The 60,948-nt window shown below is 43.9% G+C and overlaps 1 protein-coding gene across 5 annotated transcripts; it reads left to right on the top strand.

Annotated features, from left to right (window-relative positions):
- The first annotated feature begins 825 nt into the window (after positions 1-825).
- Positions 826-48,652, top strand: LOC141086603 (all-trans-retinol 13,14-reductase-like). Of its 5 annotated transcripts, none has more exons than XM_073572792.1 (11): positions 826-1,245; positions 16,224-16,406; positions 16,586-16,815; positions 23,005-23,200; positions 43,587-43,781; positions 44,524-44,643; positions 44,909-44,987; positions 45,511-45,620; positions 46,407-46,573; positions 47,421-47,580; positions 48,427-48,652. In XM_073572792.1, exons 1-11 carry the CDS (start codon positions 1,083-1,085, stop codon positions 48,570-48,572), a joined length of 1,749 nt encoding a protein of 582 aa, XP_073428893.1. In that variant the 5' UTR covers positions 826-1,082; the 3' UTR covers positions 48,573-48,652. The 5 variants fall into 5 exon arrangements, with proteins under 5 accessions (XP_073428893.1, XP_073428892.1, XP_073428895.1 ...); XM_073572791.1 differs by having other exon boundaries at positions 44,849-44,987; XM_073572796.1 differs by having other exon boundaries at positions 1,106-1,245; positions 16,219-16,406; positions 16,606-16,815; positions 44,849-44,987.
- Positions 48,653-60,948: the final 12,296 nt, after the last annotated feature.

The following is a 60,948-nucleotide window of genomic DNA, read 5'->3' as shown; positions in this document are numbered from 1 at the left end:
TCAGTATACCACCCTACCCGCGCCCTCCGTTCTGCTGATGACCTGAGATTAGCATCCTCAATAGTCAGAACCTCCCACTCCCGTCTCCAAGACTTTACACGTGCCGCGCCAATTCTTTGGAATGCACTTCCCAGGTCAATACGATTAGTCCCCAATCCCCACAATTTTAAGCGTGTCCTGAAAACGCATTTATTCAGACTTGCCTACCACCCCAACACATTAACCTAATCTATCCCTGTGTGGCAGAGCCAAAAGTTTTACCATAACCAGGTTCCCCGCATTATGTTCCCACATGCTTTATGCCTCCATTAGCCCTCTGTGTCTGTACTGTTACACACTTACCCTGATTGTATGGACCAGTCATAATGTTAACTGTTACCACCCACCTTTCGTGTCTCCCTCTTTCCTCATAGACTGTAAGCTTGCGAGCAGGGCCCTCTTTCCTCTTGGTATTTGTTATAATCTACTGTATGTGATTATTGTTATGCTGTAATGTCTATTGTCTGTACAAATCCCCTCTGAAATGTAAAGTGCTGCGGAGTATGTCGGCGCTATAAAGATAAAATTTATTATTATTATTATTATAAGTCTATGGCTTGAAATATTTTTTTCACAGTATTACTAGTAATGTTATGTGCAGAATATTGCTGGAACCATTGGATGCCTTTCAAATGCACATGATGTAGATGTTCATACATTTAGCACTGGCAATATTTTATGGATTATGAGTTTATTTAACAGGAATTGACTTTCTCCTGGAGTTACAGTGATAACAAGGAACCTTTGTACTGTTATTCTGAATCCTTTGCTGGTATATTAATTCCATTGAACGCTGTGGGTGCAGGACGTCTGTGTTGGGTCGCTTGTGTATGACTGTGGAATCCCGGCAGTGTCTGTATATACGGTATATAGTATTCAGTTAGTGTGTATGAATGTGGTATGACTAGATACTGTTTGTTGCGAACTATTGGAGTGTGGACTTAGTGTGCAGATTGCAGCTTTGTGCAGTGCCCTATAGCCAGCTAGTTCTCTTTCTATCAAAAACTTCAAGTTTTCCCTGACTTCTGCATTTTCCCCCAGTCATGTTAATGTGGATTTTGCTTGCTCTGTTCTTGTCTACTATGTTGTTCTATTGCTACCTGCGGTTGTATTATGGATGGGGGAGCTTCTTTAAGGAAGAAAATATCCAGCCCCCCAGACCTCTAGTCACGGACAAGAGAACAAGGGACAAGGTTCTTAAACAAGGTAAGTAATTGTGATATCCCATATTAAATCATAATTATGTTCCTTTAATACATATTATCCTGTTTATTTGTATATAATTGTTAAATATGCCCCAAAATATTTTCATATATCCCTTCTGCCTCGGGAAACAATATATCATAGAATCAACTGAACACTTTAATGGTAACAATATAGTGAAAAATAAGGTACCACAAGATGGTATATAAAGTTAAAATATGATACTTTTTTAATTTAAAAACCCATCACAAGATAAGGTGCAAGACATAATAAAGAGGGACTATACAGCAATGGGATGCCCACAAAACCAATTTATACCAACCAGAAATAAAACCGGTTTCATTTACCAAAGTTGTGAATTATCAAACACTTGTATACGAGGCTAGCTACCAAAAATCCTTACTTATGTTTACACTTTACCCCCATGGGCATAGAGATACCTAGGACAAGTAAGCAGCAATTTCTCCACAACTATCAATAATGTGAACACATAAAGTGCTGTGTGCGGTTAAGGCAACAGATGAAGGTATAATTAAACCTACCGGCGGTTGGTAAGTGGGAATCCCCGGATGTCCCTCTGCCCCAATGCGCGTTTCGTTCAGTTTGTGCGGGAGGCGTATATAATTGTGTTGCAAATGATATAATAAAAGCATGATTATCCACAATATGTGTTATCGAATTTACTGTAATGGAGTTCAGCAACACTATAGAAAAAATTGTGCCTTAAAGGGAACCTGTTACCATGAAATTGCCATCCAATCTGCGAGCACCATGTTATAAGGCAGGAGGAGCGGAGTAGATCGATAAACCATTTTAGCAGAAAATATTTAGTACATCCTGTGTTTTAATCATTTAAACTTCATCTCTTACTGTGATTTTGTCTAGTGGTCGATCCTATCAGCGACTAACAGCTTTCTTTCTATAAGAGTGCATAGAGATAGTTGTCATTCACTGATAGGACCGAGCACTGGACCCAAAATGCCAGAAAGAGCAGAGGTTTAAATTATTAAAACTCAGGTTATACTGAATCTTTCCTCCCAAAACTATATATTAATCTACTCAGCTCCCTCTACCTATAACATGGTGCCCACAGATTAGACAGCAGTTTCATAGCACAGGTTCGCTTTAGAGGGAACCTGTCATGTTAAATATTCCACCTGATCTGCAGGTAGAATATAGTAATAGAGCAGAAGTAGGTGAGGAGCTTACTATACAGTTGTGTAGGAGAAAATGTATTGTTTTTTATTCATTTACATTCCTGTTTTCTTGGCTCAGAGCTCCAGTGGGCGGTCCTAATCAGTGATTGTTATAATTCCCTGAATGAGCATGCATAGAGTGAAAGCTGTCATTGACTGATTAGGACCACCCACTGGACCTCTGAGCCAAGTAAGCAGAAATTTAAATGAATAAATACAAGTGATACAAAACCTTCTGCCACAAAATAATATATATATTCATATTATCACCTACTTCTGCTCTATAACTTGTTGCCAGAATATTGGACAGCATTTTCATGGTGATAGGTCCCTACAGAGAACTTTTTCTCATTACAGATTACTTAAGTTTCCACAGGATAACAATTGGCTTAATGAGCATTCGTAAGAACACTTGTTCTTGATCATTGGCCTGTGCAAACATGGCGGGCAGTCAGTCAACAAACTAACAATTTTAATGAGGCATCATTGATTGACAGCACAGCACATCTCATCTAAACAAGGAATGTGCTGCCAACAATATGCAACTTATATGGAGAACAACTGCAATAAAAGGTTGTCTGGTTACAATAACATATCACCTACCCACAGAATCGTCAGGTGCCTGATGGGCAACTTTTATCCTCATTACAAGATGGTGCAGCAGGTCAGATGCCCAACAAATGCTTTATTTGTTGTCTATAGGGCTGCTGGTAAAAAGTTGTACACAGTGGTCGGCTCGGCAACCCCAAAGAGAGTAAATGGGGCGCAGGTTACACTGCTGCTTCAAATTTATGGGGATAAACATTATAACTGTGCTTTCCTATACATAATGCATAAATCCATGTATAAAGGCCAAGTAGAAATTGACTTGTTACACTGACGATCGTGCCTTCCAATGACTAAGGGTCCCGTTACACTTAAAGATGCACCAGCGATCCCGACAACCATACGACCTTGTCAGGATCGCTGGTGCTTTGCTACATGATCGCTGGTGAGCTGTCAAACAGGCAGCTACACCAGCGATCAGCACCAGCGAGGACGCTGGTCTCTAAGGTAAATATCGGGTTACTAAGCGGCGCGCATCACTAAGTTACCCGATGTGTACCTTAGAAACCTGTGTCCTCGCGCCGGGAGCTGGCAGCACGCTGGTATCCAAGGTACACATCGGGTAACTAAGTGACGCGCGCCGCTTAGCTACCCGATATCTACCTTAGATACCAGCTCCCAGCGTCTGCTTAGAGCGCTGGGAGCTTCGTTGATCGTTGGCTCCCGCTGCCACACACAGCGATGCGCACTGGCCAGCGGGAGACCAGCGATCAAAAAATGGCCCAGGACAATGCTGCACGATCAGCGATACCCAGCAGGGGGGGCGGTCGCTGATGGATATCACACACAGCGATGTTGCTGGCGAAATCGCTGTGGCGTCACAAAATCAGCGATCTCGCTAGCGATCTCGCTGTGTGTGACGAGGCCTTAAGAGTCTGTCCATGTAATTTTGCTTTTACATGATTACATAGACAGATTTTTCAGAGTGGACGAGATCAGATGATTGACTCAGGTCTGGCTTTTGACTGATGAAAATAGCTGATTCTGTTGAAGAGAACTTCAGAGCCAGCTCAACATTTGTATTGAAAGATGGGTTTGAGTCTCCCCAAGAACTGGATATGATCTGAGGGAGCACTACATGACACACAGATTCAAGGAGCACCAAAGATAAGAGACCCTCTATACCACCTTAAAGACATCTGTGGTAGGTATAGATATATACTGCTCAAAAAATAAAGGGAACAATTAACCCCTTCACCCCCAAGGGTGGTTTGCACGTTCATGACCGGGCCAATTTTTACAATTCTGACCACTGTCCCTTTATGAGGTCATAACTCTGGAACGCTTCCATGGATCCCGGTGATTCTGACATTATTTTCTCATGACATATTGTACTTCATGACAGTGGTAAAATTTCATTCAAATAACTTGAGTTTATTTGTGAGAAAAACGGAAATTTTGCGAAAATTTTGAAAATTTGAAAATTTCGCAATTTTCCAACTTTGAATTTTTATGCCCTTAAATCACAGAGATATGGCACAAAAAAAACTTGATAACTAACATTTCCCACATGTTTACTTTACATCAGCACAATTTTGGAACCAACATTTTTTTTTGTTAGGAAGTTATAAGGGTTAAAAATTGACCAGCGATTTCTCATTTTTGCAACACCATTATATTTTTACGGACCACATCACATTTGAAGCCACTTTGAGAGGTCTATATGATAGAAAATACCCAAAAGTGACACCAATCTAAAAACTGCACCCCTTAAGGTGCTCAAAACCACATTCAAGAAGTTTATTAACCCTTTAGGTGCATCACAGGAATTTTTTTGAATATTTAAAAAAAAATGAACATCTAACTTTTTTTCACAAAAAAAATACTTCAGGTTCAATTTTTTTTATTTTACCAAGGGTAACAGGAGAAATTGGACTGCAAAAGTTATTGTGCAATTTGTCCTGAGTACGCTGATACCTGATATGTGGGCGGGAACCACTGTTTCGGCGCATGGCAGAGCTCAGAATGGAATTGGCTGGAATTCAGATCGGACGCCATGTCACGTTTGGAGAGTCCCTGATGTACCTAAACAGTGGAAACCCCCTACAAGTGACCCCATTTTGGAAACTAGACCTCCCAAGGAACTTATCTAGATGTGTGGTGAGAACTTTGAACCCCCAAGGGCTTCACAGAAGTTTATAACATACAGCCATACAATTAAAAAATCATATTTTTTCCACAAAAATGATCTTTTAAACTCAATTCTTATTTTTCCAAGGGTAACAGGACCCTAAAAGTTATTGTGCAATTTGTCCTGAGTACGCTGATACCCCACATGTGGGGGTAAACCACTATTTGGGCGCATTGCAGAGCTCGGAAGGGAAGCAGCGCCATTTGACATTTTTGGCTGGAATTGAGATCGGACACCATGTCGCGATTGGAAAACCCCTGATGTACCAAAACAGTGGAAACCCCCCACAAATGACACCATTTTGTAAACTAGACCCCCCAAGGAACTTATCTAGATGTGTGGTGAGCACTTTGAACCCCCCAGTGCTTCACAAAAGTTTATAACACCCGGGCGTGAAAATAAAAAATTTGTATTTTTTCCACAAACATGATATTTTAGTCACCATTTTTTTATTTTCCCAAGGGTACCAGGAGAAATTGGACCCCAAAAGTTGTTGTCTAATTTGTCCTGAGTATGCTGATACCCCATATGTGGGAGAAAACTACTGTATGGGCACACGTCGGGGCTCGGAAGGGAAGTAGTGACGTTTTGGAATGCAGACTTTGATGGAATGGTCTGCGGGTGTCATGTTGCCTTTGGAGAGCCCCTAATGTACCTAAACAGTGGAAACCCCCCACAAATAACCCCATTTTGAAAACTAGACTCCCTAAGGAACTTATCTAGATGTGAGGTGAGCACTTTGAACCCCCAAGAGCTTCACAGAAGTTTATAATGCCAGGGCATGAAAATAAAAAAATCGTATTTTTTCCACAAACATGATCAATTAGTCCCCAATTTTTTTATTTTCCCAAGGGTAACAGGAGAAATTGAACCCCAAAAGTTGTAGTCCAATTTGTCCTGAGTACGCTGACGCCCCATATGTGGGAGAAAACTACTGTATGGACACACGTCGGGGCTCGGAAGGGAAGTAGTGACGTTTTGGAATGCAGACTTTGAGGGAATGTTCTGCAGGTGTCATGTTGCCTTTGGAGAGCCCCTAATGTACCTAAAGAGTGGAAACCCCCCAAAAATGACCCCATTTTGGAAACTAGACCCCCTAAGGAACTTATATAGATGTGAGGTGAGCACTTTGAACCCCCAAGGGCTTCACAGAAGTTTATAATGCCCGGGCATGAAAATAAAAAAATCGTATTTTTTCCACAAACATGATCAATTAGTCCCCAATTTTTTTATTTTCCCAAGGGTAACAGGAGAAATTGAACCCCAAAAGTTGTTGTCCAATTTGTCCTGAGTACGCTGATACCCCATATGTGGGAGAAAACTATTGTATCGGCACTCGTCGGGGCTCAGAAGGGAAGTAGTGATGTTTTGGAATGCAGACTTTGATGGAATGGTCTGCGGGTGTCACGTGCGTTTGGAGAGCCCCTGATGTACCTAAACTATTGAAACTCCCCACAAATGACCCCATTTTGGACACTAGACCCCCCACGGAACTTATCTAGATGTGTGGTGAGCACTTTGAACCCCCAAGGGCTTCACAGAAGTTTATAATGCCCGGGCATGAAAATAAAAAAAAATTATTTTTTCCACAAACATGATCAATTAGTCCCCAATTTTTTTATTTTCCCAAGGGTAACAGGAGAAATTGAACCCCAAAAGTTGTTGTCCAATTTGTCCTGATTACGCTGATACCCCATATGTGGGAGAAAACTATTGTATGGGCACTCGTCGGGGCTCGGAAGGGAAGTAGTGATGTTTTGGAATGAAAACTTTGATGGAATGGTCTGCGGGTGTCACGTGCGTTTGGAGAGCCCCTGATGTACCTAAACTATTGAAACTCCCCACAAGTGACCCCATTTTGGACACTAGACCCCCCACAGAACTTATCTAGATGTGTGGTGAGCACTTCGAACCCCTGTTGTGAGTTCATTTTCCCCTTCAATACTGAGGCCCGAGGAACTCCCTCTTCTGGTGAAGAAAGGTAGTGAGCCTGATTGTCAAACACCTGGGGCTGATGATGATGACTGGCTGAGTGGAGTTAATGACTGGATATAAGGCTGCCGACGCCCTTCTAGCCTGTGGGTGATTTCTCTGTGGACTTCTAGGAAACCAGTCTGATTCCTGCTCAGCTAAAGCTAAGATTTCTGCTTTGCCTTTTTGCATTAGTGTTTTGTTTTCCTTGCTTTTCTGGATTCTGCCATTCCCTGCTGGGGTGAGCTGAATCTCCTTTTGCCTGTTGCTCAGTCTTCAGAATATTCCTGAGTACTGACATAGCTTTTTTGAAGCCTAGCGTCTTCAGGGCCTTTTTTACTGTCAGTTTGTTGGCTCTTATTTTCATAGGGTTTTTCACGGATTGCAGACAGCAGCCTTCCTGTCCTTTCCTATCTAAGCTAGCGTGGGCCCCATCTTTGCTCAGTCTATCTTTCTGTCTGTGTTTTGTTCTTTCTTCTTGCTTCACCGTCATTATATGTGGGGGACTGCCTTTTGCTTTGGGGTCTGCTCTGGGGCAGTTTAGATTTCCCTTTCTGTCTTTAGGCTATGTAGTCCTCCGGCTGTGATCGAGGGGCCTAGGGCATCGTAGGAGCCCCCCACGGCTACTGCTAGTTGTGTTGATAGGTTCAGGGGTCTGCAATCCGATAGCTGCCAACTTCTCTGGTTTTCTGGACTTAGCTAGCATTTCTATTTTTGCCTCCTACGGTGACTCAATCATAACAGAATCACCCGCCATACCGCAGATTCTAGGGTACTCAATAGCAGGAAAGAATTGTATAAAAAAAAAAAAAAAAAGGTGTGTATATTTTTTCCTCTATATCTCTGAGGCCGTAGGGGGAATTTTTTTTTTCTCTCAATGGAGATAAAGCAATTGTCTGATCGTGTGGAGCAGCTCGCTGCTGAAGTGCGGGGAATTTCCGCCTACCTTGCTCATTCACATGCTGCTGAACCAAAGATTCCTACACCTGATGTATTTTTTGGGGATCGGTCTAAATTTTTGAATTTCAAAAATAATTGTAAATTATTTTTTGCCTTGAAGCCTAACTCGTCAGGCAGCTCCGCGCAGCAGGTTAAAATTGTCATCTCTTTGCTGCATGGTGATCCCCAGGATTGGGCGTTTTCTTTGAAACCAGATGATCCTATTCTGACTAATGTGAACGCATTTTTTCAGGCCTTGGGGTTGTTGTATGACGAACCTAATGCCATTGATCAGGCTGAAAAGACCCTGCTGGCATTGAACCAGGGTCGTGATTCTGCAGAATTGTACTGTCAAAAATTCCGAAAGTGGGCAGTACTTACTACCTGGAATGATAATGCCTTGGCTGCTCTCTTTCGGAAGGGGTTGTCAGAAGCCATAAAAGATACTATGGTGGGATTTCCTGTTCCCTCTGGTATTGACGATTCTATGTCTTTAGCCATTCAGGTTGATCGGCGTTTACGCGAACGCAGAGCTGCACGAGAGGTGTTGCCACCTGTTGAACAGATGTCTGAACCTATGCAATGTGATAGAGTTTTTTCCAGAGAGCAGCGTCAGGAGTTCAGAAGGCGTAATAAGTTGTGTTTTTTCTGTGGAGATGCCTCGCATATTATTTCTGTCTGTCCTAAACGCGAGAAACGATTTGCACACACGTTTTCTGTTGGTGGTGTTCAACCTAAGTTTCTTCTGGCTATTACTCTGATCTGCTCCCTGTCCACATTTTCCGCCAAGGCTTTTGTGGATTCGGGAGCAGCTCTAAACCTAATGGACTTGGATTTTGCTAAACGTTGTGGATTTCCGATGACACCTCTGCAGACGCCTATCCCTTTGAGGGGGATTGATGCTACTCCTTTGGCTAAAAATAAACCTCAATTTTGGACCCAGGTGGTAATGCGGGTCGCCCCAGACCATCAAGAAAATTGCAGGTTTTTGGTGTTACATAATCTGCATGATACTATTGTTCTGGGGTTTCCCTAGTTACAAATTCATAATCCAGTTTTGGATTGGAAATCTGTGTCTGTGGTGAGTTGGGGTTGTCGGTGTGCCTTTAGTGAGGCTCCGGTGTTTTCCACCTCTCCTCAGTCGCATGATGTTCCTGATTATTTGGCGGACTTTTATGATGCATTTAGTGAGAATGAGTCTGCGTCTCTGCCTCCTCATAGGAGTTATGACTGTGCTATTGAACTGAGCCCGGGGTGTAAATTTCCCAAGGGTCGGCTCTTCAATTTATCTATACCCGAGCACGAGGCTATGCGATCCTATATTAAGGAGGCGTTGGAGAAGGGTCATATTAGACCATCCTCATCAACCTTAGGTGCCGGTTTTTTTTTTGTAGCCAAAAAGGATGGATCATTAAGACCTTGTATTGATTATCGTGCTCTCAACAAAATTACTGTTAAATATCAGTATCCGTTACCCCTGATTTCTGATCTATTCTCCAGGGTTAAAGGTGCTTGCTGGTTTACCAAGCTTGACCTCAGGGGGGCGTATAATCTTATTCGCATTAAACATGGGGATGAATGGAAGACGGCGTTTAATACTCCGGAGGGACATTTTGAGTACCTGGTGATGCCTTTTGGGCTCACTAATGCCCCTTCTGTCTTCCAGTGCTTCATGAACGATATTTTCCGAGATTTTGTCGATAAATTTTTGATTATCTATCTGGATGATATTTTGATTTTCTCCAAGGATTGGGATTCTCATGTGGAACATATTCGGACTGTGTTCCGGATCTTGAGGGAGAATTCCCTGTATGTCAAAGGATCTAAATGCCTTTTTGGAGTACAGAGGATTTCTTTTTTGGGATTTATTTTGTCCCCGTCAACTATTGAAATGGACCCGGCCAAGGTACAGGCCATTTACGATTGGGTTCAGCCCACTTCTTTGAAGGCCCTCCAGAAGTTTTTGGGTTTTGCTAATTTTTATCAGAAATTTATAGCAAAATTTTCTAGTATTGCCAAGCCATTGACTGATTTGACTAAGAAGGGTGCTGATGTGTTAAATTGGTCTCCGGAGGCTGTTTCTTCCTTTCAGGAGCTGAAGCGAAGATTCACCTCCGCCCCGGTTTTGCGGCAACCTGATGTCTCACTTCCGTTCCAGGTAGAGGTGGATGCTTCTGAGATTGGTGCAGGAGCTGTTTTGTCCCAAAAGGATCCTGTAACATCTAAAATTAATCCCTGTGCTTTCTTTTCCCGAAAGTTCTCTCCATCTGAACGTAACTATGATGTGGGGAATCGGGAACTGTTAGCCATGAAATGGGCATTTGAGGAGTGGAGACATTGGTTGGAGGGAGCTAAGCATCAAGTCGTGGTCCTCACTTACCACAAGAATTTGATTTACCTAGAGTCGGCTAAGCGCTTGAACCCTAGACAGGCTAGGTGGGCCTTGTTTTTTACACGTTTTGATTTTGTGGTTTCTTTTCTTCCTGGAACTAAGAATGTCAAGGCTGACGCCCTCTCTAGGAGCTTCTTTGCTGATTCTCCTGTGGTGACCAAGCCTGCTACCATCTTAGGCGAAGTGGTAGTTCTTTCTGCCATCTCGCCCGATTTGAAATGTGCTCTGGAAGAGTTCCAGGAGGACAAACCTGAGCGTTGTCCCAGTGGAAAGTTGTATGTTCCTGACCAGTGGAAGAAGAGAGTGATGTCTGAAGTTCATTGCTCTGCTTTGGCTGGTCATCCAGGTATTTTTGGTACTAGAGATCTGGTGAGTCGGTCTTTTTGGTGGCCCTCCTTGTCTCGTGATGTCAGGAATTTTGTGCAGTCCTGTGGGACGTGCTCCCGGTCTAAATCGTGTTCTCGCTCTAGTGGGTTGTTGATGCCTTTGCCTGTCCCCAAGAGGCCATGGACCCATATTTCAATGGATTTAATCTCTGATATGCCTGTCTCTCAAAGGATGACTGTTATTTGGGTGATTTGTGATATGTTCTCTAAGATGGTTCATCTTGTACCACTCCGTAAGTTGCCGTCTTCCTCTGAATTGGTGCCCCTGTTTTTACAACAGGTGGTTCGCTTGCACGGGATTCCTGAGAACATTGTATCTGACAGAGGAGTCCAGTTTGTGTCTAGATTTTGGAGAACTTTCTGTTCCAAGCTGGGAATTCAGTTGTCCTTCTCCTCTGCTTTTCACCCTCAGACCAATGGGCAGACAGAGAGAACAAACCAGACCTTGGAGTCATATTTGAGATGTTTTATTTCTGCTGATCAGGATGATTGGGTTTCATTTTTGCCCTTGGCCGAATTTGCTTTAAATAATAGAGCTAGTTCTGCCACTTTGATGTCTCCTTTTTTTTGTAACTTTGGGTTTCATCCTCGATTTTCTTCAGGGCAGGTGGAGCCCTCTGCCTGCCCAGGGGTTGACACTGTGGTGGAGAGAATGCACCAGATCTGGGACCAAGTGGTGGATAAGTTATCTCTCTCCCAGGAAAAGGCCCAGCGGTTTTCCAACCGAGATAGGACCATTGGTCCCCAATTTACGGTTGGTGATATGGTGTGGTTATCATCAAAAAATATTGCTATGAAGGTGGCTTCTCCTAAGCTTAAGCCTAGATTTATTGGACCTTACAAGATTTTGGAGATTATTAATCCGGTCTCTTTTCATTTGGCTCTTCCTGTCACATTTAAAATCCATAATGTGTTCCATAAATCTTTGTTGAAGAGGTTTGTTGAACCTGTTGTTCCGGGAGTTGCACCTCCAGACCCTGTATTGGTTGAAGGTAACATGAAATATGAGGTAGAGAAAGTACTGGATTCCCGTCTGGCTAGACGGAGACTCCAGTATTTGGTTAAGTGGAAGGGTTATGGTCAGGAGGATAATTCCTGGGTCTCTGCCTCTGATATTCATGCCAAAAGATTGGTGCGTGCCTTTCATCGGGCTCACCCTGATCGCCCTGGTGGCGTGGTTGAGGGTTCGGTGACCCCTCCTCAAGGGGGAGGTACTGTTGTGAGTTCATTTTCCCCTTCACTACTGAGGCCCGAGGAACTCCCTCTTCTGGTGAAGAAAGGTAGTGAGCCTGATTGTCAAACACCTGGGGCTGATGATGATGACTGGCTGAGTGGAGTTAATGACTGGATATAAGGCTGCCGACGCCCTTCTGGCCTGCGGGTGATTTCTCTGTGGACTTCTAGGAAACCAGTCTGATTCCTGCTCAGCTAAAGCTAAGATTTCTGCTTTGCCTTTTTGCATTAGTGTTTTGTTTTCCTTGCTTTTCTGGATTCTGCCATTCCCTGCTGGGGTGAGCTGAATCTCCTTTTGCCTGTTGCTCTGTCTTCAGAATATTCCTGAGTACTGACATAGCTTTTTTGAAGCCTAGCGTCTTCAGGGCCTTTTTTACTGTCAGTTTGTTGGCTCTTATTTTCATAGGGTTTTTCACGGATTGCAGACAGCAGCCTTCCTGTCCTTTCCTATCTAAGCTAGCGTGGGCCCCATCTTTGCTCAGTCTATCTTTCTGTCTGTGTTTTGTTCTTTCTTCTTGCTTCACCGTCATTATATGTGGGGGGCTGCCTGTTGCTTTGGGGTCTGCTCTGGGGCAGTTTAGATTTCCCTTTCTGTCTTTAGGCTATGTAGTCCTCCGGCTGTGATCGAGGGGCCTAGGGCATCGTAGGAGCCCCCCACGGCTACTGCTAGTTGTGTTGATAGGTTCAGGGGTCTGCAATCCGATAGCTGCCAACTTCTCTGGTTTTCTGGACTTAGCTAGCATTTCTATTTTTGCCTCCTACAGTGACTCAATCATAACAAACCCCCAAGTGTTTCACAGAAGTTTATAACGCTCGGACGTGAAAATAAAAAAATCATTTTTTTCCACAAAAATGATATTTTTGCCCCCAATTTTTTATTTTCCTAAGGATAACAGGAGAAATTGGTCCCCAAAAATTGTTTTGCAATTTGTCCTGAGTAGGCTGATACCCTACACGTGGGGTAAAACACTGTTTGGGCGCATGGCAGAGCTTGGAAGGGAAGGAGCACCATTTGACTTTTTCAACTCAGAATTGACTGGAATTGAGATCAGACGCCATGTTGTATTTGGAGAGCCCCTGATGTGCCCAAACAGTGGAAACCTCCAATTCTAACTCCAACCTGAACCCCAACACACCCCTAACCCTAATGTCAGCCCTAACCCTAGCCCTAACCCTAACCCTAACCCTAGCCCTAACCCTAACCCTAACCCTAGCCCTGGACCTAACCCTAGCCCTAACCCAACCCTAATAGGAAAATGGAAATACATACTTTTTTTAATTTTATTATTTTTCCCTAACTAAGGGGGTGATAACGGGGGGTTTGATTTACTATTTATGGCGGTTTTTGTGTTTGGCAGCTGTCGCACGCTAAAAGACGCTTTTTATTGTAAAAATAGTTTTTGCATCACCACATATTGAGAGCTATAATTTTTCCGTATTTTGACCCACCGAGTCATGTGAGGTCTTATTTTTTGCGGGACGAGTTGATGTTTTTATTGGTACCATTTTCGGGCACGTGACATTTTTTGATCGCTTTTTATTCTGATTTTTGGGATGCAGAATGAACAGAAACCAGCGTTTCATGAATTTCTTTTGGGGGGGTGCGTTTACACCGTTCCGTGTGCGGTAAAATTGATAAAGCAGTTTTATTCTTCGGGTCAGAACGGTTACAGCAATACCTCACTTAGGTCATTTTTTTATGTTTTGGTGTTTTTATGCAATGTTAACTATTTTATATAAAAAATAATTATTTTTGCATCGCTTTATTCTGCAAGCTATAACTTTTTTATTTTTTCGCTGATGATGCTGTACGGTGGCTCGTTTTTTGCAGGACAAGATGCTGTTTCCAGAGGTACCATGGATATTTATATGCGTCTTTTTGATCACGCGTTATTACACTTTTTGTTAGGCGGTATGATAATAAATCATTATTTTTTGCTTCGTTTTTTATTTTTATTTTTTAAGGGGTTCGCTAAAGTGGTTAACTAATGGGATAGTTTTATAGGGCGGATCATTACGGACGCGGCGATACCTAATATGTGTACTTTTATTGTTTTGGGTTTTTTTTATTTCCAAAAAAATGGATTTATTGGGGGAATATTTTTTTTTTTTCTAATTTATTTGGCGATTTTTTTAAAATTATTTTAACACTTTTTCTTATTATTTTTTTAACTTTATTACATAGTCCCAGGTGGGACATCACTGTCCTGTGACAGATCGCTGATCTGTCACATCACAGATCACTGTGACAGATCAGCGATCTGTCACAGGCACTACTGCAGACTTCCTCATGCATGCGCTTTGCAGGCACTGAGGAAGCCAGCTCCTTGCAGGCCCCCGAAGGCCCCCGTCGCCATCTTGGATTCGGGGGCCTGCAGGAAAAGAGCCTCCGCAGCAGCGCTGCACATTGCGCTGCCGTGGGGGGCTCAGGGAAGCACGGAGGGAGCCCCCTCACTGCCGATGCTTCCTTTTAACCCCCGGTACACCGCAATCATGTTTGATTGCGGTGTGCAAGGGGTTAACATGACAGGGGCGGTCCGTGACCGCCCCTGACACATTGTGCCGAGTGTCAGCTGTGATAATCAGCTGACACCCGGCCGCGATCAGCGGCGCTCACCACGTGGGCACCGCTGATCGCACTAGACGTACTATCCCGTCCATGGGCATAGGGGCCCGGGTCCCATGGACGGGATAGTACGTCTGATGTCAGGAAGGGGTTAAACAACAAAATGTAACTCCAAGTCAGTCACACTTCTGTGAAATCAACTCTGATTGTGATTCAATTTCTCCTGCTGTTGTGCGAATGGAATAAACAACAGGTAGAAATGATAGGAAGGTCACTAACATCCATGAGTCTGCTTAGTAAGAGTGTCCAGGGTTCCCTTTATTTTTTTGAGCAGTATATTTCCCTCAAATGTTGTCAAAGGGGATTTCAACCTATATATTTATAAAATCAGCTTCAAATGTTCTATTCCTTCCGCAGAGATTATTGCTGGTGAAAAGGAGAAGTAAGTTTTACTTAGTTGGTTATTCTCACAAAGACTCGTATAGAATACTGTTATGAATGGTTCACCGAGGAGGATAACAGGCACAGGCTAAGCCACAGAAAACCAGAGAGGTTGGAAACTAAGCGGATTGCAGACCCCTGATCCTATCCACACAACTAGCAGTAGCCATGGAGCGTACCTATGATGATTCTAGATGCCTCGGCACAGCCGGAGAGCTAACTAAGCCTAAAGCAAGAAAGGGGAAATCTAAACTGCCCCGAAGCAGACCCCAAAGGAATAGACAGCCCCCAAACATATATTGTCGGTGAGACAAGATGAAAACACAAACGCAGGCAGGAAAATAGACTTAGCAAATGATGGGGCCCACACTGACTAGACAGGACAGGAAAGGAAAGACACTGTCTGCAATCACGCAAAAAACCCTGCAAAAAGTCCAACACGTCTGATGCACAAAAAATACTGAATTCGCACGACTTCGCCTCCACTATATCAGCACTCTGGTATATTCTGAAAGCAAAGCAAAAAGAGACCAATATAACAGGGGACAAAACAAACTGGCACAAGCAGTAACATATGGGTGGTGATTCAGCACAGCCCCAGCTGGAGCTGGCTGACCCGCACAAAGCAGAGATAGACAAAACCAGACAAATGCAAACAGAATAGCAAATGAACCACTTAGCTGAATATGCAGGGACAGAGCTGGGGACATCAGACCTCAGGAGGCAGAGGAAGAAAATCACCAGCAGGGATAGAGGGAGTCAGCTGTCTTAAATCCCAATCAGAAACCCCAGATCTCCAGTCGTCTTCCTCATTATCAGGTGGCAAGCCTCTGTCAATCAGATCAGCTCCAGTACCTCCAGTAACCACCAGAGGGAGCCCAGAAAGAGAACTCGCAACCCCTCTGTCAATCTGACCAGCTCCACTACCTTCAGTAATCACCAGAGGGAAGCCAGAGAGAGAATTCACAACAGAATACACTTGCATACATTCTTGGGCATAGATTTTCCAGAATGAGTTCTGATGAAATATTGCATAATAAGATGTCAGAACCCCTTCTCCTCCCAGTAATATTTCATACTGTATTTGTATATTTGATTCTCTCCTCTCTGTCTAGTACAGGATTCACCCAGGATAAAATCCCACCCAACCTAGATGCACTGGTTATTGGAAGTGGTGTTGGAGGCCTATCAGCAGCTGCTGCTCTTGCAAAGGCTGGAAAAAGAGTCCTTGTGTTAGAACAACATGATCAAGCAGGGGGAAGTTGTCACACCTTCCAAGAGCATGGGTACGAGTTTGACGTGGGTGAGTATTTTAATAGCCTAAACAGTTACACTAGCAAACTGATGTCTATATGCAACTTATAGTTCCACAAAAGTTTGAGAGTCTTAATTTTCTAAGTCTCCTGTTGACTTAATAAGACTCATTTAGATGTTGATGTTAGATTGAGCTTACAGTTGCCAATACTGTCTGAAATTGGATAGGTCTCCATTATGTCGGACAGATGCATGAAGGAGGAATGTTGAGGGTCATCATGGACCAGTTAACGAATGGACAACTTCAGTGGAACCGTTTGGGAGACCAATATGACTCAATCATCATAGGTAATAAGTTGTACCGACTTTATGCAGGAAAGCATGAATTTCCAAATACCCTAAAGAAGCAGTTTCCAGGACAAAAGGAAGCCATTGACAAATTTGTCACTTTGATGAAGGTGAGGATTAATTGATGTTACATTGATGAATATACAGATTTTGCAAGATATGAAAAGAAACAGCAGTTGCTCAAATGAATCTCTATGCTAAGGAGAAAATGGTTCTAAATAATGAATTTTTATGGTCACCCTAATATGCCTTAACTTCCCTGTGCCATTACATTAAACAGTATTTACATTTACTTTAAAATATTAAGTACAGGAAAATCGTGTAACTTTCCTCTCATGTCTGTTCACATAGTCACATGCAGGTGCTTGTCACAAAATTAGAATATAATCAAAAGTTAATTTACTTCAGTTACTTTCACTACAAAAAGTGAAACTCATATATTATATAGAGTCATTACAGAGTGATCTATTTCAAGTGTTTATTTCTGTTAATGTTGATGATTATGGCTTACAGCCAATGAAAACCCAAAAGTCATTATCTCAGTAAATTAGAATACTTTATAACATCAGCTTAAAAAATTATTTTAAAATCTGAAATGTTGGCCTACTGAAATGTATGTTCAGTAAATGCACTCAGTACTTGGTCAGGGCTCCTTTTGCATCAATTACTGCATCATTGTGGTGTGGCATGGAGGCGATCAGCCTGTGGCACTGCTGGGTGTTATGGACGCCCAGGTTGCTTTGAAAGCAGCCTTCAGCTCATCTGCATTGTTGGGTCTGGTGCCTTTCATCTTCTTCTTGACAATACCCCATAGCTCCTCTATGGGGATAAGGTCAGGCGAGTTTGCTGGCCAAACAAACACAGTGATACTGTTGTTTGTAAGGCTAGGTTCACATTGCGTTAGAGCAATCCATTTAACGGATCCATTTGTAAGCAGCACTGATGCAATGTAATGGACATGTTAATGCACCCATAGACTTCCATTAGTATAATGGATCCTGACGCATGTCAAAATCGGCATTCGTTTGCAAAGGTCTGTTAGTTTGTGACGCACCTTCCAACGCGGACTACCACATTTTCGGGTCCGGTACGGAGAACGCACTGTGAACGGAAGTGTTTGTTCTGCCATAGAACTCTATTGCAAACGCAAGCAGATGCAATTCAACCAAACTGTACAAATTTTAGGCCTGCGTTGGATTGCGTTCATGAGGGCTTGCTATGTGGTCATGTGACCCATGATATAATCCATGTGACAGGAAATCTGATTTCAGCCATTTTGGACCCTACACGCTGCAGTCTGCAAAGAAGCAACACTGTGTGCACTGTGTGACCTACTGGAGCCAATGTAAGTTCTATTTTTATATATGTATATACAGTCATATGTAAAAGTTTGGGCACCCCTATTAATGTTAACCTTTTTTCTTTATAACAATTTTGATTTTTGCAACAGGTATTTCAGTTTCATATATCTAATAACTGATGGACTCAGTTATATTTCTGGATTCAAATGAGGTTTATTGTACTAACAGAAAATGTGCAATCTGCATTTAAACAAAATTTGACCGGTGCAAAAGTATGGGCACCCTTATCATTTTCTTGATTTGAACACTCCTAACTACTTTTTACTGACTTCCTGAAGCACTAAATTGGTTTTGTAACCTCATTGAGCTTTGAACTTCATAGCCAGGTGTACCAAATCATGAGAAAAGGTATTTAAAGTGGCCACTTGCAAGTAGTTCTCCTATTTGATTCTCCTATGAAGAGTGGCATCATGGGCTCCTCAAAACAACTCTCAAATGATCTGAAAACAAAGATTATTCAACATAGCTTTTCAGGGGAAGGATACAAAAAGTTGTCTCAGAGATTTAACCAGTCAGTTTCCACTGTGAGGAACATAGTAAGGAAATGGAAGAACACAGGTACAGTTCTTGTTAAGCCCAGAAGTGGCAGGCCAAGAAAAATATCAGAAAGGCAGAGAAGAAGAATGGTGAGAACAGTCAAGGACAATCCACAGACCACCTCCAAAGACCTGCAGCATCATCTTGCTGCAGATGGTGTCACTGTGCATCGGTCAACAATACAGCGCACTCTGCACAAGGAGAAGCTGTATGGGAGAGTGATGCGAAAGAAGCCGTTTCTGCAAGCACGCCACAAACAGAGTCGCCTGAGGTATGCAAAAGCACTTTTGGACAAGCCAGTTACATTTTGGAAGAAGGTCCTGTGAACTGATGAAACAAAGATTAAGTTGTTTGGTCATACAAAAAGGCATTATGCATGCGCTGTATTGTTGACCGATGCACAGTGACACCATCTGCAGCAAGATGATGCTGCAGGTCTTTGGAGGTGGTCTGTGGATTGTCCTTGACTGTGTCCTCCGGGTCTGGGACTCAGTCAACCCCCCAGGCCAGATGGAATACTCCTTTCCAACACTCCGCCAACTTGTGCCTTTCTGAACGTCTTCTCTTATAGCGCCTTTAGATGAAGTACTCCTAGTACTGAGTTACACTGGAGTTCCTCCTGGCTGATGTTCCTATGAACTCTACTTGTACGGCAGACAGCTGTAGCCTGCTTCGGGGACTCCTTGCTACTAAGTCCCGGCTCACTCTCCAGTTGCTGTTGTGCCCCCAAGTCTTGTGTGGGAATAAAGTGGTCACTACTTCTATTCCTCCGGTGTCTGCTGCAGGACCATTAGTATCCGTACAACCTCAGGGACCGGGCCCCAGCCTTGCGCTTAGAACTTCTAGGAAGGATTCTCTTCTCACCCACGTCCTCTGTTCTCTTTTACTCCTCACATTCCGTGCTAATCCTTTCCTGGCCACGGCCACCAAGACGATTGCCTAGGAACTGGTGCATGTGTTTAGTCGGGTCGGTATACCAAAACAGATACTCACCGACCAGGGGACCCCCTTTATGTCCAGGGTAATGAAGGAGCTCTGCCGATTGTTACAAATCGAACCGTTACGCACATCCGTGTATCACCCTCAAACAGACGGGTTGGTCGAACGGTTCAATAAAACTCTGAAGCAGATGCTGAGAAAGGTGATAGACAAGGATGGGAAGAACTGGGACTATTTACTTCCGTATTTGCTTTTTGCCATCAGGGAAGTACCCCAGTCTTCCACGGGATTCTCGCCTTTCGAGTTATTGTACGCCCGACGTCCTCGCGGACTGTTAGACGTTGCAAAAGAAACCTGGGAGGGTCAGGTCACACCATTTAAAACAGTGATAGATCACGTCACACAAATGCAGGACCATATTGCGGCTGTTATGCCTATCGTCAAAGAACACATGATACAGGCTCAAGGAGCCCAAAAAAGAATCTATGATAGGGGCGCCAAGATCCGTACGTTTGCACCCGGAGATAGGGTGTTGATCCTGGTCCCCACGGTGGACAGTAAGTTCCTGGCAAAGTGGCAGGGCCCCTTTGAGATTAAGGAAAGAGTTGGTGAAGTAAACTACAAAGTATACCAGGCAGGTAAACGAAAACCTGAACAGATTTATCATGTAAATCTGATAAAACCCTGGAAAGATCGGTCTGCCTTGTCAGCGGAGCTGGCCCGTCCCGTCTGCTCGCATACCGTACCGGAGGTACGGGTTGCAGAGACTCTCTCGGAGTGGCAAAAGACTGAGGTCAGGCAGTTTCTACTTCACAACCAAAAGTTTTTCTCAGAAAAACCCGGGCAGACTACGCTAATGAAACATGACATTGTAACGGAACCTGGTGTCACAGTTCACGTAAAGCCCTACCGAATCCCGGAAGCACGCCGTGAAGCCGTTTCCCGAGAAGTGAAGGCAATGTTAGAGTTAGGTGTCATTGAGGAATCGCACAGTGATTGGTCCAGCCCGATTGTGCTAATTCCTAAACCGGACGGCACCATCCGGTTCTGCAATGACTTCAGGAAACTGAATGCGGTCTCAAAATTTGATGCCTACCCTATGCCCCGGGTCGACGAGTTAATAGATCGGTTAGGAAAAGCCCGGTTTATTACGACCCTAGACCTAACAAAGGGGTATTGGCAGATCCCTCTGGCGGAGGCTGCCAGAGAAAAGACGGCATTTGCTACCCCAGAGGGTCTATTTCAGTATGTGTATATGCCATTTGGACTGCACGGAGCACCGGCGACCTTCCAGAGACTGATGGATCGAGTCCTGAGGCCACATAGGCAGTACGCTTCGGCCTATTTGGACGACATTGTCATTTACAGCTTGGACTGGGAGACTCATCTCCAGAAAGTACAAGCTGTGATTGACGACCTGTGGGAGGCAGGTCTAACCGCGAACCCCAAGAAATGTCACATCGGGCTAGAAGAAGCCCGGTATTTGGGGTATGTAATTGGGAGGGGTGTTGTTAAACCCCAGGTTGATAAGATTCAGGCGGTTCAGGACTGGCCACAACCTGTCAACAAGAAGCAGGTGCAAGCCTTCCTGGGGATCGCCGGCTATTATCGCCGGTTCATACCCAATTTTGCAGCCATCGCTACCCCCCTGACGGATCTTACAAAAGGGAAAGACTCCGTCATGATTAAATGGAGTTTAGCGGCTGAAGAAGCCTTCCATAGCCTAAAATGGGCACTTTGCTCTCAGCCCGTACTGGTGACTCCGGACTTCCGCAGCGAGTTTGTGGTACAAACGGATGCCTCTGATACCGGTATCGGGGCCGTACTGTCACAGGTGAGGGACGGAGTGGAACACCCAGTCCTCTATCTCAGCAGGAAGCTGAATAAACACGAGCAAAGGTATGCAGTCATAGAAAAAGAGTGCCTCGCCATTAAGTGGGCTCTCGAGGCCCTCAAATATTACCTGGTGGGCCGAAAGTTCAGGCTGATAACTGACCATGCCCCTCTCAAGTGGATGCACTTGAACAAGGAACGGAATAGCCGGGTGACCCGGTGGTTCCTTGCACTGCAGGCCTACACTTTTACGGTGGAGCACCGCCCAGGGGTACAGATGGGGAATGCAGATGCCCTGTCCCGAGTGCACTGTTTGGCGGGTGTCATTGCTCGACCGGAGTGGTCTGAGCAGAGGGGGGGGATATGTGAGAATCATGTGGGAATAGTGGATGAGGGCAGGTATATCTCGCCCAGATTCCTTTCCTATGTGGCCTAGTCTGGTCAGTATCGCACCTGCTTGCTAATGAATAATGGGAGGTGGATATAAAAGGATGCCAGGTGGTTGTGTGAGTGTCTCAGCCTGGGAACACAGAGAGCCTGTCTGTGTGAGAGACACACGTGAGTGGAAGCAGTGCCCACGGCAACTGTGGTTTGGCTGGACGGGAGAAGCCCGCCAGTTGGTAGTTAGGTTGTACTTTGTTTAGTTAGTGCCGGACAGGCCAGGATTTGTTTTATGTTTTATTTCTTTATGCATTGCTTTCACCATTAATAAACCTGACCCAGAGTCAGTTATACCCGAATCCCAGCTCTGCGCCTGAGTTTTATGCTGAACGCACGTGACCTTTGACCCCAGCAAAGGCGATCCCGGAGTGTTTTATCACAGGCCTTAACCCTCCTTGTAGATTATGGAAATGACTGCCTTCTGGACACCAGTCAAGTCAGCAGTCTTCCCCATGATTGTGAAGCCTACTGAAACAGACAAGGGGACCTTTTTTAACGCTTAGGAAGCCTTGGCAGGTGTTTTTTGTTAGTATTCTAATTTACTGAGAAAATGACTTTTGGGTTTTCGCTGGCGGTAAACCATAATCATTAACATTAACAGAAATAAACACTTGAAAAAGATCACTCTGTAATGCCTCTATATAATATATGAGTTTCACTTTTTGTATTGAAGAACTGAAGTAAATAAACTTTTTGATGATATTCTAATTTTGTGAGAAACACCTGTATCATGGCACATTTAGATCATGTGCACGTGTCATAAAGATAAACCATGCCAGTGTGAAGAGGCATTTTGAGGGTCTGTAGATTAGGTTCTCTCATTTCTCATGTGTGGTGTAAACTTATTGGGCCTCTTTAAAGCCCTCATACACATTAAACTAATGTTGGACGATCCCGGTGATATCAATTGGTTCAGTCGCCACTCTAATAGATATGGAGGGTCAGCCAACTGACCATTGGAGGAGATATCAATAGGGCATGTCTAGTTTCAGACTGCCATTTGTATTGTTCTCCGGAAGATAAGCCATAGGCAGAAATGTCTGCTGCTGGCTTTAGAGAACAAATGAGCGCACAGCCAAGCGAGCTCTCCTGTGTATATGAGAGAAAGCCATGATAGCTGTCTGCCAGATTAAACTTTTTTAAATAGTGTATCATTTTTAGGAGTCTTCTCATTTTATATATCTACAGAAGGTGGCGCGTCATGTGCCATTGCTGGCGATTCTGAAGATTATACCGCAGTATTTAGCCTTGCTTCTTCTGAAGTCTGGTCTTCTTCACCGACTGTCTCCAGTATTTCACCTTGCAGAGTCCAGTCATCAAGATGTGGTGGGAGGCCTTACTAGCAATAAAGAGCTCCAGACCATGTTCAGCTACCTCTTCTATGGTGAGGGAGCATGTTTTGAAGCTAATACAGAACTGTAGGGAAGGTTCCCTGAAGTTAGATATTTACAAGTCAGTCTATTTGCACATCCATCAATGCTTTTCGGTGGTGGTGACTCTTTTTCATATCAGAACTGACCTGTTTGACCTAATACCTCATCTTTGGCAGCAGTTCACTTTGTGATAATCCACTCTTCTTAAGACAGGTTTCAGACATTCATGTTCCACACTCCGTGCACAAGGTCTCCTGATGAGGGTCCCTGCTCACAGGGTCTCCTGACCAGGGTTTCTTTGTGCAGGGTCTCCTGACCAGAAGTAAACAGACTCGTATATGCCTATTACTTTAGAGATGAGCAAATTGAGTCTCAAAACTCTTCTCCTGCGTCCATGTCAGTACTACGTGGCTGTCTGACAGTAGCCCTGCAAACCTCTTCCTACATGTCAGCATCCCCTGCCCTTCTGATAATTGTAGGCATTGCATGATGTCACGCCAGGCCTATGAATCAGATACCGGCAGATAGGAGGCGGTTCACAGGACTCCTCTCTGGTGGTCAAAGAATACTGTCATGGATGCTGAACCAGTGCCCTGTGAAATGATCTCCTTTTTTCTAATGCCTATGAGGATTTTTAATTCAGGTAACAAGAACTATGGCTAGTCCACGGACTCTGAAACATGGACGTCTGAAACTTGCCAGATTAGTTTATCGATGCTTGATAAGGTGACAGATAAGACAATTAGTGAAAACTAGAAATGAGACTTTGTAACTAAGGCAGATGACAATAGATTAAAGATAGTATCGGTTCTTAAAGTGAAGTATGCATGACGTTTAATTAGCATAAATATAATGTATGGTTAGGGTACAAGAAGTACCACTAAGGTATTACCATGATGGTCTATATCATACCTTGTATAACAAGGCATATCTTAAAGCTCCTGGGCAACATTGTAGATCTGTAACAAGGCTCCCACCTACCATTTTAGACTGGTGTTTCATTATGTGGCAGATGGGGCTTTGAGCCTAGTCATGCCTCTATTTGGTAAAGTCTACTTTTTACTAGTAAATTCCTGTAAAAGGTGCAAGGCAATAATTAAATTGTAGATAGGGTGGAAAGCTCCATCTAAGCTCTCTTAATGCCCATGGTTTCACAAGCCATCATCTTTTGAGGCCTGAAGTTCAGCATGATAGCTATCGGATCAAGACTCATTCAATTTATTACTCCATTGCCTCCTCTGCTTCTGTACCACCAATTTCTAGTATTGATATTTATGCAGTAATAAATACACCCAATTCTCTTTCACCTCTGTCTCCTCCATGGAAGTAAATTCTGAGTGCAGGTTAGGGTACCGTTACACCTAGCGATGCACCAGCGATCCCGACTAGCGATATGACGCGGCTGACCACTCATACAAATATCGGTGATAATACCAAATCATGCAGCTCCTTTCCTGGTTTCATCCCTCACCTCTACTCAAGCGTGATTTGGGCAGCAACCTACTTGGCCTACCAGTCATTCTGGTCCTAAATGACACTATACAAATTACACTGAAGATTTAGGCAATCCTGCATAAATAAACAATACCCAATCCTACTTCAACTGAAGAAAAAAAATAAAAATAAAAATCTAGGCTAGCCAGTGGCTCTCGGAGTGGATGCAGTCAAGAAAACCAGGCGTTACATAAAAAAACTTACAGTATGTAGGAGGCAAAAGTATGTACGGTAATAAGGTCTTACAGAAAATCTTATATATTGTGGGAGATTATCAGTTCAATTCAATTCCTATCATTTCACACCTATTTCAGTGTCTATTTCTTCTGAATTTATCTGCTGGGTAATCCATTAACTCTCTGTAATTAGTTTATGGATGTGCTGATTACATGTCTGATAAACCAATTAACAAACAAGACACATGACCTGCATTACAAAGTACAAACACTGGGCAAAGTTTATTATCTGGTAACAGTATAGGGGAGGTGTTATTGGAGCATGTGGGAGGAAGATGACAGGAAGGTGCCGTTAAGGTGCCAACAATTCATGCTGACTTGGCCAGGGTATTTGGATATAAGGTTAGATGTAATGCCTGTCTCAAATGATGGAAAGTTTAACTAGAAATAAAAAATATGTGAGAAAGAAGGTAGGAACTTGTTTATAGTTCTAGTTTTTTTTGGCTTGTTTTTGTTGTTACTGTTTTGTGGCATGGCTGGTACAGATTATGGTGGCATCAGAATGAATTTGTCACGGGGGGATTAGTTCAACTAAGGCTGTAACTCCCGGGGCCCCTGTGATGTCCCTATAACTAGGGGAAACCCTGTCTGACCCTCAACCCAGGGTTTTTGCTGATGGTGCAAATGCCTGAGCCTCCACCCTTTCCTTATCTCCTGCTCAGCCCTGCACTTAACCCTCCACCCTCCACCCAGTGAGGAGTCACAACACCAAAGCCCCCACACAAATATGACAGACAGGGAGAACTTAAACTGCACTGCGCTGCACACACACAGGAATATACAGTAATGTGAACAGGGCACAACTAAACACAAATATGGGAAGGAGAAAGGAAAACAACGGATCATACGCCACCAGACACGAATCTCTCTCTCTCTGCAACACCTCCACTCCAGACCGGAACCACTTGGTATGAAACACAAGCTATAATCGGCGACGCCCATAGGCCAGCATGGCTATTTAAAGACCGTGGGCGTGACTAACCATCCAACCTGGTCTCCAGCAGGATTAACTCCCGAGAGCCTGAAGATCAAGCCGGCGCCACTGAGGCTATAGTGGCTGGAGGTGGAACTACCTCTGCCTGCCGGACGCAGTGGTGTGAACAGCGTCCGACATGACATTACCCCGTCTTCTACGAGGGACCTCCGGACCCTCAAGACTCATAGGACCCGGCTTGTCCGGATGACGACGGTGAAAAGAACTGACCAGCCGATCCGCATGTATGTCTGAGGCTGGAACCCAAGACCTCTCCTCCGGACCATACCCCCGCCAGTGCACCAAATACTGAAGAGTACGGCGTACTACTCGAGAGTCCACTACCTTGGCGACCTCAAACTCTAAATCGCCATCCACCATGACTGGAGGTGGCATCGGCGTCGTGTCCACCAAGCCTACCACCTTTTTCAATAAAGCCCTGTGAAACACTTTGTGTATCTTGTACACCGCGGGAAGTTCCAACCGATAAGCCACTGGGTTAATGATGGCAGAAATCCTAAAAGGCCCAATAAACCTTGGACCCAGTTTTAAAGATGGAATTTTGAGTTTTATGTTCTTCGTAGCTAACCACACCCATTCACCCACACACAGGTCCGGACCTGGTACGCGTCTACTGTCAGCCACCCGTTTGTACCTGGCACTCATGCTCAACAAACGCTGTTTCACCCGCCTCCAGACTGATGACAATTGGGCTCCTAGCTGATCCTCCTCCGGGACACCCCCCGAGTCACCCTGACGTAAGGTACAAAACTGAGGATGTTGACCGTACACACAAAAGAATGGAGACTCTCCCAATGACTCTTGGCGGTGATTATTTAACGCGAATTCGGCCAGAGGAAGGAAAGTAGACCACTCCTCCTGGTTGTCGGACACAAAGCATCGTAAATACTGTTCTAGATTTTGGTTCATGCGCTCAGTTTGTCCATTAGACTGTGGATGAAACGCCGATGAATGTGACAACTTGATCCCCAAACGTGAGCAAAAAGCTTTCCAAAACCTCGCCACAAATTGCGTACCCCTATCAGATACTATGTCCGACGGTACTCCGTGGAGTCTGACCACCTCCTTCACAAATACCTGAGCCAATGTCTTAGCATTGGGCAATGAAGACAACGCCACAAAATGCGCCATCTTTGAAAAACGGTCAACCACCACCAGGATGACTGTGTTCCCCGCCGAGGCTGGCAAGTCAGTGATGAAATCCATGGAGATTTCTGTCCATGGCCTATTGGGTACCCCCAGAGGCTGTAGCGTGCCAGCAGGACGGGTACGGGGTGACTTAGCCCTAGCGCACGTGATGCAAGCTGCCACGTATGAGACCACGTCCTGACGGATTTTGGGCCACCAGAAACGACGCGATACCAGCTCTAAGGTGCCCCTCACCCCTGGATGACCAGCCAGTACCGAGTCGTGGTGTTCCTTCAACAGCTTAAGCCGAAGATGCAGGGGTACAAATGATTTGTTGGCGGGAAGTCCTGGTGGTACCTCCTCTTGGGCCTCGGCAATCTCCGCCTCTACCTCCGTCGTGAGAGCAAAGACCACTACCCCTTTCTGGAGGATGGGTACCGGCTCTTCCCGAGGTTCTCCCCCGGAAAACACCTAGACAAAGCATCCGCCTTGGTGTTTTTAGCCCCGGGACGGTAAGTCACAAGAAAATTGAAACGAGTAAAAAACAATGCCCAGCGGGCCTGCCTAGGAGACAGACGCTTGGCCGACTCCAGATAGAGCAGATTCTTATGGTCGGTGATGACTGTGACCTGGTGAGCCGCCCCCTCCAAGAAGTGTCGCCATTCCTCAAAAGCCAATTTGATGGCCAACAACTCCCTGTTGCCGATATCATAATTCCGTTCGGCCGGCGACAGCTTCTTGGAGAAGTAGGCGCATGGATGCATCTCGCTCAAGGACGAGCCTTGAGACAGTACTGCCCCCACTCCCACCTCCGACGCATCAACCTCCACCACAAAAGGTTTAGACACGTCTGGTTGCACCAGAATGGGGGCTGAAGCAAAACTATTCTTCAGACGCTCAAATGCACGTATAGCCACCTCAGGCCAGTTCGCTAGATCGGCACCCTTATTTGTCATGTCCGTGAGCGGTTTGGCGATAGTCGAAAAGTGTTTTATAAATTTCCTATAATAATTGGCAAACCCAAGGAACCGCTGGAGTGCTTTCAGACTCTCCGGCCTCTCCCATTGCAGCACCGCTTGCACCTTAGCGGTGTCCATTTTAAACCCGGCTGCGGACACAATATATCCTAAAAAGGGCAACTCCTGGACAAAAAATAAACATTTTTCCAGCTTAGAATAGAGCTGGTTCTCCCGGAGCAACCGTAACACCTGCCTGACATGCTCCAAATGAGTGTCCCGTTCGCTAGAATAAATGAGGATATCATCCAGGTATACAATCACAAATCTCCCCAGGATATGAGCAAATACATCATTAATAAAATGTTGGAAAACGGCAGGCGCGGTGGTCAACCCAAACGGCATAACCAGACTCTCAAAATGACCCTCAGGAGTGTTAAACGCCGTCTTCCACTCATCCCCCTGACGGACCCTTATGAGGTTATACGCCCCCCTGAGGTCCAGCTTGGAAAACCATTTCGCCCCCGCTACCTGGTTGAACAAATCCGGGATTAACGGCATTGGGTAGGGATCACGGATAGTAATCTGGTTTAACTCTCGGAAATCCAGACACGGTCGTAACCCCCCATCTTTCTTCTTAATGAAGAAAAACCCCACGGCTACAGGCGAGGACGAAGGCCAGATGTGTCCTTTGCTCAGACTCTCCGCGATGTAGTCTTTCAGAGCTTGTCTCTCAGGACCAGAAATATTAAACATCCTGGCCTTAGGTAATTTGGCCCCGGGTTTTAACCTAATCGCACAGTCATAGGCTCTATGTGGAGGCAGTTCTGAGCAACCCTTCTCAGAGAAAACATCCGCAAAATCCTGCAAAGCCTCCGGCAGGCTGGGCGTCACTGCGGACACACATGTGGCCAAGCAATTGTCTTGGCAGAAACCACTCCATTGTACTATGTCCTGAGTTGTCCAATCAATTACCGGGTTGTGCCTGGACAACCATGGAAAACCCAGGACCATTTGTGCTGGGAGATTACGGAGGACCCTACATGTAACCGACTCAGAATGTAGGACCCCAATGTGGAGTTTCACCTCTGCCACAAACTCCGTAATCTCTCCTTGAGGGAGGGGAACAGCATTAATGGTCACCACCTGTATGGGGTGAGGAAGTTTTTCGATCTTAAACCCGGCGGTGTGTGCAAACTTCTCATCTATGAGATTGGTGGTGGAACCGCTATCCACAAATACTGATATTGGTAGCTCTCTGCCCGTGATAATAACCTTGGCAGGGAGCATACATTGAGATACCATCATGGAGGATATGCATACGCTCAGTTGGGTCTCCTCCATACCCACTGAGCTTAACAGTTTTCCGCCGATGTGACCCTCTTAGGTAGTACCGGGCAAACGTTAACATAATGACCACTTTTACCACAGTAGAAACATGCTCCGGGCTTCCGGAATCCCAGAGCGCGACGCTTAACCTGTGCCACGCCAGCAATCTGCATAGGTTCAGGGAACTCATCAACTTCAACCACACTTGCACCTCTGCTTTCCCCCAGAGGTAGCGTCTCCTGTGCCCCCTGACGAAAACGGCGATCAATACGTATCACCAAACTCATGGCAGACTCCAACGATGCCGGAGTCTCATACATCAGGAGGGCTTGTTTAACCCTCCCTGATACCCCATGAATAAACTGGCTCCGCAGGGCTGGGTCATTCCACTGTGTGTCTACGGCCCAGCGGCGAAATTCCGAACAATAGTCCTCTGCCAAGCGCTCCCCCTGGCGGAGGGCGCGGATTTTAGATTCCGCTAGAGCCAGTCGGTCAGGATCATCGTAAATGAGCCCGAGGGCAGAAAAAACATTATCAACAGAATGAAATGTAGCAGAGTCAGCTGGTAAAGAAAATGCCTATGCTTGGGGGTCACCACTCAGTAATGACAACACTAGCCCTACCCGCTGGGCCTCATTACCTGAGGAGATTGGCCGCATGCAGAAGTATAACTTGCAGGCCTCCCGAAATACGACAAATTTGCTGCGATCCCCTGAAAATCGTTCTGGCAGCGGAAACCTCGGCTCTGCACTGATACCTGCAGATGCCGTTTGCACCTTCGCTACTACCAGGGCCTGCTGCTGAACTGCCCCTTTCAACTCGGAGACCTGTATGGACAGCGCCGCCAACTGGCGGGTTATGGACTCTAATGGATCCATGGACTCCTGAAAAAATGTGGGCCGATTATAATGTCACGGGGGGTTTAGTTCAACTAAGGCTGTAACTCCCAGGGCCCCTGTGATGTCCCTATAACTAGGGGAAACCCTGTCTGACCCTCAACCCAGGGTTTTTGCTGATGGTGCAAATGCCTGAGCCTCCACCCTTTCCTTATCTCCTGCTCAGCCCTGCACTTAACCCTCCACCCTCCACCCAGTGAGGAGTCACAACACCAAAGCCCCCACACAAATATGACAGACAGGGAGAACTTAAACTGCACTGCGCTGCACACACACAGGAATATACAGTAATGTGAACAGGGCACAACTAAACACAAATATGGGAAGGAGAAAGGAAAACAACGGATCATACGCCACCAGACACGAATCTCTCTCTCTCTGCAACACCTCCACTCCAGACCGGAACCACTTGGTATGAAACACAAGCTATAATCGGCGACACCCATAGGCCAGCATGGCTATTTAACCCCTTCCTGACATCCGACGTACTATCCCGTCCACGGTACCCGGGCCCGTATGACCGTGGACGGGATAGTACGTCTACCGCGATCAGCGGCGCCCACGTGGTGAGCGCCGCTAATCGCGGCCGGGTGTCAGCTGATTATCACAGCTGACACCCGGCACTATGTGTCAGGGGCGGTCACGGACCGCCCCCGACACGTTAACCCCTCCCTACCGGGAGTTAAAGGGAAGCATCGGCAGGGAGGGGGCTCCCTCCGTGCTTCCCTGAGCCCCCCACGGCAGCGCAATGTGCAGCGCTGCTGCGGGGGGCTCCTATCCTCCAGGCCCCCGAATCCAAGATGGCGACGGGGGCCTTCGGGGACCTGAGGAAGCTGGCTTCCTCAGTGCCTGCAAAGCGCAGGCAAGAGGAAGTCTGCTTCAATGCCTGTGACAGATTGCTGATCTGTCACAGTGATCTGTGATGTGACAGATCAGCGATCTGTCACAGGACAGTGATGTCCCACCTGGGACTATGTAATAAAGTAAAAAAAAAATTAAAAAAAAATGTAAAAATAAATTTAAAAAAATCGCCAAATAAATTAGTAAAAAAAAAAAAAAATATTCCCCAATAAATTCATTTTTTGAAAATAATAAAAAAAAAAAAACAATAAAAGTACACATATTAGGTATCGCCGCATCCGTAATGACCCGCCCTATAAAACTGTCCCATTAGTTAACCCTTTTAGCGAACCCCTTAAAAAATAAAAATAAAAAACGAAGCAAAAAATAATGATTTATTATCATACCGCCTAACAAAAAGTGTAATAACGCGCGATCAAAAAGACGCATATAAATATCCATGGTACCGCTGAAAACGTCATCTTGTCCCGCAAAAAACGAGCTGCCACACAGCATCATCAGCGAAAAAATAAAAAAGTTATAGCTCACAGAATAAAGCGATGCAAAAATAATTATTTTTTATATAAAATAGTTTTCATTGCATAAAACCGACAAAAACATAAAAAAACGACCTAAATGAGGTATCGCTGTAACCGTACTGACCCGAAGAATAAAACCGCTTTATCAATTTTACCGCACGCGGAACGGTGTAAACGCACCCCCCCAAAAGAAATTCATGAAACGCTGGTTTTTGTTCATTCTGCGTCCCAAAAATAGGAATAAAAAGCGATCAAAAAATGTCACGTGCCCGAAAATGGTACCAATAAAAACGTCAACTCGTCCCGCAAAAAATAAGACCTCACATGACTCAGTGGGTCAAAATACGGAAAAATTATAGCTCTCAAAATGTGGTGATGCAAAAACTATTTTACAATAAAAAGCGTCTTTTAGCGTGTGACAGCCGCCAAACATAAAAACCGCCATAAATAGTAAGTCAAACCCCCCGTTATCACCCCCTTAGTTAGGGAAAAATAATAAAACTAAAAAAAAGTATTTATCTCCATTTTCCCGTTAGGGTAAGGCTGTGTGCACATGCTGCGGATTAGGTGCGGATTCATCCGCGCGGATTTTGTAAAATCCGCAGGTGAAACCGCAGGTCAAAAGACCTGCGGTTTTACCTGCAGATTGCGCTGCGGTTTTGTCCTGCGGTTTTTCATCTCCTCAATAGAGGAGATGGCAAACCGCAGGAGAATCCGCAGAAAGAATTGACATGTCAATTCTTTCTGCGGATTGAAAACCGCAGATAATCCGCGCAGAAAATTCCGCACCGTCTGCACTGCGGTTTTTGATTCCCATAGGGAATCATGGTACTGGGGTCCGCAGCAGCCAAAACCGCTGCGGAACAGCAGCAAAATCCGCAGCGTGTGCACACAGCCTTAGGGTTAGGGCTAGGGTTAGGGCTAGGGTTAGGGCTAGGGTTAGGGTTAGGGTTAGGGCTAGGGTTAGGGCTAGGGTTAGGGCTAGGGTTAGGGCTAGGGCTAGGGTTAGGGCTAGGGTTAGGGCTCAGATTAGGGTTAGGGGTGTGTTGGGGTTAGGGTTGGAGTTATAATTGGGGGTTTCCACTGTTTGGGCACATCAGGGGCTCTCCAAATGCAACATGGCGTCTGATCTCAATTCCAGCCAATTCTGAGTTGAAAAAGTCAAATGGTGCTCCTTCCCTTCCAAGCTCTGCCATGCGCCCAAACAGTGTTTTACCCCCACATGTAGGGTATCAGCCTACTCAGGACAAATTGCAAAACAATTTTTGGGGTCCAATTTCTCCTGTTACCCTTAGGAAAATAAAAAATTGGGGGCAAAAATATCATTTTTGTGGAAAAAAATGATTTTTTTATTTTCACGTCCGAGTGTTATAAACTTCTGTGAAGCACTTGGGGGTTCAAAGTGCTCACCACACATCTAGATAAGTTCCGTGGGGGGTCTAGAGTCCAAAATGGGGTCACTTGTGGGGAGTTTCAATAGTTTAGGTACATCAGGGGCTCTCCAAACGCACATGACACCCGCAGACCATTCCATCAAAGTCTGCATTCCAAAACGTCACTGCTTCCCTTCCGAGCCCCGACGTGTGTCCATACAGTAGTTTTCTCCCACATATGGGGTGTCAGCGTACTCAGGCCAAATTGGACAACAACTTTTGGGGTCCAATTTCTCTTGTTACCCTTGGGAAAATGAAAAAATTGGGGACTAATTGATCATGTTTCTGGAAAAAATACGATTTTTTTATTTTCATGCCCTGGCATTATAAACTTCTGTGAAGCCCTTGGGGGTTCAAAGTGCTCACCTCACATCTAGATAAGTTCCTTAGTGGGTCTAGTTTTCAAAATGGGGTCATTTGTGGGGGGTTTCCACTGTTTAGGTACATTAGGGGCTCTCCAAAGGCAACATGACACCCGCAGACCATTCCATCAAAGTCTGCATACCAAAACGTCACTACTTCCCTTCCGAGCCCCGACGTGTGCCCATACAGTAGTTTTCACCCACATATGGGATATCAGCATACTCAGGACAAATTGGACAACAACTTTTGGGGTCCAATTTCTCCTGGTACCCTTGGGAAAATAAAAAAATGGTGACTAAAATATCATGTTTGTGGAAAAAGTACGAATTTTTTATTTTCACACCCGGGCGTTATAAACTTCTGTGAAGCACTGGGGGGTTCAAAGTGCTCACCACACATCTAGATAAGTTCCTTGGGGGGTCTAGTTTACAAAATGGTGTCATTTGTGGGGGGTTTCCACTGTTTAGGTACATTAGGGGCTCTCCAAAGGCAACATGACACCCGCAGACCATTCCATCAAAGTCTGCATTCCAAAACGTCACTACTTCCCTTCCGAGCCCCGACGTGTGCCCATACAGTAGTTTTCTCCCACATATGGGGTATCAGCATACTCAGGACAAATTGGACAACAACTTTTGGGGTCCAATTTCTCCTGGTACCCTTGGGAAAATAAAAAAATGGTGACTAAAAGATCATGTTTGTGGAAAAAATACGAATTATTTATTTTCACGCCCGGGCATTATAAACTTCTGTGAATCACTGGGGGGTCAAAGTGCTCACCACACATCTAGATAAGTTCCTTAGGTGGTCTAGTTTCCAAAATGGTGTCATTTGTGGGGGATTTCCACTGTTTTGGTACATCAGGGGTTTTCCAAACGCGACATGGTGTCCGATCTCAATTCCAGCCAAAAACGTCAAATGGCGCTGCTTCCCTTCCGAGCTCTGCCATGCACCCAAATAGTGGTTTACCCCCACATGTGGGGTATCAGCGTACTCAGGACAAATTGCACAATAACTTTTAGGGTCCTGTTACCCTTGGAAAAATAAGAATTGAGGGTGAAAAGATCATTTTTGTGGAAAAAATATGATTTTTTAATTGTATGGCTGTATGTTATAAACTTCTGTGAAGCCCATGGGGGTTCAAAGTTCTCACCACACATCTAGATAAGTTCCTTAGGGGGTCTAGTTTCCAAAATGGTGTCATTTGTGGGGGGTTTCCACTGTTTTGGTACATCAGGGGTTTTCCAAACGCGACATGGTGTCCGATCTCAATTCCAGCCAAAAACGTCAAATGGCATTGCTTCCCTTCCGAGCTCTGCCATGCGCCCAAATAGTGGTTTACCCCCACATGTGGGGTATCAGCGTACTCAGGACAAATTGCACAATAACTTTTAGGGTCCTGTTACCCTTGGGAAAATAAAAATTGGGGTGAAAAGATCATTTTTGTGGAAAAAATATGATTTTTTAATAGTACCGCTGTACGTTATAAACTTCTGTAAAGCCCTTGTGGGTTCAAAGTTCTCACCACATATCTAGATAAGTTCCTTGGGGGGTCTAGTTTCCAAAATGGGGTCACTTGTAGGGGGTTTCCACTGTTTAGGTACATCAGGGACTCTCCAAACATGACATGGCGTCCGTTCTGAATTCCAGCCAATTTTGCATTGAAAAAGTAAAACGGCGCTCCTTCCATTCTGAGCTCTGCCATGCGCCGAAACAGTCGTTTCCCCCCCACAAATCAGGTATCAGCGTACTCAGGACAAATTGCACAATAACTTTTGCAGTCCAATTTCTCCTGTTACCCTTGGTAAAATAAAAAAAATTGAACCTGAAGTATTTTTTTTGTGAAAAAAAGTTAGATGTTCATTTCTTTTTAAATATTCAAAAAAATTCCTGTGATGCACCTAATGGGTTAATAAACTTCTTGAATGTGGTTTTGAGCACCTTAAGGGGTTCAGTTTTTAGAATGGTGTCACTTTTGGGTATTTTCTATCATATAGACCCCTCAAAGTGGCTTCAAATGTGATGTGGTCCTAAAAATAAAATGGTGTTGTAAAAATGAGAAATCGCTGGTCAAATTTTAACCCTTATAACTTCCTAACAAAAAAAAATTTTGGTTCCAAAATTGTGCTGATGTAAAGTAAACATGTGGGAAATGTTACTTATCAAGTTTTTTGTGTGCCGTATCTCTGTGATTTAAGGGCATAAAAATTCAAAGTTGGAAAATTGCGAAATTTTCAAAATTTTTGCCAAAGTTCCATTTTTTTCACAAATAAACGCAACTTATTTGAATGAAATTTTACCACTAACATGAAGTACAATATGTCACGAGAAAACAATGTCAGAATCACCGGGATCAATGGAAGCGTTCCAGAGTTATGACCTCATAAAAGTACAGTGGTCAGAATTGTAAAAATTGGCCCGGTCATGAACGTGCAAACCACCCTTGGGGGTGAAGGGGTTAAACACCGTGGGCGTGACTAACCATCCAACCTGGTCTCCAGCAGGATTAACCCCCGAGAGCCTGAAGATCAAGCCGGCGCCACTGAGGCTATAGTGGCTGGAGGTGGAACTACCTCTGCCTGCCGGACGCAGTGGTGTGAACAGCGTCCGACATGACAGAATTGAATCAAGTCCCGTGTGTATGGCTACAGCGTGTTTTTCATATATACAACCTATTTTTTTGTACACCTCTTCAGATACACCCCTTTGGTACAAAAAATAACTTGAAGTGACCAAATCAATTCATATAAAACATAGAAATTTTTATTAATTCATTAAAAAAAAATTAAAATTCAGGAACAAAGGTAACTGGAAAAATGGAAGCTAATCTAAAATATTCCCATCTCAATGTTCACATGGCATAAGACATTAGATATTGTCCCAAATTGATAATAATATATCTTTGTTTAATTTCCACAATAATATTGTGAACAGCAACAAAATAAAGTGCTTAGTGCTAAAAAAAATAACCAAAAATGTGCAAAAAAGCATCCAAATTTTAGTGCTAAAGTAATATATCTAATCACCACTAGATGGTGATGTTACTTCAATTAAGACTAATAATGGACAAATTATATCCGTTTAGGCCTGCTTTACATTTCCATTCAGCAGAGCTGCGGAGGGCTGCGGAGTTCCTCCGTGAAGCTCCGCCCACTGCCGCACATCCTCCGGTCAGCTCCACCTACGTCTGCATGCATCCTGCATACCTATCTTTAACATTGCGCTGAATGTCTGTGGAGAAAATCCAGTCTACACGAAAAATATTCAGGATTGAGAGTCCTCAGTAGTTGATACCTTTTAATGGCTAACTGAAAAGATGGTAACACATTGCAAGCTTTCGAGACTACTCAGGTCTCTTCATCAGGCTAGACTAATACAAAATCTGAAGTCACATATTTATGCACAATACAGCCTAGAAAAAATGCAATAGATAAGACAAGTGACGTGAAGCAGAACTATCAATATGGGAGAGGGAGAAACATAAATATTGGACCAGTTCAACTACTGGTATCAGTATCAACTACTGAAGACTCTCAATCCTGAATATTTTTCTATCTACTGGCTAACACGGTACAAAGATATACATCTTTCCTGTATCAGTCTACACAAAGATTTCATCCATTATAAGTTTATGCTTAGAACATACAACACTGCTCTTAACCTCTCCAAGCAAACCTATTTCAACACCCTCATCACTTCACTGTCCAATAACCCTAAACGTCTCTTTGACACTTTTCATTCCCTTCTCAACCCAAGAGTGCAGGCCCCAACCACAGAGCTTCGAGCTGATGATCTGGCCAATTACTTCAAAGAAAAAATTGACCATATCCGACAGGAAATTATCTCCCAATCCCCTCATACCATGCACTGTCCTCCCTCCCCCACTGCATCTAGCTCACTCTCTGATTTTGAACCAGTCACAGAAGAAGAAGTAAGCAGGCTCCTTGCATCTTATTGCCCAACCACTTGCACCAATAACCCATTTCCATCACATCTCCTCCAGTCCCTTTCTCCTACTGTCACCACTCACCTAACTAAAATATTTAACCACTCTCTCTCTCTTCTGGTATCTTTCCCTCCTCATTTAAGCATTCCATCATACATCCACTTCTTAAAAAATCATCCCTCGACCAAAACTGTTCCGCTAAATATAGATCTGTCTCTAATCTTCTCTTCATCTCTAAACTCCTGGAATGCCTGGTCCACTCCCATCTGATCCGCTATCTCTCTGATAACTCTCTTCTCGACCCTCTCCAATGCGGTTTCCGCTCTTTACACTCTTCTGAAACTGCCCTCACTAAAGTCTCTAATGATCTACTAACAGCTAAATCTAATGGTCACTACTCCATGCTAATTCTCTTGGATCTCTGCAGCATTCGACACTGTGGATCATCAGCTCCTCCTCACTATGCTCCGCTCCATCAGCATCAAGGACACCGTTCTCTCCTGGTTTTCCTCCTATCTCTCTGACCACTCCTTTACTGTATCTTTTGCTAGTTACTCCTCCTCTCATCTTCCCCTTACTGTTGGGGTTCCTCAAGGATCAGTCCTAGGCCCCCTCCTCTTCTCTTTGTACACTGCCCCTATTGGTCAAACAATCAGTAGATTTGGTTTCCAGTACCATCTCTATGCTGATGACACCCAATTATAAGCTTCTTCTCCTGACATCATGCCTGCCTTTTTAGAAAACACCAGCGATTGTCTAAACGCTGTGTCTAACATCATGTCCTCACTATATCTGAAACTGAACCTGTCAAAGACTGAACTCCTTGTGTTTCCTCCCTCTACTAATGTACCTATACCCGACATTGCTATTTCTGTGTGTGGTTCCACTATTACTCCCCAGCAACATGCCCGCTGTCTTGGGGTCATACTTGACTCCGAGCTTTCCTTTGCCCCCCACATCTGATCACTGCCTCGCTCTTGTTATCTTCACCTCATAAACATTTCTAGAATTCAACCTTTTCTTACTTTTGACTCCGCAAAAACTCTTACTGTTTCTCTTATTCTTTCTCGTCTGGACTATTGCAACTCTCTTCTAATCGGTCTCCCTCTTACCAAACTCTCCCCCCTCCAATCTGTCTTGAATGCTGCAGCCAGGATCATATTCCTCGCCAATCGTTACACCGATGCCTCTACATTGTGCCAGTCATTACACTGGCTACCCATCCACTCCAGAATCCCATACAAACTTATTACCCTCACCCACAAAGCCCTCCATGGCTAAGCACCACCCTACATCTCCTCCCTCATTTCAGTCTACCACCCCTACCCGTGCCCTCCGTTCTGCTGATGACCTGAAGTTAACATCCTCAATAATCAGAACCTCCCACTCCCGTCTCCAAGACTATACACGTGCTGCGCCAATTCTTTGGAATGCACTTCCCTGGTCAATACAATTAGTCCCCAATTCCTACAATTTTAAGTGTGCCCTGAAAACTCATTTATTCAGACTGGCCTACCGCCTCAACACATTAACCTAACTATCCCTGTATGGCACCGTCAAAAGTTTTACCATAATCAGGTTCCCCGCATCATGTTCCCACATGCTTTATGCATCTATTAGTCCTCTGTGTCTGTACTGTTACACACTTAACATTATGTCTGGTCCAAACAATCAGGGTAATTGTTACCACATAGAAATAGAAAGAAATAGCCAGCTCACCAGAGATCAAGCGCAGAAACTCGGAGCTCCGTGCGGACCAACGTCATAGACCATAGAAGGAAAGTTCTGCTCCAGCTGCTATTAAAATCTTCTTTAATGAAAAACCATTAAAACATACAATGGTGAAGACTCTCCATGTAACCACACCACAACAGAGATGACAGGCTACGCTTTTCGACCAGACGGTCTTTGTCAAAGCCCGTCTGGTCGAAACGCGTAGCCTGTCATCTCTGTTGTGGTGTGGTTACATGGAGAGTCTTCACCATTGTATGTTTTAATGGTTTTTCATTAAAGAAGATTTTATTAGCAGCTGGAGCAGAACTTTCCTTCTATAATTGTTACCACCCACCTTTCGTGTCTCCCTTTTTTCCTCATAGATTGTAAGCTTGCGAGCAGGGCCCTCATTCTTCTTGGTATCTGTTATGATCTATGTGATTACTGTTATGCTGTAATGTCTATCGTCTGTACAAGTCCCCACTGAAATGTAAAGTGCTGCGGAATATGTCGGCGCTATCGAAATCAAATTTATTACTATTATTATTATTATTATTAACATTGGGTATGCAGGCCTTGCGGATGTATGTGGATGCGTCCGCTTGCATTGTTTTGACGCTGCGGCGACCCGTGTCGAACGCAACATGCTGCAATTTGTTGCGCTGGCCATATCGTCAAAACGACGCATGCAGACACATCTGCATACATCCCCATGGCTTGCGTACCCAATGTTAAAGATATGTACGCAGGCCTCATGCAGATGTAAGAGTAGCTGACCAGAGGAGGTGTGGCAGAGCTTCACGGAGGAAGTCTGCAGCCCTACATAGCTCTGACGAACGCTAGTGTGAAACTAGCCACCAAAACAAAGAAAGCGAGCACTGCTATACATGACAAAAACTAAGTAAATATCTTTTTCTATCCATCATTGATAGTATATAGTATGGCTGTACAAATATCCATGACATTAAGATACCAATAAGGTGCATGAGTACCAAATCACAAGGCCCTGATAAATGACAAAAGTTTCCGAAAAAGTAAGCCAAAATTAGTTAATAGTATAAGATCCCAACTTAGAGTAAATTTTACCTGATGTCATAATCCTCTGCTGACCGCGGACTCCCCGTCGCAGCCATACATCGCTGCCGCTTGCCCCAGGCCAGGGGCTGCGGCCCAACCGTCCAAGGACTACGCCAGAGCCTGTGGGGCTCCAGTGTCATCAGCGCGCCAGAGTGCGCGAAGTCTTCGTCATCGCCTCAGCAACTGGGCCCAGCAACTACTACGCCGAAAGACCACCAACCCGGACGGCAAGGGACGTCTGGACGGCTAAGTTGACTTTATAATTAAGGACCCGTAATCGGCCATACCGCGGCCCTATAGTGACCGGCTGTTGCCGGAAGTAGTCGTGTTCTACCCGTTTGTGTGTGCTTGTATAGAACCCCCTGCCAGGGCAACCCGTGTTACCCCTTTCGGTGATCATACCGGGACTGAGGAAAGTTCCCTCTGGTCTTATAAACGTTAATATAGAAAGCACCTAACTGTCTCGCGACTCGTCACTGCATCCTGCGTACCTGCAATCACCACACAGACACAGGAAAAACAGGAAATACAGTCACATGCTATCCCTGTGTGAGCCTCTGGGAGTTTTTTTTGTTCTAACTTTATAAACAGCATGCAAATCTAGCAACTAAACACTCATAGACAGGAATGGAGATGTTGCATCAAACATATTCCAACACTAGTGAATTCAGCTGCCTGGTGGAGCGATGAACCTATGTCAAAAATGCTCATAGCATTTTTGACATAGAAAAAAATATATTTTTCCATATGCTAGTGGTTGCCCTTAGTTAATAAAATTGCACTTAGTTTCCTTCGGCAATCCTTTTTCCTGAACTTTCCATATATATATTCAGATCTTTATCCCAGTTGTCAGATTATTCTCTTGTGGGAGTGTATCTCCCAGTAATACAGGAAGGATGTGAGGTATGAATGTATACAGGGTCTGCATTAGCTCTTATATCAGCAAAGCTTCTATACTGAACTTATTTCTTCTTTGTATGTTTCCTCCTTTTCTACTGTCTCTGTTCTCTGCCTTTTCTGAGAATGCACATGCTTTCTCTTATATCCACATTGTGGACATGTATGTGCAACCTCCCCTCCCATTGTCTGGAGATAACTGTAAAGCTATGCTCACACGTTTCGTCTTTTCAGTGTTTTTTTATGTGTTTTTTTAATGCTAATTTTCAGCTGCCATTTACAGTACCAGCAAAGCCTATGAGATTGCAGAAATCTCATGCACACAGCTTGTTTTTTTTGTCCTTGGTTTTTCAATACCTTGGTTTTTACACAGTGCAGCAAATCAGCATTGTTTCAGTGTTTTTCACCCACAGAAAGCAATGAGTAAGTGCAAAAACGCAGCAAAAAATACAGGCTTTGCGGTGTTTTTAGTGGGGAAAAAAGCAGGCACACCAGTATGTGAAACCCATTTACTTTTGTGATTTTCCCAAGTTTAAACCATAATGTCTTGATGTTCATGGCAGTTGAGAATGGCAGTTTAGGATTAGTACCATTGAATAGGATTAGTACAGTTTAATTAAATTAGTAATGCGACCAAGGTGTGAAATTGAACAATAACTGTGGCCAACCAAAGTGTGAAAGTGAACTGTGTCCTACAAACTCAATTTTTTATCAGTATCTTAGGCTAGTTTCACACTTGCTTTTTTTTGCAGCGCGTTTTTCCCGCAAAAAAACGCATTGAAAAAACGCATACAAAAGCATACAACTGCTGCGTTTTTTTCAAGCATTTTTATGAGCATGCATGAAAAAAACGCAGCGTTTTTAAGCGTTTGTATGCGTTTTTAGTGCGTTTTTACCGCGTTTGCGTTTTTTTCCAACATTTTTAGGTGGCCCCTCACACTACCCAAACCATGACTTTACTAACCCTAACCCTGACCCTAACCCTAACCCTAACCCTGACCCTAACCCTTAACCAAATCATACTTAACCCTAACCCAAACCCTAAACCCTAACTAACCCTAACCCTAACCCTAACCCTGACCCTAACCCTAACCCTAACCCTGACCCTAACCCTAACCCTAACCCTAACCCTAACCCTGACCCTAACCCTTAACAAAACCATACTTAACCCTAACCCTGACCCTAACCCTAACCCTAACCCTGACCCTAACCCTTAACCAAACCATACTTAACCCTAATCCTGACCCTAACCCTGACCCTAACCCTTAACAAAACCATACTTAACCCTAACCCTGACCCTAACCCTAACCCTGACCCTAACCCTAACCCTAACCCTGACCCTAACCCTAACCCTAACCCTGACCCTAACCCTTAACCAAACCATACTTAACCCTAATCCTGACCCTAACCCTGACCCTAATCCTTAACAAAACCATACTTAACCCTAACCCTGACCCTAACCCTAACCCAGACCCTAACCCTAACCCTAACCCTGACCCTAACCCTAACCCTAACCCTAACCCTGACCCTAACCCTTAACAAAACCATACTTAACCCTAATCCTGACCCTAACCCTGACCCTAACCCTTAACCAAACCATACTTAACCCTAACCCTGACCCAAACCCCAACCCTAACCCTGACCCTGACCCTAACCCTAACCCTAAACCCCCTTAACTAACCCTAACTCTAACCCAAACCCCTAAATTCCATGGTTAAAAAAAAAAACGCTGGTGCAAAAAAACGCATACATAAGCATGCCAATGCGCACATATGCGCACCCATAGGCTATAATGGCCATTTTTAGCGCAAAACGTGCGCATATGTGCGCATGCGCTTTTTTGCAGGGCCAAAAAATGCAACATGCTGCGTCTGGAAAATACCAACGCATACCCCAAAAAAACGCAGCGCATGAAAATCGCATACATGCGCATGGCAGCGCGCAGGTATGCGCACCCATGTTAAATATAGGGGAAAAAACGCATGCGCAGGTTAGCGTTTTTTTCCAGCGCTAAAAAACGCAAATGTGAAACCAGCCTTAGGTAAACTATTCTTGACCAATTCAACCCCCCTCCCCACACACACACACACACACACACACACTGTTACATTTTCCAAAAATCGTCTTCTGATTTCACATGTCTTGCATTGGTGACCTGTGTTCATGCTTCTGGGGTGGAAGCAGAGCTGAACTTTGGGATCCGCTAAAACGCTGCAAAGAAATGCAGCAAAACTTTATTTTTGTAAGCAGCTTGTTTACTGCCAAGAGAGCAGGCTTTCCTGCAGAAAAACACAGCAAAAACTCAACGTGTGAACATAGTCTTGCACTGAGATTTTATTTAGGTGAGCAGATAGCATCAGAACTGAACAGAAGCTTTTTGCAACAAAAAAGGATAAAGGATTTGCATACATTCAGTAAGAGCAAAATGGTCACATTTTATTTAATGAAGACTATTTAGAAAGTTGCTTAATTTTTGCATGAAGGACGCTAATGACCAATACAAATATTCTGTACAAAGGGGTCCATGGGCTTTAATGTCCTCTCTATATTTTACAGGAGTCCCACCCAATGACTCTAGCTTTATGATCAATGCCCTTCTTCTTCATCATTACAAAAGAGGGGCCTGGTATCCTCGAGGAGGGAGCAGTGAAATTGCTTTCCATATGATTCCTGTAATAGAGCGTGCTGGAGGCAAGGTTCTCGTAAAGGCTCCTGTTACACGGATCTTGTTAAACAATGGCAGAGTCACTGGTAAGTAATGAAGGACAAACAAGTGGAGACATAAGCTGACTGTCAGTGGTAGAGCATCTAGAAGATGGTATTAGGGATACAATATACAATCATGGTGTGTTTGCAATATCGTGAAAAAAATTTAGAAAATCCAGCAATCGCAAAAGTAATAAAACATCACATTTATTAGTAGATTACAACATAAAAAAAGAAAAATTTAAAAACCATGATAGTGTAACGATTGACGCGTTTTGAGCCATACTAGCTCTTAATCATGACAACTAACATGCCGGAGCTATGGAAATATATAACATAGAAAATGGGTCTTTAAATTTTTCTTTTTCATGTTTTAATCTACTAATAAATGTGAAGTTTTATTACTTTTGCGGTTGCTGGATTTTCCAATTTTTTTTCACGGTTTACTCACTCAGGAAATCAGCCCAAAGTCGCCGTGCACCATACCCTTATTCCAGGAATTTCTCTATCCGGTGAACTGGTGTTTGCTACATTGTGATTTTACAATATGCCTGGTAACAGAATCTGTGCATCTTGAAGCTTCTTCTCTTTTATTTACAAACCAATGTACATAGTTGGACTCACCACTTATATACTAATAATGTTATGTGCCACCATAGTGGATGACATCATAGCAGGTAAAGATGAGGATTACTATAGTGAGTCTGTTCAACACTTGATTACAATGCTGATAGAGTTTAGAGATGGCAACACTAAATGGCTTGGAAGTTCTACATTTTCTGTTTAGGGGTGGCTGTACAGAGAAAAGACAAGGAGATTTGTATTTATGCTCCTGTGGTCGTATCAGATGCTGGCATCTTCAACACTTATGAACAACTTCTACCTTCTGTGGTTAAGAACAAACCTGGTAAGATATGAGCAATAAAATAGACATGGAAATTTCCATCACTAACATCAAGGAATTGAAAGGATGTGGAAAACATTTACGCTTCATTCTGGTGAAGTTGTGTCATAACTGTATAACTCTGCAGAAATCTTTTTTTATAGAAGTAATATCTAATGATATAATGGTTTTTGCATCATTACCCATCTGTTCTTCTCTACCTCATTAGAAGTGGAGTCCCTCTTGTCTAGTCTGCAGTATGGGATGGGTTGCTTCTTGGTCTTTGTAGGTATATGTGGAACCAGTGATGAGCTGGGACTGAAGTCTACCAACCTCTGGATCTATACTGAGAGTGATTTCAACAGCTTGTGAGTTAATACAAATCTTCCTTATTGATAAAATTTGACACCCAAAACTTGACCAACAGAAACCTTAACAAGGACTTGATGATCAATTGATGAAAACTGTGTAAACCTCACCATCTCACTTGCATCTTCTACTCAAAAACATAAGAACTTTGAAAACTCAGTTGTGTTACTTCTGTACATTAAAGATGTAAGGTTGGGCATACAACTACAGTAATTTAGATGTTGGACAAACACTCATTTTGCTTACAACTACTTCCTCTCTCTTTCTTGTAACCACACATTCTTGGATTGCCCAAGAGTCCATGTTTATTTCAGTATGAAAATGGTAATCTGGCAGTGGCTGGTCTCCTAGAGGAACAAAGGTTTAGCCAATTTAAAATCCAACCTGCTGAACCTTTTTTCTATCATCCTCTAAACAGAAGTGCACTTGACACTTTAATATTTTGGAAAAATAAGATAAGAATACTCACAGTCACTCAAAAAGGTGTGGTGGAATGCTAAATTATTTGCTCTTCTTATTCAGAATGGAAAAATTCCAATCTTTGGAATGGGAAGAGGTATGCAAGCAATTGCCCTTGATGTTCATCACTTTTCCATCTGCTAAGGATCCTACATACAATCAAAGGCATCCAGGTCAGGATTATGTGAATTTGGATCTTTTTTAATCATTACATAGATAGTTATCTTTGTCTTGGGAAACTATCATAGTGAAGAGGTGAAGGGACCATCAAGGTGAGCAAAATTACTAAAGGACTAATTATTCAAGTTTGATGCTTGAAGGGGTATTCTAAGCTATACAGATATCGGCTATCTTTGTCACTACTATATATTAACCGGAGGATAGGTTATTATTTGTATGGATTGAAATACCCTTTTAATGATGGGTTAATTTTTTCTTGTTTTTTTTAGCTCTTTATTTTAATAGCTATAATTTAAAAAAAAAATTCCATTGACATAGCGATTTATGGTTTTGATTTTGGTAGGGTTAGATATATTTGGAAATTACTGCTCCACACTGAACAGATACAGGATGTGTTACACAGCCAGCATCTGCCTCTAACATCAGCGATCAGACCTAGTGACTGAGGTTAACTGTTTAAAAGCAGCCATCAATCCATGAATTGCATTTAAGGCATGCAATTTCAGTGAGGAGCCACTTTGGGCAGTGAACTACCACCTCTGTGATGTGAGTACAGGGTACCAAAGGGTTGCCTTGTTAATGAGGAGCCTGCTGTTTTTCAGTACATTGTATGAGTAAATAAATGGAGTTATTCAAAACTGCAACTCATCCCTCAAAAAAACAAGCCCTCATACGGCTATGTCAATGGGTTAAGTAAAAAAGTTATAGTTCTAATAAGAAGGAGAGGAATAAACAGAAGTGCACTTGACAAATCCTAAATTATGTGACCTCCTCTATAGGCCATTCTTGTATGACTCTGCTTACAATGGCATCTTATGACTGGTTCCATCACTGGAGTGGCCAAAAACCACGCAATCGTGGTGAAGAATACCATACTAAGAAGATGAAGTTGGCCGACCACATGGTTGAAAGAGCAATAAAAGAATTTCCACAACTACAAGGAAAGGTACTGCACACAGATATTTGTATTTATTTGAGGGTACTTGAAGGGAACCCACTGGGGTTTAAATGAGCAAATCTCTTAAAATTCGGGAAGATTCACTTTAGTCCAAGTTGATTTTTCCCAACTACCATTTACTATGGTCTGAGGTGTCTGCAAAACCCAAAACGTAATAAATCAAGGACTGGAAAGTGGATAATAAAATATATATATTATACTCATCTATTCTTGCCCCTCTCCTTTTCTGCCGACGCACTTCCCAAGCTCAGTCTTCCTCTAGCTAAAGATTTGGGTGCTAATTAGTTCTCACGTCCCCCAAAGATATCACGTGGGGCATAACACACATCATGATTGTTTGGGGGAGTAGTCAGCATTGGAAGACCAACGACCAATCACCAATCCAAAGCTAGCAGATGACCAGGCCGAGAGTTTCAGCGGCAGGACAGGTGAAGAGCGGGCTTAGGACAAGTGAGTATATTATTTTATTGTTTTTTTTTATCCTATTCCCTGCCCCATAAATATCCATTTTGCTTGATTCGTGCAAATTCAATTACAAAAAGTTTGTAACAAATTCGATTAGTTACAAATCATTCACGCATATTTACCACTGGGCAAAACTGATATATTGTGGTCTGTTACTGCAGAACTAAAGGGGGTAAAGCACAAAACAGAAATCCTCTTTATGATGTTCTTTGTATCTCTTTTTTATACACATTCAAGTGTGATGCTTTTTGGGTTATCAAGTGTTCAGAGACAGATGGTTTCCACTGGATACACAAGTTCTTAGTAGTTCCTTATGTCTTATACCCACTGTTATGTAATCACTTACTATTTTCATTTGCCTTGAACTTAGATTGAATACGTGGAAGCTGCCACACCAGTGAGTAATGAATTTTATCTACGGGCACCAAAGGGGTCCATGTATGGTGCCGAGCAGAACTGTAGTAGATACCAGTGTGACATTATCAGCCGAATGAGGCCACAGACTTCAGTGTCGGGGTTATACCTGACAGGTGAGATATGGTTAACCAGGCAAAGCCATATTATAGAGTAGCATCTACCCGACAACAAAAACTGGTGCTATGGGCCACAAGTGTTTTTTGATTATCAGGCTTGAGAAATGAGGCCTCAAGACAGGTTCTTTCTCCACAGCCCTGCTCTCCCACTCTCTCCCTCCACAGCCCCGTTCTCTTCCTTCACAGCCATGCTCTCCCCATCCACAGCCCCGTTCTTTTCCTTCACAGCCCTGCTCTCCCACTCTCTCCCTCTACAGCCTGGCAGTCTTCCTTCCTCCACAGCCCCGCTCTCCATGCACCACACGCGGTGACGCCGGGACCAGAAGAGGTGCGCAGATTGTTTGTTTGGCCGGAGTGGGCGGAGCTAGAGCGGAGCTGCAGCGCATGTGATTGGGCGGCCTGCGGGGGCGTGGCCTAGCGCGGGCGGCCGGAGTGGGCGAAGCTAGAGCGGAGCTGCAGCACGTGTGATTGGGCGGCCTGCGGGGGCGTGGCCTAGCGCTGTAGTAGGCCGCAGTAGAAGCCGGGGACTAAATTTAGGCTGGGAAGCTGCAGGGGAGAGGGGGGATAGCGCAGTTGGCGATGGGGAGCGCCGACTGACCCGGGACAGGGCAGTGAGGGTGCCGGCACTATTCGGCCCCTGTCCTGAAGACTGTCTTCCTCACAGCCCCGCTCTCCATGCACTGTCCTGCTGTATCCGTCCTCAGCCCTGCTCTCCAACCGCATCACTCTGCTGCTTCGTGATTGGTTGGTGTCCCACTCTGCTGTTTCGTGATTGGTTTGTGATACACACACACACATTCAGATTTATGTAAATAGATTATGAGTCTTTTTCTTGTGTTGCAGGGCAGGATGTCTTCAGCAGTGGGGTGGCAGGTGCAGTACATGGAGGATTGCTTTGTGCCTCCGCTGTCCTCAATAAGATCCTTTACATCGATCTTTTGATGTTGAAAAAGAGGCTTAAAAGACGGATAAAACAGAGGCGCTCATAAACAGAAGTAACGCTGACCTTATCCATAAAAAGTCTTATTGGAACTGGAAATTATGATATTACATGTTTTGTGGTACAATATATCCTTCCTGCTGAGTTTATGTGGTGTAGGTAATGACGAGGAGTGATGAATGACAGAACAAATGCAAGTGTTCATAGGCATGTATGCATATATACCGCATATACCTTCCTCCAATCCATTCACTCCACTTTGAAAAAGCAAGAAAGTTTAGTTTATTTAGTCCATGAGTATCACATCAATGAAACACCTCCCAAAAAAAGAAACTTTAAATAATATTAATTCACATGTCTTCTTTCATTCCATAACTTATCAATTAGTATGACTTCAATACCATATATACAGTATATATATATATATATATATATATATATATATTTTATGGGTTTTATGCCCTTTTTTGCTTACAACCACAACTCCCCCATATCTTATTACTCCATTTAACCTCCCCAACAGTATAGCTCCCCCCTATTACTCCATATAACCTGCCCTATATCTCCTCCTCATACTCCATAAAACCTCCCTATATCTCCTCCTATTACTCCATATATCCTCCCTATATCTCCTCCTATTACTCCATATAACCTCCCAATATCTCCTCCTATTACTCCATATAACCTCCCTATATCCCCTCCTAATACTCCATATAACCTCCCTATATCTCCTCCTATTACGCCATATAACCTCCCCTATATCTCCTCCTATTACTCCATATTGCCTCCCTATATCTCCTCCTATTACTCCATATAACCTCCCTATATCTCCTCCTATTACACCATATAACCTCCCTATATCTCCTCCTATTACTCCATATAACCCGTCTATATCTCCTCTTATTACTCCATATAACCTCTCCTATATCTCCTCCTATTACTCCATATTCCCTCCCTATATCTCCTCCTATTACTCCATATAACCTCCCTCTATCTCCTCCTATTACTCCATATAACCTCCTTCTATCTCCTCCTATTACTCCATATAACCTCCCTATATCTCCTATTTCTCCACATAACCTCTCTATATCTCCTCCTATTACTCCATATACCCTTCCTAAATCTCTTCCTATTACTCCATATAACCTCCGTATATCTCCTATTACTTCATATAACCTCCCCATATCTCCTCCTATTACTCCATATAACCTCCCCTATATCTCCTTTTATTACTCCATATAACCTCCCTATATCTCCTCCTATTACTCCATATAACCTCCCCTATATCTCCTCCTATTACTCCATATAACCTCCCCTATATCTCCTCCTATTACTCCATATAACCTCCTTCTATCTCCTCCTACTCCATATAACCTCCCTATATCTCCTATTTCTCCACATAACCTCTCTATATCTCCTCCTATTACTCCATATACCCTTCCTATATCTCTTCCTATTACTCCATATAACCTCCGTATATCTCCTCCTATTACTTCATATAACCTCCCTATATCTCCTCCTATTACTCCATATAACCTCCCTATATCTCCTCCTATTACTCCATATAACCTCCTCTATATCTCCTCCTATTACTCCATATAACCTCCCCTATATCTCCTCCTGTTACTCCATATTCCCTCCCTATATCTCCTCCTATTACGCCATATAACCTCTTTATATCTCCAATTACTCCATATAACCTCCCTATATCTCCCCCTATTACTCCATATAACCTCCCTATATCTCCTTCTATTACTCCATGTAGCCTCCCTATATCTCCTCCTATTACTCCATATAACCTCCCTATATCTGCTCCTATTACTCCATATAACCTCCCTATATCTCCCCCTATTACTCCATATAACCTCCCTATATCTCCTTCTATTACTCCATATATCCTCCCTATATCTCCTATTACTCCATATAACCTCCCTATATCTCCTCCTATTACTCCATATAACCTCCCTATATCTGCTCCTATTACTCCATATAACCTCCCTATATATCCCCCTATTACTCCATATAACCTCCCTATATCTCCTTCTATTACTCCATATATCCTCCCTATATCTCCAATTACTCCATATAACCTCCCTATATCTGCTCCTATTACTCCATATAACCTCCCTATATCTCCCCCTATTACTCCATATAACCTCCCTATATCTCCTTCTATTACTCCATATATCCTCCCTATATCTCCTATTACTCCATATAACCTCCCTATATCTCCTCCTATTACTCCATATAACCTCCCTATATCTGCTCCTATTACTCCATATAACCTCCCTATATCTCCCCCTATTACTCCATATAACCTCCCTATATCTCCTTCTATTACTCCATGTAGCCTCCCTATATCTCCTCCTATTACTCCATATAACCTCCCTATATCTGCTCCTATTACTCCATATAACCTCCCTATATCTCCCCCTATTACTCCATATAACCTCCCTATATCTCCTTCTATTACTCCATATATCCTCCCTATATCTCCTATTACTCCATATAACCTCCCTATATCTCCTTCTATTACTCCATATATCCTCCCTATATCTCCTATTACTCCATATAACCTCCCCTATATCTCCTCCTATTACTCCATATAACCTCCCCTATATCTCCTCCTATTACTCCATATAACCTCCTTCTATCTCCTCCTACTCCATATAACCTCCCTATATCTCCACATAACCTCTCTATATCTCCTCCTATTACTCCATATACCCTTCCTATATCTCTTCCTATTACTCCATATAACCTCCGTATATCTCCTCCTATTACTTCATATAACCTCTCTATATCTCCTCCTATTACTCCATATAACCTCCTTCTATCTCCTCCTACTCCATATAACCTCCCTATATCTCCACATAACCTCCGTATATCTCCTCCTTTTACTTCATATAACCTCCCTATATCTCCTCCTATTACTCCATATAACCTCCTCTATATCTCCTCCTGTTACTCCATATTCCCTCCCTATATCTCCTCCTATTACGCCATATAACCTCTTTATATCTCCAATTACTCCATATAACCTCCCTATATCTCCCCCTATTACTCCATATAACCTCCCTATATCTCCTTCTATTACTCCATGTAGCCTCCCTATATCTCCTCCTATTACTCCATATAACCTCCCTATATCTGCTCCTATTACTCCATATAACCTCCCTATATCTCCCCCTATTACTCCATATAACCTCCCTATATCTCCTTCTATTACTCCATATATCCTCCCTATATCTCCTATTACTCCATATAACCTCCCTATATCTCCTCCTATTACTCCATATAACCTCCCTATATCTGCTCCTATTACTCCATATAACCTCCCTATATCTCCCATTACTCCATATAACCTCCCTATATCTCCTTCTATTACTCCATATATCCTCCCTATATCTCCTATTACTCCATATAACCTCCCTATATCTCCTTCTATTACTCCATATATCCTCCCTATATCTCCTATTACTCCATATAACCTCCCTATATCTCCTCCTATTACTCCATATAACCTCCCTATATCTCCTCCTATTACTCCATATAAGCTCCCTATATCTCCTCCTATTTCTCCACATAACCTCTCTATATCTCCTCCTATTACTCCATATACCCTTCCTATATCTCTTCCTATTACTCCATATAACCTCCGTATATCTCCTCCTATTACTTCATATAACCTCCCTATATCTCCTCCTATTACTCCATATAACCTCCTCTATATCTCCTCCTATTACTCCATATAACCTCCCCTATATCTCCTCCTGTTACTCCATATTCCCTCCCTATATCTCCTCCTATTACGCCATATAACCTCTTTATATCTCCAATTACTCCATATAACCTCCCTATATCTCCCCCTATTACTCCATATAACCTCCCTATATCTCCTTCTATTACTCCATGTAGCCTCCCTATATCTCCTCCTATTACTCCATATAACCTCCCTATATCTGCTCCTATTACTCCATATAACCTCCCTATATCTCCCCCTATTACTCCATATAACCTCCCTATATCTCCTTCTATTACTCCATATATCCTCCCTATATCTCCTATTACTCCATATAACCTCCCTATATCTCCTCCTATTACTCCATATAACCTCCCTATATCTGCTCCTATTACTCCATATAACCTCCCTATATCTCCCCCTATTACTCCATATAACCTCCCTATATCTCCTTCTATTACTCCATATATCCTCCCTATATCTCCAATTACTCCATATAACCTCCCTATATCTCCCCCTATTACTCCATATAACCTCCCTATATCTCCTTCTATTACTCCATGTAGCCTCCCTATATCTCCTCCTATTACTCCATATAACCTCCCTATATCTGCTCCTATTACTCCATATAACCTCCCTATATCTCCCCCTATTACTCCATATAACCTCCCTATATCTCCTTCTATTACTCCATATATCCTCCCTATATCTCCTATTACTCCATATAACCTCCCTATATCTCCTCCTATTACTCCATATAACCTCCCTATATCTGCTCCTATTACTCCATATAACCTCCCTATATCTCCCCCTATTACTCCATATAACCTCCCTATATCTCCTTCTATTACTCCATATATCCTCCCTATATCTCCAATTACTCCATATAACCTCCCTATATCTCCCCCTATTACTCCATATAACCTCCCTATATCTCCTTCTATTACTCCATGTAGCCTCCCTATATCTCCTCCTATTACTCCATATAACCTCCCTATATCTGCTCCTATTACTCCATATAACCTCCCTATATCTCCCCCTATTACTCCATATAACCTCCCTATATCTCCTTCTATTACTCCATATATCCTCCCTATATCTCCTATTACTCCATATAACCTCCCTATATCTCCTTCTATTACTCCATATATCCTCCCTATATCTCCTATTACTCCATATAACCTCCCTATATCTCCTCCTATTACTCCATATAACCTCCCTATATCTCCTCCTATTACTCCATATAAGCTCCCTATGTCTCCTCCTATTACTCCATATATCCTCCCCTATATCTCCTCCTATTACTCCATATAACCTCCCTATATCTCCTCCTATTACTCCATATAACCTCCCCTATATCTCCTCCTATTACTCCATATATCCTCCCCTATATCTCCTCCTATTACTCCATATAACCTCCCTATATCTCCTCCTATTACTCCATATAAGCTCCCTATATCTCCTCCTATTACTCCATATAACCTCCCTATATCTCCTCCTATTACTCCATATAACCTCCCTATATCTCCTCCTATTACTCCATATAACCTCCCTATATTTCCTTCTATTAATCCATATAACCTCCCTATATCTCCTCCTATTACTCCATATAACCTCCCTATATCTCCTCCTATTACTCCATATAACCTCCCTATATTTCCTTCTATTAATCCATATAACCTCCCTATATCTCCTCCTATTACTCCATATAACCTCCCTATATCTCCTCCTATTACTCCATATAACCTCCCTATATCTCCTCCTATTACTCCATATAACCTCCCTATATTTCCTTCTATTAATCCATATAACCTCCCTATATCTCCCCCTATTACTACATATAACCTCCCTATATCTCCTCCTATTACTCCATATATCCTCCCCTATATCTCCTCCTATTACTCCATATAACCTCCCTATATCTCCTCCTATTACTCCATATAACCTCCCTATATCTCCTCCTATTACTCCATATAAGCTCCCTATATCTCCTCCTATTACTCCATATAACCTCCCTATATCTCCTCCTATTACTCCATATAACCTCCCTATATCTCCTCCTATTACTCCATATAACCTCCCTATATTTCCTTCTATTAATCCATATAACCTCCCTATATCTCCTCCTATTACTCCATATAACCTCCCTATATCTCCTCCTATTACTCCATATAACCTCCCTATATCTCCTCCTATTACTCCATATAACCTCCCTATATTTCCTTCTATTAATCCATATAACCTCCCTATATCTCCTCCTATTACTCCATATAACCTCCCTATATTTCCTTCTATTACTCCATATAACCTCCCTATATCTCCCCCTATTACTCCATATAGCCTCCCTATATCTCCTCCTATTACTCCATATAGCCTCCCCTATATCTCCTCCTATTACACCATATATCCTCCCTATATCTCCTCCCATTACTCCATATTCCCTCCCTATATCTCCTCCTATTACTCCATATAACCTCCCTATATCTCCTCCTATTACACCATATACCCTTCCTATATTTCATCCTATTACTCCATATCTCCTCCTATTACTCCATGCACATGTCCATAACTCATTGCCATCATCTCCACTCTACATATTTTCTTCCCATTGCTATAGGTAAACTCTTTTGTTCTCTGGGTTCCTCCTTATGACCTCCGCGTGGTCTTCTTCATTCTGCGATGCTCCATGTACATCGGAGAGTAAACATAAGTGGGATTCAAGTGTCTATGTTGTCAGCTCCCCAAAACAGGAGGTGCAGGGTCCGGGCTGTTTAGTATCACACTGGTGTAAGATGGCGGACTGGAGGAACTGGGAGGGTAAAGAAATGGCTTGGCTGTAACCTACAAATGGGGAAAAAAGTTGTAATGCTGAGACACGCTTCCATACACACAACTCTGAGAGTCTAGCAACTAATCTCCACCAAACTGTAATAAATCATGTGACTTACCTCCTCATATGGTGGTGGTGCACCCATGTTTATAAGAGGTGTCTCCCGAGGTGATGGCGGTGAAGATCGAGTTCGGAAACGACAGACATTATTACAGATACCACAAAGGCACAGGACGGAGAAAACGATCAGCATGCAGATGAAGAGCGGCCTGCAGAAACAAATGATAGGGCATGTGACCGACAACTGATAATACACAGATTCAATTAGAGCTGGGCAATGTTCCCTAAGATAAAAATGTTGATTTTTTTTCAAAACTAATTCTGATTTTATTCATGGTTTTATGATAATATAGCTAAAAAACAAAAATAGACAATTTTATATAAAAGGGAATTGCTTTTAGAGAATTTCTTAAAGGGGCTGTCCACTACAGAACAACCCTTCTTAATGGCTCAGTCTGGTGCAGAATTTTTTTTTTTTAAAAGTACATACTTCCCTCCATTAACTGTGATCTCCCCTATGTCCAACAGCAGTCATGTGGACGTAAAGGGGTATTCCCATCTCCAGGATCCTATCCCAATATGTAGTAGGTGTAATAATTATAATAATATTAGCAAATGCCTCCAGTTAGAAATGTAGTGTAGTTCTTCAGATTCGTTATGTCACTTACCCCATATGTAGGACATTACAAGTAGCTTAGGCTGTTTTCCAACTGAACACCAGTCTCTTTAGCATGATTGATAGATATCCTGTCTAATTTCCTTGCCTGGCTCCTGATATCACACAGACAATGAACAATCAATCAAGCTAAAGGGCACTAGGCAGGGAAATTGCCTCAGGAGGCAGAGATTTGTTATATGATCTGTCACACCCAGAGCACTTAACATCTTATTTGCATATGAATTAAAATGTTGATTTCTTGGGAATGCAGCAACAGGTAGAAGATATAAAGGTTTGATGGATTTACATTTTAAAGAACTGCATGCCCATATATGCGGTTTGGGGGGGTTTGATCTTTATGACAAACTTGATGGAGGCCCAATGCTATCACATCGGGAGGGCGGTAATGTCACGATGGGGGCAGGCTTTGCAGCGTTGAAAATCTCTCCCCCCATGTGCTCACCCACCTATCCACTCTCTCTTTCCCCATGTGCTGACTGCTCCCGTCTGTGCTCTCTTTTTTGACCTGTCTGCTGTCTATCTCCTTCCTGTGCTGTGCTCTCCCCTCATGTGCTGTCCCGTTTGAGCTGTCTCCCCTGTGCTCTGTCTCCCTCACCCCTGTGTCTGACCGTGTACAGAACATACCACAGCTCCTGGGCAGGGGGGGAAGCAAAAGACAATACTAACATTACAGCAGGAGATTGCAGAGGATACATTTTGTGAGGTAAAATATTGTTTATAAACAGTCAGTGAAATATTTTACCTCACAAAATGAATCCTCTGTGATCCCCTGCTGTAATGTCAGTATTGTCTTTTGCTTCCTCCCCTGCCCAGGAGATGTGTTATGTTCCGTACACGGTCAGACACAGACAATTTTTAAAATGAACTTTTGTTTGTGGGAAAACCCTTTTAATGTGGCCGGCTTCCACTGCCTGTAGACACGTCAGGCATCTACCGCCAGGATTAGCTGAATGATTCACTGCGCCTGCAAGGAATTCGCGCAGGCGCAGTGCGACGGTGTTCCGCTGGTGGTACGGCGCAAGAGGCTGCGCGAGTGTGGGTGTGAATGTCTGTGTGTGTGAGTGTGTGGTACATACGGTGTATAGAGTGTGTGTGTGTGTGTGGTGCGACGGTGTTCCACTGGTGGTACCGTGCAATAGGTTGGTACCAGCAGCAGTTTCCATACTGAGACACCCATCACTTGGGTGTCCCAATATGGCGGTCGGTGAACTTCCGCCACTTGGAATTCTGGGATACGGTGACATCTGGACAGGAAATGAAAACATTACAAGGCAATTATATAAATAGATTCCCTTTAGGCAATATAATAGTTATGCATTGTTTTCATAAGTTTTCCAGATTTTCCATACATCAATATTTTCACATCTTGGATTCCTAGGTTTGGAATGTGTTGGGTGGCCGACTGACATGTGCCCACCTCTCAATAAGGGAGGGGATGGGAGTTAAATCGACCATGTTCTTTATATAGATGCAAGTCCCAGAAGTGGGAGCCACATCTATTGTACTGTCATGGCACACGCTGTGGATTTTTTTTACCTGGTGTTAAGTGCAGCTGTTCTCCTAAATCTGGAATGTGTTTTTCTTTTGTTCTTGTGTTATTCCTCAGATATGGCCTCCTCTTCTGTGCATGCAAATCTATTTACAGTATATATATATTTCTTAATTTTTAATGACAAGTGACATTTAAACCCTTTCTGACCATGGCTCCTACACTAACTCCTGGATGGACAATCCGCCACTGGTATGGTGACTGTACTGTGCTGACTCAGGGATAAGGCCTGTTTCACACTTACGTTGTCGGCGGTCAGCTGCAATCTGCCAAAGGTGAACAAGAATTGATCCGTCTCCGTTCAGTGATGTACGGATGACAGCGGACCATGTTGTAGGATGGATCTGAAGCGGCGTGATTTAAAGTGACCGCGGCCTTTATCATCGGCGGGATCTTGCATCGGAGGGATGTCGCGATCGTCATCATCTGTGGGATATCGCGGTCATCATCATCGGCGGGATCTCGCCGTGCTGCGATCTCGCGGTCGTCATCATCGGTGGGATCTCGCCTCGCCACGATCTCACGGTCGTCATCATCTGTGGGATCTTGCGGTCGTCATCAACAGCGGGATCTCGCTTTGCCGCGATCTCGCGGTCGTCATCTGTGGGTTCTCGCGGTCGTCATCATCGGCGGCATCTCGCCTCGCCGCGATCTCGCTGTCGTCATCATCTGTGGGATTTTGCGGGCGTCATCAACGGTGGGATCTCGCCTCGCCGCGATCGTCTTCATCGGCGGGATCTCGGCCTCGCCGCGATCTCGTGGTCGTCATCATCAGCTAGTCGTGGTTGTTAGCCGTGATCATCCTCATCGCCGCCGCGAGATCGATGATCGTCCGCCGAATTCCGGTGAGGAGAGAGAGAGACTCGGCTCCCGGAATGGCATTTATGGGTTAAAATGCTTCCCGTAGTTAAGATTCTGGGCATGCGTGGTTCAAAATAGCGGACTGTCAAAAAAAAAAAACGTTGCAGGGTCCGTCTCATCCGCCCGGGAGCCGCTAAAATCTTGGCGGATCCGTAAAAAAACGGGTGGGACGGACGACCGATAGTCAAGATCCACCAATAATGTTTGTCTATGGGGAAAAAAACAGATCCGCCCCTTTTTTGGCGGATCCGTTTTTTTTTAAAAATTGGCGGATTTTGACTGATGGTAAAAAACGGAAGTGTGAAACAGGCCTAAGGGGGTATTGGAGTGTAGTGCACAGTGAATAACGGGGAGAAATCGGATCAATGGTGTCTAAGGGTGTGTGCACACGCTGCGGATTCTGCTGCGGTTCCACCGCGGATTTGGCCAGTGCGGATCCGCAGCGGATTTGGCCGCTGCGGATTCGCAGCAGTTTTTGCTGCGGTGTACAGTACCATAATATCCTATGGATATTAAAAACCGCAGTGCAGACGGTGCGGATTTTTCCACGTGGGTTTCCTGCGGTTTCTAAACCGCAGAAAGAATTGACATGTCAATTCTTTCTGTGGATTCCGCTGCGGTTTGCCATCTCCTCCATTGTGGAGATGAAAAACCGCAGGCTAATCCGCAGGTCTTTTGCCAAATCCGCACCCCAATCCACAGCGTGTGCACATACCCTAAGGGGGAAACAGAGGGATCTGCAACTGGAATTGCAAAAACAAGACAAGCAGTAGTGAATCATTTACACTCCATTTTCATATTAACTTTTCACATTCTAGACACACAAACTGGAGCCTGGACATGACATTGGAGTTGGCGATGTGCGGCTGGATTACCTCCTCCAACCACCAACCTCCCAGGAAACTCCCCACCCACTTGAGCCCCAAATAACACCAGGACACCAAAATGGAATATAATGGCCACAGCAGCCTTTTATTTAAGTAACGTACAACATTCTGTAAATATATCGCAACCTTGGGGAGGGTCCTTGAAGCTCCAAATCTGGTGACCAAAACGTAAAGATTACTTTTTGTGGACCAACACATACCATAAATTACTCCCAGCCGTTACCCTACTGGCTCGGGAGCACCAAAACCCCGTCGGGGTTACACTGTCCACTTAATCCCTGGTGATCCGACCAACCACTGCCGGAAGTCCCCCCAAATCACCAGACCCAAACCACGGATAATAACATTGAGGAATCCATATAACCACAGATCCCCCAAAACCAATTTAGCACCAACTTCAAGGACCCCCTCCCCCCACACGCCAACCAGTCGCCATGACCCGTGACATTGAAATAACCCACCCTATGTAACCCATCCTGCATAAAATTAGAGCGGGCGGGACAATCCCTTGTGGCTCCAGAGCGGGAACCGAAGGTAACCGCCCCTAAAACCCCTTAATATATCCCCTACTACCCCCCTCCTCCACCCTTTTGGATCATTAACCCCTTCCCTCCAACCCACCGTCATGAAGGGCCTCCACTTAGCCGCTGTGGGGTGGGGGGTTGCGCGGCTCACTCCAGCCCTTGTCTTGACATTGGAGTTGGCGATGTGCGGCTGGATTACCTCCTCCAACCACCAACCTCCCAGGAAACTCCCCACCCACTTGAGCCCCAAATAACACCAGGACACCAAAATGGAATATAATGGCCACAGCAGCCTTTTATTTAAGTAACGTACAACATTCTGTAAATATATCGCAACCTTGGGGAGGGTCCTTGAAGCTCCAAATCTGGTGACCAAAACATAAAGAATAATTTTTGTGGACAAACACATACCAAAAATTACTCCCTGCCGTTACCCCACTGGCTCGGGAGCACCAAAACCCCGTCGGGGTTACACTGTCCACTTAATCCCTGCGGATCCGACCAACCACTGCCGGAAGTCCCCCCAAATCACCAGACGCAAACCACGGATAATAACATTGAGGAATCCATATAACCACAGATCCCCCAAAATCAATTTAGCACCAACTTCAAGACCCCTCCCCCCACACGCCACAACGAAGACAATTGAAGACCTCGATTGCCTGAGACCCCCCATTCCGAAAAGCCATGGCCCTCTCATTCCCGTCCTGCAGACCCAAAGCCCATAAATCCATACCCACATCATTTAAATGAACGCCGTCAGCCCGCCAAAACTCCCCACTCCCTCCTTCCAGGTCAAAGTGCCGAACCACCACCCCCTCGTTCCTAATTACGAAATTAGACACCGCCCTATTAACCTTTATCCGTGCCCTATTTAACTTGATCACCGATCTCGCATGCCGCCAAGTCTTCCTCGGCACCATCTCCGACCACACCACAGTTAACCCTTTAAACGATAACCACAACCGCAGAAGATCGTGCTTAATGTCCTTGAACAATTCCCGGAAAGGAAGGACCCCCAAATCATTTCCCCCTGCGTGCAGAACTAGAATATCAGGATCCCTGTCAAGCCTAGTTCTATTATGTACCTCCTGCAAAACCCTGTTCCAACCCATACCCCTAAAGCCCAACCATCTGACTACCGCCACACTTCGCAAAAAACCCAACTGCCGCCCTTCTCGCCGAACATCCGCACGCCGAGCTCCCCAATACACAAAGGAATGGCCCAGGATCCACACCAGCAAAGGAGTGCAACCTGCAACGACAAAAAAACACCATTAGCCACTGAGCAAA

This window comes from Dendrobates tinctorius, unplaced genomic scaffold (assembly GCF_039654945.1).
Source record: "Dendrobates tinctorius isolate UK_male_01 unplaced genomic scaffold, ASM3965494v1 ptg000032l, whole genome shotgun sequence".
Classification (NCBI taxonomy): Eukaryota; Metazoa; Chordata; class Amphibia; order Anura; family Dendrobatidae; genus Dendrobates; species Dendrobates tinctorius.
This window is presented reverse-complemented; position numbering and strand designations above follow the sequence as displayed.

Bases quoted from the DNA above. Each gene is read 5' to 3' on its own strand.
- LOC141086603 (XM_073572791.1), top strand. From the start codon at position 1,083: ATGTTAATGTGGATTTTGCTTGCTCTGTTCTTGTCTACTATGTTGTTC. The intron at 1,246-16,223 runs GTAAGTAATTGT...TGTCTAGTACAG, and splicing joins GGACAAGGTTCTTAAACAAG to GATTCACCCAGGATAAAATC. The intron at 44,988-45,510 runs GTGAGTTAATAC...CTTCTTATTCAG, and splicing joins GAGAGTGATTTCAACAGCTT to AATGGAAAAATTCCAATCTT.